The sequence below is a fragment of the Bufo gargarizans genome, chromosome 1, assembly GCF_014858855.1.
Source record: "Bufo gargarizans isolate SCDJY-AF-19 chromosome 1, ASM1485885v1, whole genome shotgun sequence".
Taxonomy (NCBI): Eukaryota; Metazoa; Chordata; class Amphibia; order Anura; family Bufonidae; genus Bufo; species Bufo gargarizans.
In genome coordinates this window covers 195,958,911-196,030,999 of record NC_058080.1, presented here as the reverse complement: position 1 = coordinate 196,030,999, position 72,089 = coordinate 195,958,911, and the positions used below count along the sequence as shown (strand labels likewise).

General features: G+C 45.8%; 1 protein-coding gene across 3 annotated transcripts; it reads left to right on the top strand.

Annotated features, from left to right (window-relative positions):
• Positions 1-53,737: 53,737 nt before the first annotated feature.
• Positions 53,738-71,129, top strand: NOCT (nocturnin). Of its 3 annotated transcripts, none has more exons than XM_044300934.1 (3): positions 53,738-54,138; positions 64,295-64,558; positions 69,387-71,129. In XM_044300934.1, exons 1-3 carry the CDS (start codon positions 53,862-53,864, stop codon positions 70,220-70,222), a joined length of 1,377 nt encoding a protein of 458 aa, XP_044156869.1. In that variant the 5' UTR covers positions 53,738-53,861; the 3' UTR covers positions 70,223-71,129. The 3 variants fall into 3 exon arrangements, with proteins under 3 accessions (XP_044156869.1, XP_044156878.1, XP_044156886.1); XM_044300943.1 differs by lacking the exon at positions 53,738-54,138 and adding an exon at positions 58,820-58,946; XM_044300951.1 differs by lacking the exon at positions 53,738-54,138 and adding an exon at positions 62,248-63,155.
• Positions 71,130-72,089: the final 960 nt, after the last annotated feature.

The following is a 72,089-nucleotide window of genomic DNA, read 5'->3' as shown; positions in this document are numbered from 1 at the left end:
CTCCTCGTCCGAACTTTGGGTCAGAGAGCCACTGCTTTCTACAGGTTCGTATTCTGACCCGCTGGATTCATCAGATGAGGGTTCCCACTCCTCATCCGACTGGGTCAGAAGCCTGTAGGCCTCTTCAGAAGAATACCCCCTGTTAGACATTTGGGCAACTAAATTTAGGGGTATTCCCTGAGACTACCCAAGAAAAAAAAAGCAAGCCTGTCTTACAAAGGGGAGGCTAGCGAAGTACCGGAGGCCGCTGCGGTTGATAAAAAATATCAAAACTGATTTTTTTATCGCCGCAGTGCGTGTAAAGTGAATGTGCAGTGATCAAAAAATAATAATTTTTTTGTCACTGCGGTGGGGCGGGCGTGGGCAAACGCACGTGTGGGCGACCGATCAGGCCTGATCGGGCAAATACTGCGTTTTGGGTGGAGGGCGAACTAAAGTGACACTAATACAATTATAGATCTGACCGTGATCAGTTTTGATCACTTTCAGATACTATAAAAGTACAAATGCTGATTAGCGATACGCTAATCAGCGAATAACGGACTGCGGTGCGGTGGGCTGGGCGCTAACTGATCGCTAACTACCTAACCAAGGGACCTAAACTATACCTAAAACCTAACGGTCAATACCAGTGAAAAAAAAAAAGTGACAGTTTGCACTGATCACTTTTTTCCTTTTCACTAGTGATTGACAGGGGCAAGAAGGGGTGATCAAAGGGTTAATTGGGGTGATCTGGGGGCTAAGTGTAGTGTAGTGGGTACTCACAGTGATGTGTGCTCCTCTGCTCCTCTGCTGGAACCAACCGACCAAAAGAAGGAGCAGAGGAGCACAGCAGCCATATAACCCCATCATATTTACTAATATGTGGGGTTAAATGGCTGCTGATTGGATTTTTTGAAAATCATCAACCTGCCAGCCGATGATCGTGGCCGGCAGGTTGATGACGAACTTCTTCTTTGAATTTTGCCGGCCCGCGATGCGCATGCGCAGGCCGGCATACCCGGAAATCTCGCGTCTCGCGAGAGGACGCACCGGCGCGTCCACCCAGAAGAGCACGACCGCCGAGAAGACGCAATCCTGCGTACGGCGGTCGTGAGGAGGTTAAGATACTTCCTATCGGTACCTTCATCTGCAGCTAATAATTCTTCCATCCTACGTATTTTTTCAAAAGTGTCTAACCATTCTTTAACGTGACGGACGTCCCGAGACTTCCAGTGTCTAGGAACAACCAAACGCGCGGCCTGCACAAAAAATCTCAGAAGGCCCTTCTTTAACGTTTGAAAGGCCCGGGAAGTATGGATAGCAGGCTCCCCTCCAGGGTCCATTGTGTTGAAGTACCTGTAACCTGATTGTATAGGTCGTTCAATTGTAAGAGGCAGCCCTGATCATCCAGCAACATTTCCAACACATATATATATAGCAGACTGTCATGTTTCCCTCCAGCCACCAGAGGCCACTGTGGCTGAGTAGGACAGTGAGAGGAGTTGTTTCCAGAGGACAAGGAGTTAAGTGTTTTTCCCGGGCTGAGCAGAGAGCCTGGGCTGAACGTGTCTGAGTACACAGGAAGAAGGACGCTGTGCACTGAGAGGGAGATCCACAGGGAAGATTAGAGTGATTGCTCCCTGCCTGCTGACACAGTATCTGGGACATTAGAGTGTGTTTGCTCTCTGACTGAGCTGATGTGTCCTGGTGTAGAAGAGAGACTGCTGTAGTGTGATTCACTTACCAGAGGAACTGTGAGTGAATTCCAGGCCCTGCCTGATTACACGTCCAGAGCTGCTGATTATCTCTAACCAGAGTTACAGAGACTACAAAGAGAGGCCAGAGCTGAGCCACGCTGAAGCAAGCAAGCAAGCAACCAGATCGGGACCCAGACTGTACCTGCCTGCATGTGCGGACACCGAACTGTGAGTGCACTGATGCTAACCTGAGCTAGGGCATAGTGGAATAGGATTTAGTTTAGTGCACCGTAGAGGTGCACCCCGGGTAGCGGGGACAGATAGGACTACCTAGAAGAGAGTAGCCTGCTATTGTCTGTACTTGTGTGTGTGATTCATTTGTGTTCTTTATGCAAACTTCCATTATCTTTATTGTGAATTCCCAAGCTGTTCATATTGTAAATCTGCTTCTCCGGCAGTTAGAGTTCTCTTTTAATAAAGCCGGTTTCTACTTCAGCCTCCTTGTCTGCTGCACTGTACTTGAGTCCTGCTCTACGGTCTCTTCCTCTGCTGACCGTTACAAGTGGCGCTGCGAGCAGGGTACAGTCACAGAGATGGAGGCGGCTGAAGGCAATGTGCATGATGTTAATGTGAGTACCTCAGGCAATGGTGGAACCCTTGCAAGGGCCCTTCCTATTGGCACGTTGTTCAACTTGCTACCCAAATTTGATGGCCAGAACATGACACTGTCAGACTGGGTGACAAGGTTACAGAGTGCTGTTAGGATTTACAATGTCAGCCCAGAACTACAAGTAGAAATTGCTTTGGCCGCTCTCGAGGGTGAGGCCCGAAGAAATGTTCTCCTACAACCAGAAGCCACGCGCAATACATTGCAAGAGATGGTGAGATTCCTGGAAGAAATATATGGGGAAACAGCCAGTGCAGGGCACCTCCGGGCGAAGTTTTTTTACCGGATTCAACGGGAAGACGAAGGTATCTCTCAGTACGCTACAGCCCTACAGGAAGTGTTGGCCGAGGTACAAAAAAAAGAGGCAGATGGGGTTACTGGCATGGGACCCATAGACCGGATACTGCGGGAACAATTTATTCTGGGGCTCTACAGCAATCCCCTGAAACAGGCTCTGCGGGAACGAGTCAGAGTAGACCCTACCCTAACCTTTCGACAAATTTTGGCAGAGGCCGTGACGCGAAACAAAGAAGACGGCTATGCTTCTGGAGTAATACGGACCCAGACCGTTACACCCCCCGGGGTTACGAGAAATGAGGAAGCCCTGGTCAGAGTGGTACAAGACTTGCAGAGCTCCCTGAGTGCCATGCACGAAAAGTTGACACACCTGGAGAAACGGATAGAGTCGCGCCATACTACTGAGGCTGCCTATCCAGCCCGACAACAAACCTATCAGGCGACTCCGTGGGTTCCTACACCCGAATGCCCTTATGCTAGTTTACCATACCATCAAGCCCCTCATTACCCTTCAGTGGGGCCATCCAGCCAAGCTCTGAGGGCACCTCCCACTCACAGGCAAAAAGTGGGCCGTCAAGGGGCACAGTGTTGGCGGTGTGGAGATCTAGGACATTTCGCCAGAGAGTGTCGGAATAATCCAGCTGGACGCCAAGAGCCGCCGTTAAACTACCGACCCCTGCAGTAGTGGGGCGTACTGCAGGGGAGGTGGAGAGCCAAGTTACCCAGCAAAGCTCCGAACACCTGGTCGCAGGGTGCCCCACTATACGAGCTGAGTTCGAAGGTGTTCCTGTCGACTGCTTAGTGGATACTGGGTCTCAGGTGACAACTATGCCCGAGTCATTCTTCTACCGTTACTTTCAAGCGCTGGCCAAGCCAGAACGAGAGACACTGGTCCGGGTTACAGCGGCTAACCAACAGCAGATTCCTGTCACAGGGGTCGTGTGGATGAATGTACGGCTATGTGGACAGGAAGTGGGGCGGAAAGGTATCTTGTTGGTCCCCGAAACGTTCAAAGAAGATGTGCCGGTGATAATGGGCATGAATATCCTGCGAGAATTGGATCAGATCATGTTCACCAAACGGGGGCCGGGTTACTGGAAACAAGCCACCCCGCACAAACCTACCCAGAAAGCATTTCAACGGCTAATCCGTTTTTGTGGAACACAGAAAAGTGTACCAGCACACCAGGCGGTGGGAACGATCCGAGCGCCAGGAAAGGCTACCTTCACCCTTCCCCCTGGTCGGGAGACCGTGCTGACGTTACCCGTGGGAACTTTCCGTAATCTTGAAGGCATGGAGGTGTTCGTTGAACCAACAGGCCTAGGAGAGCTGGGTCAGGACGTCCTGGTGGCCCGGACACTGGGAGTGGTCCAGAATGGACGAGTACCCATAAGAGCTGTGAATGTGGGATATCTAGAAGTTCCCTTGACGCCAGGGGTGGAACTGGCTCGTGTGTACCTACATCAGGGAGAAATCCTGAGTCAGAGAGAAGTGACTCTTGCTCCGGTAGGGGATGCTGGTTGGACCCTGGCAGTTACTGCCAGTGCAGAAGAGGCGCCGACCCCAGAATGGAATGGGGGAACCATCTTGGGTCAAATGGAGATAGATGTTAAGGCTCTCAGTTTAGACCAACAGCGAGCAGTCGAACCCATGCTGTGGGAGAATCAGGCTGCGTTTGCCCGCCACGCCGATGACTTTGGCTGCACGAATGCTATCACACATGATATACCGACGGGGGACACTCCACCAATTCGGGAGAGATATCGACAGATTCCGCCCAAGTTGTACCAGGAAGTGAAGACGCTATTGAAACAGATGATAGATTCCGGAGTGGTGCGGGGAAGCCAGAGCCCTTGGGCAGCCCCAGTGGTGCTTGTCAAGAAGAAGGACGGCACTATTCGATTTTGTGTGGATTACCGGCGGTTGAATGCTTGCACTGCGCGAGACTCATATCCTCTGCCACGCATCGAGGAGTCTCTGACGGCTCTAGGACGAGCCAAATACTTCTCCACCCTGGATCTAGCAAGTGGGTACTGGCAAGTACCAGTGGCTGAGCAGGACAAGGCAAAGACAGCATTCATACTCCCCATGGGGTTATTTGAATTCAACAGGATGCCATTCGGACTGACTAATGCCCCTGGAACCTTCCAGCGGCTGATGGAGAGATGCCTGGGAGACCTGAATTTTGAAGCCACTCTGATATACCTAGACGATATCATCGTATACTCTGCTACTTTTCAAGAACACTTGAATCGGCTAGGGCAGGTACTCGAGCGACTGCGATCCCATGGCCTGAAGGTAAAGCCAAAGAAGTGTCATCTCTTCAAGAGGGAGATCGAGTACCTGGGCCATAGGGTGTCCCAAGACGGAGTGCTACCGTCCCAAGACAAAGTGGCTGCAATACGACAATGGCTAGTGCCGAGAACACTGCGTGAGTTGAAGGCCTTCCTGGGACTGACTGGGTACTACCGGCGGTTCATCAAAGACTACGCAAAAATAGCGGGCCCTCTGAATGAGTTGTTGAGAGGAACGGCTGGGCAACCCAAGGGCCAAAGTATCCCCTGGGGACAGAAACAGGAAGAGGCCTTCCAGGCCCTGAAAGAAGCCCTGACATCGGCCCCCATCTTGGCTTATGCCGATTTTGATAAACCATTCATCTTAGCTACTGATGGCAGCCTCTACGGACTTGGGGCAGTCCTGTCGCAGGTACAGGATGGACATAAAAGAGTGATCGCTTATGCCAGTAGATCCTTGCGAGATACGGAGCGAAACCCCCATAACTACAGTTCCTTCCGGCTGGAACTCCTTGCCCTGGTGTGGGCTATGACGGAGAAATTTGCAGGATATCTAACAGGAGCTAAGATCTTCGTACGGACGGATAACAATCCCCTGGCCCATCTGGGTACGGCCAAGTTGGGAGCCCTGGAGCAACGCTGGGCGGCTCCCCTCGCAAAGTATGACTTCTCAATTCGCTACCGCTCCGCTACAGAGAACACTAATGCTGATGGTCTCTCGAGGGTTACTTTTGAAACTCCAGTAGGGGATATGGATGAACAAAAGGAAGAAGATGAAACTCCTGACTTCCGCAAGTTCGCTCCCCCAACAGTCGCGGCCCAGACAAGTGGAGAGGCCCGTAAGCTACCCAAAGCATTGGGGAGAACTAATGAAGAATGGGGCAGATTGCAAGATGAAGACATTGGACTGCAGCAAATGAAAAGCTGGGTAACCCAGTGCAGGAAACCCAACAAAGAAGAAAGGACTGATCTGGATGCCGAGATGAAGTCCGTTCTACATCAATGGGACAGACTGGAAGTGCATGGAGCTGTTTTGTTCCGCAAGTGGCAACAGCCTGCCGACCTAGAGGCGAGGTGGCAGGTAGTGATACCCAGAAGAATGGCACGGGAGATAGCCAAAGAGGCTCATGAGTTTGGAGCTCACTTCGGGCCAGTCAAGACATACCAGTGGCTGCAGCGTTATGTGTATTGTCCGCGACTGGAGGCCACAGTTGAAGAAGTTTGCCGACAGTGTCGAGTGTGTGAACTCACGAAGAGTACAGAACAGAGAGCACCCCTACAGTCCATCCAGACCACAGAACCGCTGGAAGTGTTGATGATAGACTATCTTCTTGTGGGACAATCGTCAAGAGGTCCACAGTATTGCCTGGTCATGATCGACCACTTCTCCAAGTTTGCAGTAGTCACCCCAACTCAGGACCAGACGACCGAGTCCGCTGCACGAGCCATTTGTCAAGACTTCATTCGGGTCTATGGGTGTCCAAAGCGGATCCATTCAGATCAAGGGGCGTGCTTTCAAGGAAAAGTGATGGAAGAGCTACATCGACTGTACGGCATTGAAAAATCCAGGACAACTCCTTATCATCCCCAAGGAAACGGAGCCTGTGAGCGCTTTAACCGCACATTGCTGCAAATGCTGAGGACACTAGAGGAAGACAAGAGGGCACACTGGCCTGACTACCTGCCAGAATTAGTCTGGGCTTACAATAATCGTGTCCACACCACCACCGGTTACACCCCATACATGTTACTGTTCGGTAGGGCTGGTCGAGAGATCGTGGAATTAAACCTAGAACAGCCAGAAGACCTAATAGAGCGATCAACCACCTCATGGGTGAAAGAACACCGTCGGCGTCTCCAGACCATTCGCCGGTTAGCAGGTCAGCGGTTACAGGAGAGAGCTCATACAGACCGTCCTCCAGTTCAGGAGGTTCCATTGCAGCCTGGGGATCGGGTACTGGTACGAGAGAAACGTCCCAGAGGCAAGTTGAGTGAGCGTTGGGAAGTACAGCCGTATAAAGTGATCAAGAGAGTGTACCCTAATGGTCCGGTCTACGAAGTGCAGGTTGAGAATGAGGAATTTGCTTCACGGACTCTACATAGGAATATGTTACGGCCATGCCGGTCCAAAGATCCCGCACCTGTTCAGAGGACACCTCCTCCTGCCCCATACTCAGAACTTGTTATCTCTGATGGAGATTATGGTGAAGACTGGTGGACTGCTCCCAACACTGAAGAAGCCTCCCAGGTTACAGGTGATGAAGGCACTGTCACAGAACCATTGCCAGGCCGTAATGGAGAGGGGCCCTCGGACACACCCGAACCTCCTATTGTGGTGGGTGAATCCAGACTGGCAGTTCCTAGTGGAGAGAGTCAGGTCGTAACAGATAGCCAGGACCTCCGGAGATCCAGTAGGCTTACTGCAGGGGTTCCACCAAACAGGTACGCTGCTGATGAGTTCATTTGGTCCACCTGTATGTATTGTGGACAATGTTGTACTGCTGTATAAAAAGTTACATTAACCATTATTTCTATGGACTATATAACAAGGCCGAGGACGGCCACCTTTAAGTGGGGAGGCATGTAAGAGGCAGCCCTGATCATCCAGCAACATTTCCAACACATATATATAGCAGACTGTCATGTTTCCCTCCAGCCACCAGAGGCCACTGTGGCTGAGTAGGACAGTGAGAGGAGTTGTTTCCAGAGGACAAGGAGTTAAGTGTTTTTCCCGGGCTGAGCAGAGAGCCTGGGCTGAACGTGTCTGAGTACACAGGAAGAAGGACGCTGTGCACTGAGAGGGAGATCCACAGGGAAGATTAGAGTGATTGCTCCCTGCCTGCTGACACAGTATCTGGGACATTAGAGTGTGTTTGCTCTCTGACTGAGCTGATGTGTCCTGGTGTAGAAGAGAGACTGCTGTAGTGTGAGGCACTTACCAGAGGAACTGTGAGTGAATTCCAGGCCCTGCCTGATTACACGTCCAGAGCTGCTGATTATCTCTAACCAGAGTTACAGAGACTACAAAGAGAGGCCAGAGCTGAGCCACGCTGAAGCAAGCAAGCAAGCAAGCAAGCAACCAGATCGGGACCCAGACTGTACCTGCCTGCATGTGCGGACACCGAACTGTGAGTGCACTGATGCTAACCTGAGCTAGGGCATAGTGGAATAGGATTTAGTTTAGTGCACCGTAGAGGTGCACCCCGGGTAGCGGGGACAGATTGGACTACCTAGAAGAGAGTAGCCTGCTATTGTCTGTACTTGTGTGTGTGATTCTTTTGTGTTCTTTATGCAAACTTCCATTATCTTTATTGTGAATTCCCAAGCTGTTCATATTGTAAATCTGCTTCTCCGGCAGTTAGAGTTCTCTTTTAATAAAGCCGGTTTCTACTTCAGCCTCCTTGTCTGCTGCACTGTACTTGAGTCCTGCTCTACGGTCTCTTCCTCTGCTGACCGTTACACAATGCCTCCCAAAATGGGGACACTTTAGAACACTGCCACCAAATGTGAGACATAGTACCCCTCTCTCTTCCACATCTCCAACATAAGTCCGAGTAGGTCGGGTAGAAGGAATGCAAGATAGCTGGCGTCCTATACCATCTGGACATAATCTTAAAAAAAAATTCTTGCAAACCACAGCTGACAGAAGACTGGGACAGGCTAAATGCTTTTATCCATTGTTCCGCAGATAAATTTTTCCCCAGTTCCTTCTCCCAAGCCTTTACATATGGCTAAGAAGATTGAGGTCCCCCACTCTCCTGCAGCAGCCCAGAGACCAGAGACACCAAATGGGTAGGTGGAGACTCCTGGAGACACAAAGATTCAAAGGCCGTAAGGTCTCTAGATAGGGTGGAAATGGGCCCTAGAGAGGATATGAACTTCCTAATGCAAATATACTGGAACCAGGCCCCGCTTTCAGTCTGCCCAGAGAAGGAGTAAAGGCGTAGTATTACTGTTTTCAGTACTAACTGGTGTATCCTTATATTCTCCTCCCTACGAATGCCCAACAACGACTGTTGGCTCATTCCCATTGAGAAGCTAGGGTTGTTGAAAATAGGTGTCATTGGACCTGGTAAGGAAGTGCACCCTAGAGGTACAGCGCATTTGTCCCAAATCTGCAGCACCCCATTGGTGAGAAATGGAAGGTAATCAGGTCTGTGTGATTTGGAAATCCACAATAGATCCTGAACCGGGAAACCCAACTCTTGCCTTTCAAACTGGACCCACCTCTTAGAGGAATTACTGTGGAACCAGTCCAACACATAGGAGAGGATCACCACTCTATGGTATAGTTGCATATCCAGAACTCCCATCCCCCCTCTTAGCTTGGATCTTGTTAAAAAAGTGCATCCCCAATCTAGGTGACGAGCCAGCCCAAATGAAGTCCAAAAACCGAGTCCTTAGGGTCTTGAAGAAGGCACACGACAGCGGTATGGGGATGGTTCTAAAGAGGTACAGAATTCTTGGCAGCACATTCATTTTTAGCGTGTGTATTTTCCCAAAACACGAGAAAGGAAGTCTCCCCCATGACAGTAAGTCTTTTTTAATGCAATTTAACAGCGGGACAAAATTCTGTTGATACAGGTTGGCTAAACGGCATGGAATAGCTGTCCTCAGGTATGAGATACAATCCTGTTTCCATTGAAAAGAAAACAAAGCTTTCAGGGACGAAACTGTAGCGGGCGGTATGTTGACATTAAGTATCTCAGACTTGTGGAGGTTCACCTTGAAGTTGCTTAAGTCCCCAAAGAGTGAGAACTCCCTCAAAATGTTGGGGAGACCAACGACCGGATCGGAACAATATATTAAAAGGTCATCAGCATATATGGCTATTTTAGATTCTAAAGTTCCGACGTTAAGTCCCTTAATGGAAGGATAGGCTCTAAGAGCCCTGGCTAAGAATTCCATGACCATAATGTACAATAGGGAGGATAGGGGGCACCCTGCCTCATGCCGTTAAAAATCGGAAAGGGGGCAGAAAGAGCCCCGTTCACCCGCACTTGAGCTCTAGGGTTGTGATATAGGGCAAGGATCCTATATGTCATATTGGGACCCAGTCCGAAAGCCCTCAGAGCCTCCTGCAAAAACACCTAATCTACCCGGTCAAAGGCTTTTTCAGCGTTGACTGAAAGGAGGCATAGGGGGGATCCGGAAGAGGTGGCCCTCGCGATATGGGCTAAAGATCTGATAGTATTGTCTCTTGCTTCCCGTCCAGGGACAAAGCCCACCTGGTCTGCATAAATCAAAGATGGCATGTAGACTCTCAGCCTGTCGTCAAGGATTTTGGAATAAATCTTCACATCAATGTTGATACGTGAAATTGGGCGGTAATTGCCCTGTTTAGGTAGTACACAAATATGAGCCGTCAATGCCTGAGCTGGGAAGCAGGAGCCGTGATGGGAAATATCGTCGAGAAATATCTTATAAAAGCGAGGAGTGAAGCCATCCGGGCCCGGGCATTTACTGACCTCTAATCTTTTAACAACCCCCTGAATCTCGTGAAGGGAGAAATCTCTCTCCAAATTGCCCCTCTCCTCAGCAGATAATTAAGGGCCCAATAATTGTGACATACAGTACAGACCAAAAGTTTGGACACACCTTCTCATTCAAAGAGTTTTCTTTATTTTCATGGCTAAGAAAATTGTAGATTCACACTGAAGGAATCAAAACAATGAATTAACACATATGGAATTATATACATAACAAAAAAGTGTGAGACAGCTGAAAATATGTCATATTCTAGGTTCTTCAAAGTAGCCACCTTTTGCTTTGATTACTGCTTTGCACACTCTTGGCATTCTCTTGATGAGCTTCAAGAGGTAGTCACCTGAAATGGTTGTCACTTCACAGGTGTGCCTTGTCAGGTTTAATAAGTGGGATTTCTTTCCCTATAAATGACGTTGGGACCATCAGTTGCGTTGTGGAGAAGTCAGGCGGATACACAGCTGATAGTCCTACTGAATAGACTGTTAGAATTTGTATTATGGCAAGAAAAAAGCAGCTAAGTAAAGAAAAACTAGTGGCCATCATTACTTTAAGAAATGAAGGTCAGTCAGTCCGAAAAATCGGGAAAACTTTGAAAGTGTCCCCAAGTGCAGTCACAAAAACCATCAAGCGCTACAAAGAAACTGGCTCACATGCGGACCGCCCCAGGAAAGGAAGACGAAGAGTCATCTCTGCTGCGGAGGATAAATTCACCCGAGTCACCAGCCTCAGAAATTGCAGGTTAACAGCAGCTCAGATTAGAGACCAGGTCAATGCTACACAGAGTTCTAGCAGCAGATACATCTCTAGAACAACTGTTAAGAGGAGACTGTGTGAATCAGGCCTTCATGGTAGAATATCTGATAGGAAACCACTGCTAAGGAAAGGCAACAAGCAGAAGAGACTTGTTTGGGCTAAAGAACACAAGGAATGGACATTAGACCAGTGAAAATCTGTGCTTTGGTCTGATGAGTCCAAATTTGAGATTTTTGGTTCCAACCACCGTGTCTTTGTGTGACGCAGAAAAGGTGAACGGATGGACTCTACATGCCTGGTTCCCACCGTGAAGCATGGAGGAGGAGGTGTGATGGTGTGGGGTGCTTTGCTGGTGACACTGTTGGGGATTTATTCAAAATTGAAGGTATACTGAACCAGTATGGCTATCACAGCATCTTGCAGCGGCATGCTATTCCATCTGGTTTGCGTTTAGTTGGACCATCATTTATTTTTCAACAGGACAATGACCCCAAACACACCTCCAGTCTGTGTAAGGGCTATTTGTCCATGAAGGAGAGTGATGGGGTGCTGCGCCAGATGACCTGGCCTCCACAGTCACCGGACCTGAACCCAATTGAGATGGTTTGGGGTGAGCTGGACCGCAGAGTGAAGGCAAAAGGGCCAACAAGTGCTAAGCATCTCTGGGAACTCCTTCAAGACTGTTGGAAGACCATTTAAGGTGACTACCTCTTGAAGCTCATCAAGAGAATGCCAAGCAGTAATCAAAGCAAAAGGTGGCTACTTTGAAGAACCTAGAATATGAAATATTTTCAGTTGTTTCACACTTTTTTGTTATGTATATAATTCCACATGTGTTAATTCATAGTTTTGATGCCTTCATTGTGAATCTACAATTTTCATTGTCATGAAAATAAAGAAAACTCTTTGAATGAGAAGGTGGGTCCAAACTTTTGGTCTGTACTGTATATTGCCTAATTTTCTGAACTTTCAGGTCCGGAGCCAAATTAGCGTACTTCCCTTTCAAATTATAAAGGCTTTCATAGTAAGATTGGAACTCTTGCAAAATATCCCTGGTAGTATGGACCTTGCCCCCACTCCTACAATTAAGTGAAGGGATGTAGGTGACTGGTTGTCTCGCACGTAACATTCTGGCTAAGAGTCTACCGCTCTTGTCCCCTTAACCGTAGAAAAGTTTCCTGAGTTTATCTCTGGCCCCCAGGTATCTTTGGTCGATAATTTTCCGTAAAGCAGATCTAGTGTCCCTAAGTTCGTGGAACACTATCAACAAGGGGTCTTTTTTATGGTGTCGCTCTAAATCAGCCAATTTCCACAGGAGTTCTGAAATCTCAGCGGAATGCATCTTCTTAATCCTGAAAGCATGGGATATTAGCCTACCTCTGATTACACATTTTAATGCTTTCCATTGGATGGTAGTTTATGTACCTCCACGAAGTCCAAGATAGCAGTCTTGATATCCACAACGCAGACAGGGTCCCTAGTCACATTATCATTAAGTTTCCATGAACCCCTTACCCACGTAGGGTCTCCTATGTTCAGAGCGACCCATATCATAGACTGATCTGAAAAAAGTATGGGTTCAATGCCTGCCCCCAGGGGTAAATCTAGCAGGCAGTGGGATATAAAAATATAGTGAAGGCGGTGATATGAGTTATGGGATAGGGAGAAGAACGTAAAGTCCTTATCCGTAGGGTGGAGGATACGCCACACGTCGACCAACCATAAGGAATGTAGGTGTCTCAAGAGTCCCCAGGCCACCTCAGGAGAGAAAGAGGACCTACCTGTGGAAGTATCCAGTCTGGCATCTAGGCGGAGATTAATATCCCCGCCCGTAATGATTGGGAGACCATCCGCTAAATCTTCCAGAGCTGCAAAGGCCTCAGATGCAAAAGTCAGCTGACCTGCATTGCGGAAGTATACATTAGCAATCACAAGAACTCTTGAGGATATGGATACTTTCAAGAATACATATCTACCTCTACAATCATGTACAGTATTCAGAATGGTGCAAGGAACTGTTTTATGTATTGCAATAGACACTCCTCTGGAACAGGCAAAGGGCATAGACACCAAGGAATATGGGAGGGTGGATGACACATGAAGGAGGACACCACATACCAGGGGAGACAAGACACACAAATGAACAAGAAAAATACCATGGTGTACCAATGGTACTGTAGTATAGGTGTACACAAGCTAGCAGCCAGTGAGGGGGAGAAAAAACAAACACCCCACCTGCTACCTAATATAACCATGGGAGAAAAGAAAGCCCAGTGTATGCGAAGGGCCCCCATCCCTGTGCTTGGAATAATAAGCATAATAAAACATATTAACTTCGCTATCACAAACCTGATATAATGAGAGCATGACCCCCCTCTTTCCACCGTAGAGTCCCTACATACGAAAGACTCACTGAACCTAACGGAGGTACACTAGGATGGCAGAGACCTCATAAAATAACAATATTATTGGGAACCTGGCTCAGCCTACCAAAGATTGCGAGCAGGAGCCAAGCTTGCAAACTCAAGCCTAGAGTATAGAGGGACAACAGTCACTGTGCCTTCTTCTGCTTGGAGGCCATGGGTGACACCTGGGACCAACGCTCCATGGAAGGAAGAGGAGCTGGAAGTGGTACTGTTGGCCACTCGGGCAATGAAACCGTTGGCAGCGAGAAAGTCTCCAGAAACTTAGGTAAGTCCTCCGGATCTCTAAACGTCGCCGACCGGCCATCCTTCTTGGCAATAAGCTGGAATCAGTACCCTCATCTTTAGATTATGTCCTTTTCTTTCAGTAGTTGGAGGGTCCATCTTGAGATGTCCAGGAGGATTTGTACAGGAGAGCCCCCCACCTCCCCACCTCCAGTTCAGCTTAATGGGGATGGGGGTCGAATCCCCTAAGATGGAGCCAAATAAGGATTGTATCGTGGCCTCCAGGTCAGTGGTAGTAACCGACTCTGCAACCCCTCGTATGCCTGACGGTGACTGTTCTCCATATCATCAGCAGATGAGAGATTTGTTGCGTATGAGCCGTCAAAACTGCGTGATGGTCCTCTAAGTGAGACAGACAGACTCCCCGATTCCCTATCCAAGGGAGAGGAGCATGCCGGTGTTTTCCGGCTGCTGGTCACTCTCGGGGGGACCTCTGATCGTTTTGCGCCCCATCTAAAGGGAAGGTGAGTGAGCTGAAGCGCTGGAATAGTGGTTTTCACAGTGATGTTGGGAGAGCTAGTCTTCCAAGCGTCCTATGCCGACATGAGCAAGCCACGCCACCCTGCTAAGGTTATTTGTAGTGCATTATGCTGACAAGTAGCCTGTTGGTCAGGCCCATAATACAAACAAAAACTAAAAACTACAAAGCCAAATTATACCGCCATACAGAGCTTACAAAATACAACCCTATGGTGTTCAACTAATATGACCTAAGGAAAGCCTAAATAATGTTTCTGTGGTATACCAAGAAGGGGCTATACAAGAATCAGAAGCTAGACTCACAGTTTGAAAAGTAGAAGGACAGACAGATAGTACTGTTTCCCGACTCCTTGTCCTCCATCTGGCATAGGGCCTGGATAGATGCTGGGGTGTATCCTTTTCGGTGGTTCCACAGTCAGACAGCAGCACTGTGCTGTCTAAGTGTGAGCTGCAGCTACAAACTGACTGACCAAGGCTTCTCTTACCCCCTAGTCACTAGAGCCGGCCGACATGTCACTCTGTCACTGACTGAGGGTGAGAGAAGCACTCCGGGCCCCACGCAGCCCACCTTCAGGTCTTCCAGTCCTTTTTTTTTTATTTTGCTGGCAAGCAGGGGCATGGCTTGGCGGATTTGGGGCATGGCTTAGCAGGATGGTGGCATGGCCTACAATGTCCAGCTTTTGGGGTGAAGTAAATGTCCACTCTATAGACAGGATATGGTAGTTCCCTCCTTTTATACCTCCTCTGCCTGTAATGTCCACTGATATCACATAATAGTTTGGACATGTGTCACGTTCAGGTGTGGGACGGAATCACCAAACAGAACATAGGAAGGAAGGAAAGGGGTGAGGAAATAAGACCTGGTAACTAGGGAAAAGAGATGGACACCTCCTAGTAAAACCCTAATCAAAGTCCTGACTAACTACCTGTATAAATAGACCCCAGAGGTAGGTGAGTTCATACACAGGAATAACTAATGTCCTAACTCACCCTATAGGACCCTGGTACTAATGTCAGGACTGAGACAACCTGTTCCTCCAAAAGGAAGGACGAACAGGAGTCTCCCTCAATACAAATGACAGGGAAATGCAACACACAAAATAACCCAAACAAAATTCAAAAGGGAAAGAAAACAATTAACTTCAAGTGGCTATGGCAGCACCAGGAACTCAGACGAGATCCACACAACAGCTATCCACAACTCAAACTGAAGCTATAAACCACATAGCATAGTGGGAGAAACAACAATAAATGGAGATGGTTAAATTACCATAATAGCCACACCTGGGGAAGGAAGGCGCGGCAAGCACCAGAAACAACACAGACATCATTTGATCCAAACGGAAAACATGTCAGATCAAACCACGTGTTGCCAGTCTCACCGATCTCCTTCCGCATGTCGCGGGAACGTCCATGACAACATGCTGAGAGTTCTAGCTTTCTTCTCTTATACCTCCTCCTCCTGTAATGTCCTCTGATATCAAATAATAGACTGGACCTGCTGAGAGTTGTAGTTCCCACCTCTTATACCTTCTCCTCCTGTAATGTCCTCTGATATCACATAATAGTCTGGACCTGCTGAGAGTTCTTCTTCTCTCCATTTACACCTCCTCTGCCTGTAATGCCATCTAATACCACCTTATAGGAGGTGGAATCAGAGGGCATTATGAGGTGGCCAGACGTCTGGCTTTAGGTCAGACAGTCCGGTTTCCTGGCATCCTGTCCTCAGTCTGGCATAGGGGCTGGATGGACGCTGGGGTGTCTTCCTTTTCTGTGGCTCCACAGTCAGACAGCAGCACTGTGCTGTCTGAGGGTCAGCTGCAGCTACAAACTGACTGACTGAGGCTTCTCTTACCCCCAGTCAGTAACTAGAGCTGGCCGACATGTCACTCTGTGACTGACTGAGGGTGAGACAAGCATTCCGGGCCCCACGCAGCCCACCTTAACCACTTCCCAACCACCCATTGACTACAAGGGTCCTGGGCGGTCAGGTTTATCTCTGAATGGACGTTCTGGAACGTCTTTTCAGAGATGGCAGCTGCACGCTAATTGTGCAGCTGCCGAGTGGGGGGTCCGCTGTCAGTGACAGCAGGGCACTCCAGGGAGAAGGCAGGGACCATTTCTAGGTGTCCCTGCTTTCTAGATTGCTGCATACACAGCCCTGAATGAGCGCTGTGTATACAGCAAGGAAGCGATGTTTCGCTTCCTGTCCCGGCCCGGTGATCATGTGACCGCCGGGGGCCGGGGGAGTTCAGGAGCTGTTGGGTCTTCCATGGGGTAATTTATGGGTTGGTTCTATTATGTAAGCCCCACAAAGTGACTTCAGAAGTGAACTTAAAAAAGGTGACTTTGGAAATTTTCTTAAAAATTTCAAAAATTGCTTCTAAAATTCTAAACCTTATAACGTCCTAAAAAAATTCAATTACATTGCCAAAATTATGCTAACATAAAGTAGATTAATAATTTATGAGGTATCACTATCTGTCTTAAAAGCAGAGGGATTCAAATTTAGAAAACTGTGAATTTTTTCAAATTTTTGTTAACTTTTAGATTGATTTTTAAAATATTGACTCAAATTTACCATTAACATGAAGTACAATGTGTCACGAGAAAACAATCTCTGAATGGCTTGGATAACTAAAAGTGTTCCACAGGTATTACCACATAAAGTGACACATGTCAGATTTGCAAAATTAAGCCTGGTCAAGAAGGGAGTAAATGGCCCGGTCTGGTAGTGGTTAAGGTCTCCCCCTTTTATTTTTCTTGCCGGACATCGTTACGTGGAGAGAGAACGTGGCTTGGCTGAGATGGGTGGGGCTTGGTAGTGTTGGGGTCATAGTCTCGGGTGTCATTCTTTTTGGGGTTAAGCAAGTAGCATCCCTACTGATGTACTATAGGCCGGTCTCCTCAGCAACTTTACACAGTAACATTATCACAATTTATGTTTGTTACAATGCACCACATTATCACTATTATTGTAAACCTGTAGGAGAATCAAATTAATTTGTGTGCATGCTGTTTTATGCACTCTTGATTTATAATTGACTTAGATATCTTGTTGTAGTCAGATCCTAGAATAAATAATTCCATGTAACTAAAATAATTTACAACATAAAAACATTCAACAAAATGAGATGATAAAGACCAATAAAAGAAACACTTCAAACTTAGGCTACTTTCACACTTGCGGCAGTGTGATCCGGCGGGCAGTTCCGTCGTCGGAACTGGCCGCCGGATCCGCCGATCTGCCACTGACTGAAAGCATTTGTGAGACGGATCCAGATGCGGATCCGTCTCACAAATGCATTGCAAGGACGGACCCGTCTCTCCGCTTGTCATGTGGACCGACGGATCCGTCTTGTACATTTTTCTCATTTTTACCGATCTGCGCATGCGCATGCCGGAACGACGGATCCGGCATTCCGGCGCTAATACATTCCTATGGGAAAAAATGCCGGATCCGGCGTTCAGGCAAGTCTTCAGTTTTTTTTTGCCGGAGAGAAAACCGTAGCATGCTACGGTTTTCTCTTTTGCCTGATCAGTCAAAACGACTGAACTGAAGACATCCTGATGCAAACTGAACGGATTACTCTCCATTCAGAATGCATGGGGATAAAACTGATCAGTTCTTTTCCGGTATAGAGCCCCTGTGACGGAACTCTATGCCGGAAAAGAAAAATGCAAGTGTGAAAGTACCCTAACAAGAATATGATTCAGGTAAACAGAGGTTATTGTTTGTTTGTTTTTTCAGCTAGTGGTGCAGTTCTCATAAGTTTATGGGAAATACTGCAAATAATTAAAAAATAAACTGGAACATTGAGTTCCATAGTTCTAGAACATCTTGAAAATGAGAAGATAATTACTGTAAAGCTTTAAAGCACTTAGTGAGCATCTATCAGCATGATTAACCCTGGTAGGGTTGATCATGCTGACAAAAATGATACCCTGATTATGTATTTCTGTGGTCCCGTTCCCCTGAAACACAAGTTTTTATTGATATATAAATGAGCCTACTGGGGCACTGAGTGGCTGGCCAGAGCCCTCGAAGCACCAGTTAGTAAGACCACTACAGCTTTATTTCATAGTTAGAGTCCATGCATACAGTACAGTTCAAGGTGCAAAGTTTGTGATTTATTAACACGTCAAGGAAAACAAAGTACATCAAATATCAACTGATATCATGGTTAAAAAAAAAAAAAAAACAATGGGGGCACACCTAATATATATAGCAGAGTGCAAACCGCAGCATCAATATAAAACATGTACTGTATATCAAAAGAAGAAGAGCAAGAAATACTGCATGCAAAGGCCACACCTCTTAAGAAATATATAATTTATTCAAGAAACAGAAAGTCATAGACATTTAAAATTAATTGTACACAATTACATACCCATGCGTGGACTACAAATCTGTCCAACACATGAACCTACAAATAACACATGTCATAAAAACATATATGCACCGCCAAAATAGTATGAAGGACACATGAATAGGGCAACAAAAATATGCACTACTTATCAGATATAAGGATAGGTGGACATGATGTGTAGGTAAGGAAATGTCCCCACGCGTATCGCCAGTCAGTGCTGGCTTCCCCAGGGGTCCATGCTCCAAGACCAATGTGTCCCATATATATATATTTGTGGTCATGGCTGCGGCGATACCAACCTGACCTGATGGGTGGATGACCAGCTTACCTGAATGGCCAGGAAATACCTATTTAAAAGGCTAGCAGAGTGCCCTTAGCCATGAACGTGGGTAGGCCTATAAGGGGGCATACCCTAGATGAGGTGCTGAAAGAAGGGAGGGAGGGGCACCGGAAGTGCACGTGAGACACGATTGCACTCCAAGAAGTATATAAACCCTACACCCCTCACACAAATGCAGGCTGAATTGTCAGCCTGCTGAATTTGTGGTCATGGCTGCAGAGATACCGACCTGACCTGATAGGTGGAATGACCAGCTTACCTGAATGGTCAGAAACAACCTATTTAAAAGGCTAGCAGAGTGCCCTTAGCCATGAACGTGGTTAGGCCTATAAGGGGGCCAAATCTGCCATAGGAACTTTTTATTTATTTATTTTTATTAGATAAGTACGTTTCAAACTGCCAAATTACCGAAAGCATTGGAGATCTCTGCGTGAGGGTTAGGGATGTAGTGAACAAAGCATGAGGAACGCCACCGACCCATCTTCTTGATGATATGACCAGGTACTCCATGTGGAAAGGCTGAGGAAGCTGCTCCAATGCGGAATGAATGTCCGGAAATAAACCTAGGATCGAAACCTAGACCGGAAGCTAGTGTGGATATATGAGATGAATTGAGACTATGTAAGACAACTTTTCTTGAATGGAAGCAAAGGACTATCTGGTGGAGTATCACCTAGAACTAGTAAAAGATTATTTAGCACCTGAACCGGGCACCAGTCGTTAAAAGTCTGGTAGTAGCTGACTATTACCGGAGGTCCCGTTTGGGAAGTTTTGGTGGATGTCAGGGATAGAATAAAATGATCTGCGTACTACTCTAGTTGTCCCTTATTTAAGCCTCTATTCTTGGGAGAGGTGCTGGTGAATTATCCGGGCCTGAGAAAGCCGTAAAAACTCAGATACATGGCAGCTTTGATGGTAGTGTTATCATAGGGCCCAAAAGGATTCCCGTCTAACGAGCTGGATAGTTTCCTAAACAGGTCTCCTGAAACCGGCTGCCTGGTTGAGGTAGACCCTTTGCCACTCTTTTGAATGCCCCTAAGGGTTGCTTTGATCGCCTGGGATGCAAAAATGTATTTGAAATTTGAACGTTTTAGCATGAAAAAATGCTGGACCCCTGCTAAGTACAACCTAATGGTGTTATAGGAAAGTTCAAGCTTCGTATAATAGTAGGCTAGGAAGGCCATCATGTATGTGAAGTACAATGTGTCACGAGAAAACAATCTCTGAATGGCTTTGGATAACTAAAAGTGTTCCAAAGTTATTACCACATAAAGTGACACATGTCAGATTTGCTAAATTAAGCCTGGTCAGGAAGGGGGTAAATGGCCCGGTCTGGAAGTGGTTAAGGTCTCCTTCTTTTATTTTTCTTGCCGGGCACTGTTACGTGGAGAGAGAACGTGGCTTGGCTGAGATGGGTGAGGCTTGGTAGAGTTGGGGTCATAGTCTCGGGTGTCATTTTTTTGGGGGTTAAGCAAGTGGCATCCCTACTGATGTACCATAGGCCGGTCTCCTCAGCAACTTTACAGAGTAACATTATCACAATTTATGTTTGTTACAATGCACCACATTATCACTATTATTGTAAACCTATAGGGGAGTCAAAAATTGATTTGGAATATGAATGTTTTAGCATGAAAAAATGCTGGACCCCCGCTAAATACAACCTAATGGTGTTATAGAAAAGTTCAAGCTTCGTATGACAGTAGACTAGGAAGGCCATCATGTATGTGATTTTGTCTGTGCCGCCCCTGGGATGCAAGCGCGAAAAATTGTTAAAGGTGTTCCAGACGGTTTTTTAGTTTCTGGCCGTATTTGTAGATAACGACTTGCGAATGAGAGTTTCGGCAGAGGCAATGTGCGATTTTAATCTATTATCAGGGAGCGAAAGACAGGCGGAGCAACTCCTATGTGGTCTGCATCTGGCATAATCTGAAAAAAAGCAGGGCAGTTAAAATGTGACAGGGCGTCAGCCGCGAGGTTCTTAGAACCCTGGATGTGACTGCAGAAAAAGTGAAAATTGAAATGCATGGAAAGCAAAACCAACTTGCGAAGGAGAGACATGATTTGGGGGGATTTTAATCTGCCCTTCTCGAGTATCTCGACCACTGACTGATTGTCGGTGATAAAGGCCACTGGGGAGTTAACCCAGTGCCTACCCCAGACTTGGGCGGCTGCTACAATTGGATACATATCTAACAGGGGAGAAGATTTCAAATCCAAATTGATGAGAGAATCCTGTTCGGGAGCCGCGGGAAGTAGCTGGAGCAATCTGGACATGAAGGTCCGGCCCTGAGGCATAACCCTCTTGGCAAAATTTAGCATTCCTAGTAGGGACTGGAGCTCTACCTTGGTAATTACACTGGAGGTCACTGACTTGGAGGTGGTCACTTTGATCTTTGCCAATTTTTCTTCTGGAAATCTGGCTTCTATTCTGACAGAATCTAGTATTATGCCCAAAAAAGTGACCGTAGTTGAAGGCCCTTCTGTTTTTGAAGTTGCGACAGGAACGTTGAATGCTGCAAACGTTGCAAGGAGATTTGCAAGCTTTTCAGGTTTACAACATGGTTCTTCTATTAAGAGGAAATTATCCAGATAATGGATGACCATCTGGCAGACACAATGTAGTGCTTGTGCGAATTGACCAAACAGTCGGGGACTGCTTTTAGATCCGAATGTTAGTCTATTTGCAAAATAATACACATCCCTCCATTTGATCCCGTAAAATTTCCAAAGCTGTGCCTGGAACGGCAACAGCCTGAAAGCATCTGCAATGTCAGCTTTAGCCAACCATGTCCCTGTACCTGCCCGAAGGATATGCTGAATAACTTCATCTACCGAAGAATAGCGCATGGAAAACTCTTCGGAGGGAATCAAGGAGTTTAAACTAGGTAAGCATGAACCATGAGGAGCTGAAAGATCATAGATTAGACGTTTTTTATTAGAAATTTTTTTGAACACCACTCCAGGAATCAAAATGGGACTAACTCTCCAGGAATCAAAAGGAACTGTAACAAAAGGACCAATTAAAAAATCCTTATGACACTGGGACGAAATCAGAGCATCGACAGAATCAGGATCCCTGAGAGCTGACAGGAGATTTTTGCCCTCCCAGGTGGACTGTGGTAGGGCAACTAGACCTGTATGGAAACCCACTGTGAACTCGGAGATTAGAAACTGAACGAACTGGGGTTGGTGATAATCTTGCAGAAGGGTAGCCAGTAGATCAACGTTGATCCCGGCTAGTCAGGAGTGTTTTGACGACCTTTAAGGGCAAGTGGACCGAGGGTGGGCTCTGAAGCATAACGAGCAAATGTAAAGAGCTCTGCACTTATTATAATTGCAAACAGCCATGTTGTAATCATTGCAAACTTGGCTCTTACCCAAGAGAACTATGGGCCTACCTAATTTATTTACCGTCGGGATCTGTTTTTGTATGCCGGATAGACCGGAAAGATACCTGTCGTGGGGAATGGGAGCTGGATTAGGGCACCATTCAGAGGAGTGAAGAATAGGTTGGCATGAAGCGCAGGTTGGAGCCTTAAGCCCTGCAAAGTGATGGCAAAAGAGTTCTATGTAAAGAACAGCCCAATTCGTCACATACTGGAACTGGGCTAGGGAAGCAGCTGCTTTCGCTGAAAAGGAACGATGATATCATAGAATGCGAAACCACCGTATTTGTGCCCCAGATCGGTAACCCTGTAGAGGTACGTGTCTAATTCCTCACGTCTCCCTGGCTAAGCAGAGCATATAATGTCCCTGAATAGTCTGAAACCCAGGACAAACTCTGTAATGGACAATTTCTTATTGAGGCGGGCATCTTTGGATTTTAGGATGATGGCTACGTTGCCGCAGGCGATTGTCTTATTTTCTAGGGAATCATGTGTGGCAATAAGAATGGAGGCCAAATTGACATCCTTCCTAACCAGGATGTCCTTTTTGATGTTATCGGGAACAAACTGAGAAGGCGCTATGTCAGGTGAACTTACAACCCTACCTGGTGATGGCCACCAAGGAGTGGAGGGAACTGACAACTGTGGGCCTGGTTGGCTGGTCGTGGAAACTCGGGCTTCCACCTCAAGCAGCCTAGACTGCATATCTGAAACTGTAGTTGAGATGTTATCGTGGTATGCAATTGCGTCAGGGAGAGCTGGATTGTGGACATTGATACTTGTTCCCCGGCTGAAGCTGTAGACTCGGTGATTAAAAGTCTATATAATTCGGCTTTCCTGGCAGAGGCCGGGTGACGAATACCCCGACAATTTAACTCTGCAATTAACTTGGGAACCGTCCAATTTCTTAGTGAGATATTGCTAGCCTGCTCAGACACCTGGGTTTCCGGAACCGATAGAGCATCTTCTATGTCCGATACGTGTGACATATCTGCAGCTGCTGGGCAAAACAAAATAACTTAGATGAACCTGGATGGGCTCCCTCCCGCTGTGAATGTATGAAGAAGTGAAGAGGACTGGTGACCAGATAGAAAAGAGCGAGACGATGAACGTACGGTCGATCAAAAGGAACGAACGGTACAGAGTGAAATGAGAGATTATGACAAAGTGAACGAGAGAAGGCCAGAAATAAAACAGATTATAAAGCCCTTGTTACCTGGACCAGAGAATGGTTTAGACCTGAATAAACAGAAGAAAACATAAAACATGAACATGCTGTAACTGACAAGATAAACGACAAACAGATTAACAAAGCGTGGCCTGATTCGCGTACAGGCGAGACTAACTGCAGCTAATTCAGATGGTCGAAACCTTAACAGAACAATGTGACCTGTTATAATAAGACAGACGGATGTGGAGGAGAACCTGACCTACCGACGTGGTAGGTGGCCTTGATAAGAAATATCTACCCGGCCGGGAGGTCTGGCCAATATAATTGAATAACGTGACAGGCGATTTACATAAACGTAACTTGACCGACGTGGCAGGTGACCCTGAATGGCTTGCTACGTGGCCTGAATAACGTGACAGGCGATTTATGTTAAAAACACAACCTGACCACCGTGGCAGGTGACCCTAATCTGTTTACGGCCCATGCTGAACGGATATAATGAACAAACCGTCAGACGGGACCGTCATGAAGATTCACAACATGCATGGACATACATACTTGGCTAAAGAAACGAATACACTTAACTGAAATAGGCAACCTATATCTTGGACCTGAAACTGATTGCAAGGTGAACAGACACTGTGAGGCTGATGTAGCTTGGACGCAACAGATAAAACACAATGAGACGAAGACCTATTGCACCAGCAGGACCTGAAAACATTAGAACAAATATAAGCAGTTAAAAGTGAACGATAGATTTTCTGTTGGGCCCATCAATAGCGATACTCTTTGGTTCAGAAAGTTTTTTTTGTTTTTTTTCAAATCTTAGATCCCTTTGTGAGGCAGAAGTGAATGTGCCACTGGAATAAGTTATACATCGGTATGGAGCATGTCGATGCGACCCGGGGACCCCCGCATAATTTATGTGGGTAAACTATGGTGTCTGGACAGTCACGAGTTGCAAACTCCAGCGATGGCAAATGGGACCTGTAGTGACAGATCCTGCGTCCCACGTGGGTAGCAGGCGCCCCGAAACATGAAGCAGGTGGGCTTGAGACCTAAAGGTGGTCGGGAAAAAAGCAGACTTACCCATTCAGCAAACATAAACCTTGAAACGTGACCGGCTGAAAATTAATTTAACAAACGTAAGCCTAGAAAACTTAACTGGCTAGACATAAATTTTTAACAAACGTAAGCCTGGAAATGTAACTGGTTGAAATTTATTTTAACAAACGTAAGCCTGGAAACGTAATAGGCTAGACATTAACTTAAACCAAACGCAAGCCTAGAAACGTATAACGTGAGCCTGGTAACGAACCCGGCTAGACATTAAAATTTTGAGCATGATAAGCCAGGAACGTGACCGCCTGGAAGTGAAGATTTTTTATTTATTTTTTATTGGGGATCTATGACGCATGAGAGGAGGTATTCCGTGACACATCCACTAGGTTGCGATTAAATCCTCTGCTGTACACGTTATGGTGAGACGAGGCTCCGCCCAGAGTCGTGAGTGCCATTGCAGGGTGCTATGGTTGGGTATGGGGCGTCTGTCACGTACGGAGGAGAGAGCAGAGTAAGACCAGGGAACCCTCCCAGCTCCTCGGCAGACCTCGGGCAGGTAAGTGATCCAGCTTGGGAGTTCTGCCTGGAGCTAGTAACTTTAAGGCTGGGTTCACACCTGAGCGTTTTACAGCGCGTTCCTACGTGCTGTAAAACGCTCAACAAGGAGAAACCAATACTTCCCTATGGGAATGGTTCTCACCTGGGCGTTTTACAGCGCGTACTATCGCGCTGTAAAACGCCCGACGCCCCAAGAAGTACATGAGCTTCTTTGGGGCTTCTTGTCGCGCGTTCCCGTACATAGACTTTCAGGAACGCGCGACAATGGGCGTTCGCTTGTCTCTGTATGCGCAATTGTAAACGCCGGTACAATCGCGCATACAGAGCGCTCCTTTCAGAACGCTCAGGTGTGAAACCAGCGTAAGTGACCGCATAGAGTGAAACCTACTGGGACAAACAAAACTATCCTGGGGGCACGGAGTGTGAGGCTGTGAAGTTTTCTACAGGAACAGGGACTGAGCCGGCGTCCTGAAGGGGGTGAACTGCGGTGCGTGTAACTGCAAGTTCTTGCCCAAAACAGCGGGTAAGATGCCCGTGGCGTGTGTAGTGGCACTTATCCGTATGCTGTCTACAGGCCGGATCGCACCGCGGTTAGGTAAAGATACTTACCCAAGCAGCTTCTTGAGGCTCGTAGCGGCACGCAGATTCTGTTTGGGAATGCTCGCACCGGAAGTGCATGTGAGTATATAAACCCTACGCCCCTCCCACAAATGCAGGCTGAATTCTCAGCCTGCTGAATATATACATAATTAAATGATAATAAACATCAACTGTGAACAATCAATGATAATAAAAAATTAGGAGGAGGGGCAAGAGAAAGTGCAGCAGAACTACCTTAGACTCCACCGGTGCAGGACCCATATGTGCAGAGGATGGTGCCAAGTAGCATGGCAAAAAACCATCTGCACATGCGCAAAATAGCACCAAACTGGAAGCCCATCCAAGATGCGTTCCAATTACCGGAAAGAGCATCGCTGGGCAGCAAAGACCGGTATGCGCCTGCGCCAGACCCAGGAAATGCATATCATGATGCATTTCAACTACAGGAGGTACACATATTGCAATAAGGGTATATAAAAATGTGTGAAAACCGTGGTTAAAATGCCAATTTTGCCCAAGCTTTTATATATGTTTGAGACCCTACCGGTTCCCGTTCCTCTAATGGAATTACGGGCCTTTCAGGCAAGCATGCTGAGGTTTATATGGAATGAGAAGAGACATCGGATAGGGTGTGCAACTCTTACGGCACTTAAATCTCAGGGGGGTTTGGCAGCTCCAGATATCACGAGATATTACTGGGCCACACATCTCAGAAGGCTCCCAGCTTGGTCTACTTTATATGCCTACTCCAGATGGCTAGAAATTGAGAAACTATGGATAGCTCCTATACATCCCAATTCGCTTTTATGGACTCCACTCCCGACCACATCGATACCGGAGATGCTAGGCCCAATGACCCATACCTATAACATTTGGCAAAGTTGTAATCGCAAATTCTCCCTAGCTCCTGAAAAGTCCTCAATGACTTCCTTTTTATTTAATCCTTTGTTCCCGATGGGTATGCACACCTCTTTCTTTAGGCCCTGGTTCTCCAATAAATTGTTTCGCTTTGTGGATATAACTGATCATAAAACGCTCCGCTTACTGCCGCTAGATAGGTTAAAAATGTCCTTCCAGTTGCCTAAATCCTCTGGATATCAATATTTGCAACTTCAACATTTGTTTTTTGGCCTCTTTAAATCCTTAAAGGGAACCTGTCACCTGGATTTTGTGTATAGAGCTGAGGACATGGGTTGCTAGATGGCCGCTAGCACATCCGCAATACCCAGTCCCCATAGCTCTGTGTGCTTTTATTGTGTAAAAAAAACGATTTCATACATATGCAAATTAACCTGAGATGAGTCCTGTACGCGAGATGAGTCAGGGACAGGACTCATCTCAGGTTAATTTGCATATGTATCAAATCTTTTTTTTTTTACACAATATAATCCCGGTGACAGGTTCCCTTTAAGCGTTTCCATCCCCTCATCATTTTCGAAACTATGCAAGCTATCAAACACCACTAGGGGTCTCATATCAGAGATTGTATTTTGTCATCTTCAACTGTAAAACACCCTTATATGACCAAATGGGAATCTTTCCTTGACCGCCCTGTTTCACCTACAGAATGGGGGCTGATATGGGAAAGGACTGCAAAGACCTCCTCCTGCATTACACATAGGGAACATTCTTATAAGATACTAATGTTTTGGTACCACACCCCAAAACTACTGAGACACCTTAACCCTAACATCTCAGATAGATGTTGGAGATGTGCTGCAGGGGAAGGTTCTCACGTGCACATTTTCTGGGAATGCCCGTTGATTCGGCCTTTTTGGCAAATAGTACAGGAGGTTCTTTTCAGTCTTCTTAATATCAGATTCCCACTTGATCCCTTTTTTTATTTGTTAAATATGCCGCCGGTATCACTGAAGAAACATGTCTTACCCCTTACCTTGCACATTTTTACTGCAGCCAGACGTCTTATAGCTAGATTTTGGAAGAAAACAACCTCCCCCACCCAGCTAGACCTTTTTATTAATATTATTGAGGTCAGGAGAATAGAATATCTATCAGCTAGCTTGACTAATAGTTTGGATAGGTTTAACAAAATCTGGCAGTTGTGGGACGACTTCCATGAGCCTAGTCTGTAAAACTTACGATGTCTAGCTCTGATTACCTTTCCCTTTGTGTCATGTGTTTGTCATTTCCCCCGTTGTTCGTGAATGGATGTCAATGTGTATATTCTAGGCATACAAATTATTATTTTTTCCTTATATGTCTAGGTTAGGGCTACTGCTACCGCTGACACTCCTTGTTCATACCCTTAAAGGGGTTCTGCACTTTCAATTAACTGATGATCTATCCTCTGGATAGATCATCAGCTTCTGATCGGCGGGGGTCCGACACCCGGGACCCCCGCCGATCAGCTGTTTGAGAAGGCAGCGGCGCTCCAGCAGCGCCGCGGCCTTCTCACTGTTTACCGCCGGGCCGCCCGCCCACTGACGTCACGACTTGTATCAACTAGAGTGGGTGCGGCTAAGCTCTGTTCACTTGAATGGAGAGGATAGATCATCAGTTAATTGAAAGTGCAGAACCCCTTTAATGATTGGAAATGCTACTGTTCAATTGTACTCTTATTTGCCTATGTCTTCTTTACTCTGTGAACATTGATGACAAATGTTCTTTTGTGATTATTTGCCACTTTGTAAAATGGGATAAGTGATGTTAACTTGTCCATCTATCTCTGTTATTATAATAAAAATAAACAGACAATAAAAAAATAAAAAAATTTGTGAAAAATAAGAATATATTAATTATATAAGAAAATACATAAATCTGTCTGAATACATAGACAATACAATTACAATATACAGTAGGTAAAAACACCCCCGAAATACATAAATAGTGATGGACGAACATCTGCCGGGACGGTTCGCGAACCGTAAGTTCGCGGCGGGTCACATTTATTTTAATGGCAGGCGAACCTGAATAACCTTCAGATCATATTTGCAGCCAAGAAATAATTACTAGAAGTGCACAAATAGTCCCTGCAGTATCGCAGCAGAACCGCACACAACTGCCGCACAATACAAATGCACTATAATATACTTTCTAACATAGAAAGTATATTATAGCATTGTACAAGGAAGACAATCCATTAGAATACACATAAAGATAAAACGTAACCTTTAATAATGTTACTATGAGGGTCCATTCACACGTCCGTGAGTGTTTTGCAGATCCGCAAAACACGGACACCGGCCAATTTGTGGCACATCGCCGGCACTATAATTGAAAATGCCTAATCTTGTCTGCAATTGCGGACAAGAATAGGACATGTTCTATTTTGTTGCGGAAACAGAAGCATGGATGCGGAAGTGCGGATCCGCAAATGCGGATGCGGACAGCACATTCCTGCCCCATTGAAAATGAATGCGGACCTATTTTGCGGACGTGTGAATGGAAAAGATATCCCTCTAAATGAAAATAAATTAAATTATTAAAGTTAAGCAAAAAGCGTAGATGTGGTAGGCAATAACAAGTGCTCGGCGGCACCAAATCAGGTGCTTGGCGGCACCAAATCAGAAACCATATGTCCTACCACAATCCGGGGGGTTCCAATGCACATCCATGAATCCCGGAGGGAAAGCAAAAAACATCTATCCCTTGGCTAGATGATGATGTGGTAGTGAAGGACAGGGTGGGCAAAGAACTGTCCCTGATATTGCCCTACAGGGGGGTGCTATTCTGGCCCTGATAGCCTAACCACAGAGCATCCGCCCTGATAAGAGCGACCCCGTCTGGAACCTTACCCTATATAAAAATGGCCCTAGTAAGCCCCTAGCCACTAAGCCCCTGACTTCCAGGTGATCACTATATAGATCTATGTGTTTTTGACCCATAAAAGTGTATTATAAGTTTATCGCACCCCTCTGTGTATCACACATATCGATAGCACACCTATACTAGTCCTTAAAAAGACTTTTGTGGCCCTATTAGCTAGTGTTTGGTGTCCCTAACAGCCTTTCCCTGCTCCACACAGCAACCTCTCCCTACACTGGCAAAACACTGAATGTAAAATGGCAGCCAGATCAGGCTTATTTATAAGGTAGGGGGTATGTCCATGTGCTGAAACGTCTCAATTGGCTGTCCTGTACCACCTGATGAATGTGTCATGGGTCAAAGTTCTTCACAATGTAAAAGAATATGGCGGGCGCAAATATCTCCATATGTTCGCATGTTCGGCGAATCGCGAACATGCAAAGTTTGCCGCGAAACGACCGCCGGGCGAACCGCAAGGCCATCTCTATACATAAACATATAACTAATAATAATAATTAATACATAGTTAATACATAAAGGAATGAATAACTGAATTATGGCACCTAATACATGATTTATTGCATATTATATACCGAACATTCATGATTAAATATTTTATAATTACCATAATTCCACATAAGTAAAAATAATAATCAATGCGTAATTAGTGAGAAAAAGTGGGATAAATCAATAACATGATATACAATTACCGTATAGATAATAATGAATAAAGTAAATAGTAAAAATCAAATAATATGTCAAAAATAAGGGTAAACCATACTACCTCATGATGTCAAATAATAATAAAAAATCTAAATATATCATCCATATATGCACATATATAGGTATAAATACCCAAGATAACAATTGTGCAACACATAAATACATAAAAAATAAATAGTGAAGATATTTTTAGAACATTTCCTAAACACGCTACAATTGAAAGTAAATGGCAGGGACCCAAGGACCTATGTGTACAGTTTATCGTTTCGTTGAACCAGAATCGGCTCAAATATTTATAACACATAGAATTTTGGAAGTTGAGGTGGATTTTTTGGACCTGAAAATTTGGATGTATAGCTCTCACATCACTGGCGGATCCATGGGGGGGGGGCAACGGGGCAATTGCCCCCACCCTAGCTGGCGGCGTGGCCCTGGTGAAAAGTGGAGGGTGGCGGTGGCAGGGCACAGGGAGATGAGCGCTCATCTCCATAGTCATCTGTATCGCCATCCTCAGGACAGCGAAACAGATGGCTGTGCTGCGGCGGGGCAGGGGAGGGAGAGGCGTGTCCCTTCCCTGTTCCTCTAACAGGCTGCCGGCGCTAGGCCGGCAGGCAATCAGAGGCCGATGCAGGCGGCGCAATGATGTCATTGCGCCGCCTGAGCCGTTCAGCGAGGGACACAGGCGGGAAGAGGCCTGCGTCGCATCGCTGACATGGAAGTAAGTATAACAGTTTTTTTTTTGTATATGTACAATACTTTTACTGGCACATGATGGGGGGGCTCTTGTTACTGGCACATGATGGGGGCGGCTCTTGTTACTGGCACATGATGGGGAGCTCTTATTACTGGCACATGATGGGGGGTGCTCTTATTACTGGCACATGATGGGGTGCTGTTATTACTGGCACATGATGGGGGGGTGCTCTTATTACTCGCACATGATGGGGAGGTGTCCTTGTTACTGGCACATGATTGGGGGTGCTGTCATTACTGGCACATGATGGGGGGTGCTCTTATTACTCGCACATGATGGGGAGGTTCTCTTGTTACTGGCACATGATGGGGTGCTGTTATTACTGGCACATGATGGGGAGGTGCTCTTGTTACTGGCACATGATTGGGGGGCTCTTGTTACTGGCACATGATTGGGGGGAGCTCTTGTTACTGGCACATGATTGTGGGGGCTCTTGCTACTGGCACATGATTATGGGGCATCTATGGGAGCACATCTTACTGGCACATGATTGGGGCATCTATGGGGGCACATTTTACTGGAACATTATTGGGACACTTATTACTGGCACATTATTGGGGGCACTTATTACTGGCACATTATTGGGGGCACTCATTACTGGCACATTATTAGGTGGCACTATAGGGGCATCTACTGAGGGCACAAAAAAGGGGTATTTTATATGGGGGGCTCTGTACAGTAGCATTTTATACTGGGACACATTATTGTGGGTACTATTGGGAAGGGGGGACAGGAGCACTATGGGGGCATTTACTGGGGGCACTATATAGGGGTATTTTATACTGGCACATTATGGAGCACTATAGGGACATTAGTTCAACTGGGGGCATTACAAGGGGGTATTTTTTGCACTGTCACATTATAAGGAGAATTATTTCTACTCGGGAAGGCATTATGGTGGGCTTTATTACTCCCCCATGGTATGACCCCCTAGTAGCAGCACCAGCCTCTTGTCACAACCAAACAGCTGAGAAGCTCTGACAGAAGCCTTTCAGAACCTCCTCCTTGACTTTTCTTTGTTTTGGTTTTCAGTTCCTCATCTCGTTAGCCTCTCTCAGCTGTCATGTAGTTGGACTGATTGCATCCCTTTAAATTCCTCCCCATAATGCATTAGTGTGCGGCTTATACAACTTCCTGGAGTGTGTGTGCATGCTGATCCTATTTTCCAGTCTTCTACAAGATAAGTGCTGTACATTTAGTGTAGGGAGCCGGTGGTCGTGTCCCCTCACTATTATAGGGTGTTCAGGTGTTATACAGTCGAGGTACGAGGATATGCGATCATCTACCATTGGGATTTTCGCATAGGCTGAGCAGTCAGGGAGAGTGCCAGGTCTGATGCAGGGGTCTCCCTTTTTGTTCCTTAGTTTTGGATCCAGTGAGTCATATGTTCATTTTGTGTTGTCTTGTTTCCTGTACACCTTCCGTGACATTATAAACCGCCAAAACCGTCTCAAGCATGGATCCGGTTTCACTTTTGACTGAACGCTTCCAGGGTCTTTCATTGGAGGTAGCTGATCTCCGTAAGACTCTTTCTCAGTTTCTAGTGACCGGTTCAGCTTGCGTTCATGGAGTTTGTTCTGAGCCTAAGATCTCGCTCCCGGATACGTTCTCCGGGGGTAGTGAGAATTTTGTGTGTTTCAGAGAGGCTTGCAAACTCCATTTTCACCTTCTTCCCCATTCCTCTGGTGATGAGGAACGGAGGGTGGGGATCATTATATCGCTGCTCAGGGGTAACGCTCAGTCCTGGGCCTTATCGCTGCCGGTGGGGGCACGGCCCCTCCGTTCAGTGAATGAATTCTTTTTAGCCCTGGGTCAGATATATGATGATCCGGATTGTGTTGCTTTGGCTGAGTCTAGACTACGTCTGTTATGCCAGGGTGAACAATCCGCAGAGATATACTGCTCAGAATTTCGGAGATGGGCAGCTGATACTGGTTGGAATGATGCTGCACTCCGAAGTCAATTTTGCCATGGTCTTTCAGAGGGATTGAAAGATGCATTTGCCTTTCATGAGAGGCCTATCTCCTTGGACTCTGCTATGTCTCAGGCCGTTCGTATTGACAGGCGTCTTAGAGAGAGAGGAGAGATCTCTCCTTCCTGTCATACTCAGTCCCAGGACAGTGCAGCGGTCTCATTCTGTGCGCCGGGGTCTCAGTCGCTGTCAGCCCCTTCTGAGCAGGAGCCCATGCAGCTGGGGTTGATTGCTTCTGACAATAGAAGATTCAGCCCGCATCAAATGTTTGTCCCTCTAGGAGATTCAGGCAGTTTTCTGGGAGTAATAAAGAAACAAAAAGGAAAAAATCTTTTAAAAATGTTCCATCTGTTACTATTGGCAGGGTTGAGGCGGAAATTGAAGGTTTTCCGTTTGCTTGTAGTTCCCGTTTTGTCCTGCCTGCCATGGTGGCCCTAGAGAGCAAGAACATTTTTTGTGAGATTTTTGTAGATAGTGGAGCAGCTGTCAATCTCATTGATGATCATTTTGCGATAACTCATGGTTTCCAGGTGTGCACTTTGGGAAAGGATATTCCTGTTTTTGCTATTGATTCCGCTCCACTTTCTCAGAAATCATTAAAGGGCATAGTTCACAATATTCGTTTAATTGTGAGTGATGCTCATGTTGAGGATGTGTCATGTTTCGTCCTTAGCGGATTACCTACTCCTCTTGTGTTGGGGCTACCCTGGCTCACTAAACATAACCCCACCATTGATTGGCAAGCGAGGCAAATAAATGGTTGGAGTGACTTTTGCAGAGAGAATTGCCTCACGACATCTGTTTCTGAGGTTTCTACTAAGACTGTACCACCTTTTCTCTCTGAATTTTCGGATGTCTTCTCTGAGAGTGGAGTTCAGGATTTGCCCCCGCACAGGGAGTACGATTGCCCTATTAATCTCATCCCAGGCACCAAGCTGCCTAAATCTCGTTTATACAATCTTTCTCAACCTGAAAGGGTCCCTATGCGTGCTTATATCTCGGAGAGTCTGAGAAAAGGACACATACGACCCTCGAAGTCACCTGTTGCCGCTGTTTTTTTCTTTGTTAACAAAAAAGATGGTTCTTTAAGACCTTGTCTGGATTTCAGGGAGCTGAACAGTATCACTATTACGTGACCCTTATCCGCTTCCTCTGATCCCGGACCAGTTTAACCAGATTGTTGGGGCTAAAGTCTTTTCCAAATTAGATCTAAGAGGGGCATACAACCTGGTCAGGGTCAGAGAAGGAGACGAATGGAAGACGGCCTTCAATACCCCTGAGGACCATTTTGAGAATTTGGTTATGCCTTTTGGTTTGATGAATGCCCCAGCCGTTTTTCAGCATTTCGTGAACAGCATTTTTTATCATTTAATGGGAAAATTTGTATTAGTGTATTTGGATGACATTTTGATTTTTTTCTCCTGATTTCAAAACTCATAAGGAACACTTACGTCAGGTCTTGCTTATCCTGCGGGAGAATAAATTATACGCGAAACTGGAAAAATGTGTTTGCGGTTCCAGAAATTCAATTTCTGGGGTTTCTTCTCTCCGCTTTTGCTTTTCGCATGGACCCCGAGAAGGTCCGCGCTGTGCTTGAGTGGGAGCTTCCTGAGAATCAGAAGGCGCTGATGCGTTTTTTGGGCTTTGCCAATTATTACAGGAAGTTTATTTTGAATTATTCCTCTATTGTTAAACCACTCACTGATATGACCAGAAAGGGGGTAGATTTTTCTTCCTGGTCGGTTGAGGCGCGTAAGGCCTTTTCTAATATCAAGGAGAGTTTTGCTTCCGCTCCCATCTTGGTACAACCTGATATTTCTCTACCCTTCATAGTTGAGGTTGATGCTTCTGAGGTGGGTGTGGGTGCGGTCTTGTCTCAGGGTTCCTCTCCTGCCAAATGGCGACCGTGTGCCTTTTTCTCGAAGAAACTCTCCTCCGCAGAGAGAAATTACGATGTGGGAGATAGGGAATTGTTGGCCATCAAGTTGGCTTTTGAGGAATGGCGCCATTGGCTAGAGGGAGCCAGACACCCTATTACCGTGTTTACTGACCATAAAAATCTGGCCTACTTGGAGTCAGCCAAGCGTCTGAACCCGAGACAGGCCAGATGGTCTTTGTTCTTTTTAAGGTTTAATTTTGTTGTCACGTTCCGCCCTGGGGTTAAAAATGTGAAGGCAAATGCCCTGTCACGTTGTTTTCCGGGAGGTGGGAATTTTGAAGAGCCGGGTCCCATTTTGGCTGAAGGTGTGGTGGTCTCTGCTCTTTTTCCTGAATTAGAGGCAGAGGTGCAGGCAGCCCAGTCAGAGGCTCCTGATTTTTGTCCTCCTGGGAGGTTGTTTGTGCCTCTCGCTTTAAGACACAAGATTTTTAAGGAACACCATGATACGGTCCTTGCTGGGCACCCGGGGGCAAGAGCCACAGTGGATCTCATCGCTCTGAGGTTCTGGTGGCCTGCGCTTCGTAAGTCGGTTGAGGGTTTTGTGGCAGCCTGCGAGACTTGCGCTCGTGCCAAAGTCCCTCATTCACGGCCATCAGGTCCTCTCCTTCCCTTACCCATTCCTTCCCGTCCTTGGACACATCTGTCCATGGACTTCATAACAAACCTGCCTTGTTCCTCGGGGAAGACTGTGATTCTGGTGGTGGTGGACCGTTTTAGCAAAATGGTGCATTTCATCCCTTTTCCTGGTTTGCCCAATGCTAAGATGCTGGCGCAGGCATTTATTGATCACATTGTCAAATTGCATGGTATTCCTTCAGACATAGTCTCTGATAGGGGCACGCAGTTTGTTTCCATATTCTGGAAGGCTTTCTGTTCTCGCTTGGGGGTTCGGTTGTCATTCTCATCTGCTTTCCACCCGCAGTCGAATGGCCAGACAGAGCGCGTCAATCAGAATCTGGAGACATATCTGCGCTGTTTTGTGGCGGAGAATCAGGAGGATTGGTGTTCTTTTTTGTCCCTTGCTGAGTTTGCTTTAAATAACCGTCGTCAGGAGTCCTCTGATAAGTCACCATTTTTTGGTGCATATGGGTTTCATCCGCAGTTTGGGACTTTCTCGGGAGAGGGGTCTTCTGGTTTACCTGATGAGGACAGATTCTCCTCGTCTTTGTCAGCTATTTGGCAAAAGATTCAGGATAATCTAAAGAGCATGAGTGAGAGATATAAGCGTGTGGCAGATAAGAGACGTGTGCCTGGTCCGGACCTGAATGTTGGTGTGGTTGTCTACCAAGAATATCAAATTGAAGGTTCCCTCCTGGAAGTTGGGTCCTAGGTTTATTGGGCCTTACAAAATCCTGTCTGTCATCAATCCTGTTGCCTTCCGTCTTGATCTTCCTCAGACTTGGAAGAGCCATAATGTTTTTCATAAGTCCTTATTGAAACCTTATGTTCAACCCATTGTACCCTCGCCTTTGCCTCCTCCTCCGATTATGGTTGATGGGAATCTTGAATTTCAGGTCTCTAGGATTGTGGATTCTCGTCTTGTCCGTGGTTCCCTCCAGTACCTCGTTCATTGGGAGGGTTATGGTCCGGAGGAGAGGATGTGGGTCCCAGTGACGGACATTAAGGCCACTCGTCTCATCAGGGCTTTCCATAGGTCCCATCCTGAGAAGGTGGGCCCTGAGTGTCCGGAGTCCACTCGTAGAGGGAGGGGTACTGTCACAACCAGACAGCTGAGAAGCTCTGACAGAAGCCTTTCAGAACCTCCTCCTTGACTTTTCTTTGTTTTGGTTTTCAGTTCCTCATCTCGTTAGCCTCTCTCAGCTGTCATGTAGTTAGACTGATTGCATCCCTTTAAATTCCTCCCCATAATGCATTAGTGTGCGGCTTATACAACTTCCTGGAGTGTGTGTGCATGCAGATCCTATTTTCTAGTCTTCTACAAGATAAGTGCTGTACATTTATTTGTGATTTTCTGTTTGCTGGATCCCAGGTGACCCTGACTCCCTCCGTGTCTAGTGTAGGGAGCCGGTGGTCGTGTCCCCTCACTATTATAGGGTATTCAGGTGTTATACAGTCGAGGTACAAGGATATGCGATCATCTACCATTGGGATTTTCACATAGGCTGAGCAGTCAGGGAGAGTGCCAGGTCTGATGCAGGGGTCTCCCTTTTTGTTCCTTAGTTTTGGATCCAGTGAGTCATATGTTCATTTTGTGTTGTCTTGTTTCCTGTACACCTTCCGTGACACCTCTCCCTGCTCTGCTATCCCTCTGCCCCTTCTCCAAATCCTTATTATGAAATCTTTCTTATTAGGATAAAACACAACATCAGCTCCACCGAGCCCCCGGCCAAAGTGTTAAAGTGGTGTCCAAGATCCCCAAGGGTCAAGCCAAGTAATTGTAAGTTTTCATTTGAAATATGTTTATGTTATACACATATAGCATACACCGTGCCCCACAATATACAGTATACCTCTACACTGTGTAGTCTGTTCTATAAGCACCATTGTTTTCTGGGGTTTGGGCCTAGTTAGGGCCTTTTTCAAAGTGTTGCAGATATGGATGCAATGGAGCATGGTTAATGGCGCAGATCGCGCCTGGATTTTGCACGATTTGCGCTAGTTATCACAGTCCATTGAATCCATATGTGTGATAATATGAAAAAGCCCCTAACTAGGCCCAAACATCAATAAAGATTTTCGTATTGCTTCGCAAGGATTACTATATATGAACTAACTATCATCTCATTTCATATCTGATGCACTTTGTTATCACAAACTTTGCAACTTGAATTTTACTGAATGCGTGGAATCTATCTATGAAATATTGAGAGGGGCATAAACACCCTGATATCTACAGCACCTCATACCCTCTTGGAGTGCCCAGTCCTCCTATCCATTGAACCACTACAGCTTTAGTCCCTTTACCTGGATTGACAGTAGGGTTGCCAACCACAATGTTTCTCTTTTCTGGACAACTTATCCCAAAATTACAGATAGTGAACATTTTTTACGGACAAATTGGAAAAACATAATCTATATATATAAAGAAGGACATATATATGTTGTGTGTATGTATGTTCCGCGATCACTCAAAAACACAACCGTCAATTTCAACGAAACTTGGTATATACATCCCTTGCTACCTGGAAAGAAATCTTGTCGGGGTCACAGCTCTCTCGGACATACCGTTCCTGAGATACTCCTAAAAAATGACCTGCATTAGCCAATACAAGTCTGCAAGTCTTTCTCTTCATATCCCAACTGCTATACACACGGTCACATGAGCTTCATCAGCCAATAGAAGCTTCCAGGCCCTTAGTCTCTAGATACACACAGTTTTACTTCAGGTTTCCATAACAACCCAGCCATTTTTCTTCACTGCTGTAGGTCAGCTTTAGGCTAGGGGAGGGATGGGCAAACTGAAGCTCTCCAGATGTTGTAAAACTACAAATCACATCATGCCCTGCTGTAGGCTGATAGCTGTAGGCAGACTGGGTATACTGGGAGTTGTAGTTTTACAACAGCTGGAGAGGCGTAGTTTGCCCAGGGCTACACGACGACATGTGTCACGCGACAATAAGTCGCACGACACATAGGGCACAACTACACTGCTACATGTGTCGCGCGACATTGATGTCGCTCAACAATTTTTATAATGATAGTCTATGGTGTTGCACTGCGACACTGTGAACACTGTGGAGGTCACTGTTAAGGGGGCAGGGGCCACTATTATAGGGGCAACTGCTGTGAAGGTCACTGTTAAGGCAGCAGGGTACTGTGAGGTCACTATTAAGGCAGCGAGGTACTGTGGAGGTCACTGTTAAGAGAGCGAGGCCCCTGAGGAGGTCACTGTCAAGGGAGTGGGTGCTGTGAAACTCACTGTTAAAGGGGTGGTGCTGTGAAGGTCAAAGGGGATAAGCTGCTGTGGAGGTCCCATTTTAAAGTGGCGGGGGAACTGTGGTGGGGGGGTTAGTGTTAAGGGGTGAGGAACTGTGGAGTTCACTGTTAAAGGGGCGGGGTGCTGTAGAGGTCACTGTCATGGGGGATACTGTTTATTTCTTTTAACGACACACACAAACATTAAATGAAATAGAGTAGATGAAATATACCCGTGTGAAGCCAGTCCTTCTGCTAGTGAATGATAAAGATTATAAGTAACACATGTCTACAGCTCAATATATTAATAAGAACTCATTACCAGCATTTACCGTGAAATGATAATAATTACAACCAAAATAATTTAGTCAAGTGATCAGCCTCTAAACAAATCACGGACACATACATTTTTTTCACAGACACAGAAAAAGAAAGTTGCCTATTTTTACGGACTGTCCAGAAATTTCTTGCAGTCTTCTTGCATGTGCACCATGCTGACTGATCTCGGCACTTGCGCAGTAGATCTGAAGCTGCTCTCAGAGCAGTGCAGATTCCAACTGAGAAAGTGTTGATACCAACAGACACAGCCCATACACAAGAAGACAGAGCTAGTCTCTTGCTGACAGATGCTCTTTAACTATTTTTAAGGTACAAGGAAGTTGGAAATTAATTCCTCTATGACTGGAGTCACTGATGAATTTATCCTTTTCAACATTTTCCATCCTTCTGCTTTATCCTCTATCAACTGACTTTTTTCCCTGCAAACAAAAGCACATCTAGTTGGGAAGAAAAAGATCAAATAAGCTACCAGTTGACCTAATCAGATTATTATTATATTTATGTTTATAGTGCATTTTTTACCTATATTTACCTATTATTATGTATGTTATGTGTTTAAAACGTATTTATAAAAAAAACATTTTTTATAAAAAAAAATATGCATTTACTATGTGTTTATTAATTTAATTATATTTTGCTATAATTTATCATCACTCAATATTAGAGGGATGATGGGTTATATATAAACTGAAAACACATGCAAAAAGAAAAACGCAACAATAACGCATAATATTGTAATAGAAATGTATTTTATATAACTATAAGATATTAACATACAGATAAAGGATGTACATACTACAGCTACCTAATTGGAATATCTTTGGCTGCCTCCCAAATAATGAGTATGCACTAAAGAGTAAAAATATAGAAAAAAAAACAAGGAATGACATCCAGAAGGTCCAACCCAATGAGAGTATAAAAAGAGCAAAGTGGGGAGATGCGGGTGACCACTGATGAAGTCAAGGCTAGACTTCGAAACGCGTCTGATGAATGATACACATCTTGAGATGAACAATACCTATTGAGCTGTCTGGAAGCGCTTCCATTATCTAAACCTGCCAGCATTGACCTACGTGCCCATGGAACATACCGATATACAACACGTGGAACGCTGAGGCTGTAGAACCACCTGGGACGCAAACGGTGTAGCTGAACAAGAGAACCGGCCACACATAAGCGGCTACAGACCACGAAGACACAGAGAGAGGTAATAGCGGTCAGTGTACATGTGCCATGTGGAACGCCACAGTAGGCACTTGCTAGTACCTGACTAAGGGCTCTTTCACACTTGCGTTGTCCGGATCCGTCGTGTACTCCATTTGCCGGAAGTGCCCGCCGGATCCGTAACACCGCAAGTGAACTGAAAGCATTTGAAGACTGATCCGTCTTCAAAATGCGTTCAGTGTTACTATGGCAGCCAGGACGCTATTAAAGTCCTGGTTGCCATAGTAGTGGGGAGCGGGGGAGCAGTATACTTACCGCCCGTCCGTCCGGTAATGTGGTATAGATTTTAATGAATGGGACACTCAGTTGAAACACTAAGATGCAACTTCTCACCTGATTGAGACATTGTATCGCAGCCCCTGACTGGAGATACGCGGCGGTGCTGCGCATCACAGTTTATTTAGTTGAACCAGCGTGCATGCTCACCACTAGAGTTTACTACATTACGGCAATGTGATACTGTTGACATCGTTGGTGACTGTGCCCCTAAACAATGGAGTCAGAGCAAGGCTGAGTATACATCCTCTGTCATTCCAGTAGAGAGCTAAAGGATATGGGAGACGTCTATGGTTAAAAGAACTATTAGTACGTACGATATACCCTTGCAGAAAGAGATTTGGAACATTTCTGGTTACTATTGACCAACAATAGACCGTATACTATAAATCATTCACCACTTTTAGACTATCTGCATGCAAGACCTACCTATTCTACATGTATTTTAGTAGCAATTATATATAGGTGATAAATTGCTCTCTGTACAATCACGTGTCCTCAAGGGGTATTTCTCTATATTTAGCTGCGTCCCTTGGGGGTTATTTTCAATGATTTTTTGTCATTTTAGATATTGTGACACTGAGAGGTTTGGTCTGGGTAAACAGGTATTTTCCTCCCAGCATGTGCTGCTGGGCTGATTTATAGCCAGATGAGGTCAAATACTGGACCGGATTTTAAATGCTGGTCCGGGTTTTAGCAGCACCTGGCTGTCCTTAACCACTTCAGCCCCCCTAGCTTAAACCCCCTTAATGACCAGACCACTTTTTACTGCACTACACTACTTTCACGGTTTATTGCTCGGTCATGCAACTTACCACCCAAATGAATTTTACCTCCTTTTCTTCTCACTAATAGAGCTTTCATTTGGTGGTATTTCATTGCTGCTGACATTTTTACCTTTTTTTATATTAAATCGAAATTGACCGAAATTTTTGCAAAAAAACGACATTTTTCACTTTCGGTTGTAAAATTTTTCAATTAAAACTACATTTCTATATAATTTTTTTTTTTAATTTATTGTTCTACATGTCTTTGATAAAAAAAATGCAATAAGTGTATATTTATTGGTTTGGGTAAAAGTTATAGCGTTTACAAACTATGGTGCAAAAATGTGAATTTCCGCCTTTTGAAGCAGATCTGACTTTCTGAGCACCTGTCACACCCCACAAATGACCCCATTTTGGAAAGTAGACACCCTAAGGTATTCGCTGATGGGCATAGTGAGTTCATGGAAGTTTTTATTTTTTGTCACAAGTTAGCGGAAAATGATTTTTTTTTTTTTTTTTGTTTTACAAAGTCTCATATTCCACTAACTTGTGACAAAAAATAAAATTTTACATGAACTAACCATACCCCTCATGGAATACCTTGGGGTGTCTTTTTTCCAAAATGGGGTCACATGTGGGGTATTTATACTGCCCTGGCATTTTAGGGGCCCTAAAGCGTGAGAAGTAGTTTGGAATCCAAATTCGTAAAAATGCCCTGTGAAATCCTGAAAGTACTCATTGGAATTTTGGCCCCTTTGCGCATCTTGGCTGCAAAAAAGTGTCACACATGTGGTATCGCCGTACTCAGAAGAAGTAGGGCAATGTGTTTTGGGGTGTCTTTTTACATATACCCATGCTGGGTGAGAGAAATATCTCTCTAAAAGACAACTTTTCCCATTTTTTTTATACAAAGTTGTCATTTGACAGAGATATTTCTCACACAAAGTTTGGGTATATGTAAAAATACACCCCAAAACACATTGCCCTACTTCTCCTGAGTATGGCGATACCACATGTGTGACACTTTTTTGCAGCCTAGGTGCGCAAAGGGGCCCAAATTCCAATGAGTATCTTTTAGGACGGCATTTTTAGGCATTTGGATTCCATGAGGGGTATGGTGAGTTCATGTGAGATTTTATTTTTTGTCAGAACTTAGTGGAATATCAGACTTTGTAAGAAAAAAAAACACAAAAAAAGAAATCAATTTCCGCTAACTTGTGCAAAAAAAAAGAAAATCTTCTATGAACTCGCCATGCCCCTCAAAAGTGATCTTTATAGCGCCGCAGCGATTTTACGGTGTTTTTGCAGTGATCAGAAAAAAAAATTCTGTCACTGCGGTGGGGCGGACTGAACGCATGTGTGCGGACAAGATCCGGCCTGATCGGGCGAACACTGCGTTTTTTGTAGAGCCTATAGAACATGTCCTATTCTTTTCCGCAATTGCGGACAAGAAAAGGCATTTTCTATATAGTTCTGGCAATGTGCAGATCCGCAAAATGCAGAAAGCACATTGCCGGTGTCCATGTTTTGCGTATCCGCGGTGTCCGTGTTTTGCGGATCCGTGGATCCGCAAAACACATACGGACGTCTGAATGGAGCCTTACAGGGGGGTGATCAATGACAGGGGGGTGATCAGGGAGTCTATATGGGGTGATCACCCCCCTGTAAGGCTCCATTCAGACGTCTGTATGTGTTTTACGGATCCGTGGATCCGTAAAAAGCACATACGGACGTCTGAATGGAGCCTTACAGGGGGGTGATCAATGACAGGGGGTGATCAGGGAGTCTATATGGGGTGATCACCCCCCAGTCATTGATCACCCCCTGTAAGGCTCCATTCAGACGTCCGTATGTGTTTTGCGGATCTGTGGATCCGCAAAACACATACGGACGTCTAAATGGAGCCTTACAGGGGGGTGATCAATGACAGGGGGGTGATTAGGGAGTCTATATGGGGTGATCAGGGGTTAATAAGGGGTTAATAAGTGACAGGGGGGTGTAGTGTAGTGTGATGATTGGTGCTACTTATTACAGAGCTGCCTTTGTCCTCTGGTGGTCGATCCAAGCAAAAGGGACCACCAGAGGACCAGGTAGCAGGTATATTAGATGCTGTTATTAAAACAGCATCTAATATACCTTTTTGGGGTTAAAAAAAATCGCATCTACAACTGCCAGCGAATGATCGCCGCTGGCAGGCTGTAGATGCACTCGTTTACCTCCGGTTCCTGTGAACACGCGCGTCCAGGAGGAATAACAGGGCCGCCGCCAGGATGCAATCCTGCGTGCGGCGGTTAAATAGGCAGCTGGGCAGCCATGTTTCTGTGTTGGGATCTGGGAGCCTTGTGTCTGGATGAAGGCTTGCTACCTGTTTGGCGTGAAAACAGGTTGGTGCTGCTATCAGCAAGGAATCTTTGAGGCAGAATTGCCGCATGGTGTGAATTAGCACCAACACCACAAGGAGACTTTTTGTTTGAATATGACTGCTTGTTTTGTCACTTGCCTAAAGTGTGAATAAAACACTGAACTGTTGATCCAAAGAACTTGTTGTTGCCTCTATACTGCGTCCACTAATCCTGTCTACCAGTCCCCACAATATTTTTAGACATTTGTGTGATCCTACTATCGATATCTTATTATTTTTTATTGAATAAATAGACACTAATTTGTACAACTCTCTCCGTGTGACACTAGATGTAGAGTGCCTGTCTTAGGGCCCTTTTACACTTGCGTTGTCCGGATCCGGCGTGTACTCCACTTGCCGGAATTACACGCCGGATCCGGAAAAACGCAAGTGTACTGAAAGCATTTGAAGACGGAGCCGTCTTCAAAATGCGTTCAGTGTTACTATGGCAGCCAGGACGCTATTAATGTCCTGGTTGCCATAGTAGGAGCGGGGGAGCGGTATACTTACAGTCCGTGTGGCTCCCGGGGCGCTCCAGAATGACGTCAGAGCGCCCCGTGCGCATGGATGACGTGTTCCATGCGATCACGTCATCCATGCGTGTGGGGTGCCCTGACGTCACTCTGGGAGCCGCACGGACGGTAAGTATGCTGCTCCCCCGCTCCCCACTACACTTTACCATGGCTGCCAGGACTTTAGCGTCCCGGCAGCCATGGTAACCACTCTAAAAAAGCTAAACGTCGGATCCGGCAATGCGCCGAAACAACGTTTAGCTTAAGGCCGGATCCGGATCAATGCCTTTCAATGGGCATTCATTCCGGATCCGGCCTTGCGGCAAGTCTTCAGGATTTTTGGGCGGAGCAAAAAGTGCAGCATGCTGCAGTATTTTCTCCGGCCCAAAAACGTTCCGTTCCGGAACTGAAGACATCCTGATGCATCCTGAACGGATTTCACTCCATTCAGAATGCATTAGGATAAAACTGATCAGGATTCTTCCGGCATAGAGCCCCGACGACGGAACTCTATGCCGGATCCGGGCAACGCAAGTGTGAAAGGGCCCTAATGAATTGACATTTATACTTTGCTGACTGGGTGAGTCAGGTAGACAACAGAGCACCTGTTTATGATAGCAGCTGGGTGAACCACTAGACTCTCTGGTCTTTACATTACATTTTCCATCTTCACAATTCAGAAACATCTTCACATTAAGAAACTGACATCTGCCAACCTCCATTTTTTACTTATTCTTGCCATCCTCTCAAGAGCTTAGGTAAGGGAATAGTTACTTGGTTAAGACTTCCCTCTTACTTACAGGAGGATCAGAGAACAACAAGCATGTCTGTTTGCCTAACACTGTTACTCAAACCTCAGGACCCTGTGTGCGGTGGCACCCAAAGCAAAAATGGACCAGGGAGTATAAGGAACTGGTTCATTTTTAAGTTCAATCTGGATTAAATTAGCAGTCAGTAGTGCTGGGCAGAGGCCGACTGCGCTCTGCCCAGATGCCAGCTCTTCCGCTGGGGTAGCCTGTGGGAAGTCAGCCTCTGGAGAAGAGGGTAGAGCCCAACTGCGCTCTGCCCAGATGCCAGCTCTTCCGCTGGGATGGGGTCAGGGAATCCTACCTCCAGGACCTTGTTGCGGATCAGCTGTGGAGAGGAGGGATCACTTACCACCTCCTCCTGGCATTCCTGTGGGGTTGGTGGGGACTCGGTACCGGCCGTCCAGAATCCTGATAGGCCTGGTGCAGAGACTGCGGGTCATCTGCATCATTGGAGTTAGGGGTACTGTCCCCCTGTGGTTGGGGAGAGAGAACAGTTGTCTCCTCTCCCTTCAAAGTACACTGCCGCTGGGGAGCAGGACCGCCTGTCCCTACTCCCTGAAACTCCGGCTGCCGTTGGGGATCTGGGCCGACTGCCCAGCATCCCTGTAAGGCCAGTGGAGAGATATCGGTCCCATCTCAACCTGCCATATGGGTTTCCCCACAGGACCAGTCTATGAGGTCCCCTACCTCTGTAGCTGGTACTGAAGCAGGGGATACTTCAGTCGGGGCTTCCCAGCTGTAGGGTTGTAGGTCTGGGACTGCCACCCAGCTCTCTGGCAGTGTATATTGGGACCGAATTGAGCTGAAGAGGTATTGGTAATCCTGCTCCAGCTCCCACTCCTTTGACATTAGAGATGCCAGGTCTTGTCTCACCTCTCTCGCTGTAGCCCAATCATGCATAGCCTCCCTGTAGTCATAGATATCCCAAAACCCGGACTCTCCAGCATCTCCGAACTCCGGTTCTGCGAATGCCTCAAACAACAGGCCAGGGCCATCATAATCCCCACCTTTGGGTCTGTCGTGCTCAGCCATCCAGGGGGAGTGCCGAATCACCTCCCACCAGAGTGCCTGGTAGGCGTTGTCTAGACAACGCTCCTTCCATACCAGGCTCTGAAGTTCTGTCACCCACTCATCCAGTTTGGCTCAAGCAACGCGAAGCTCGGCCAAATACCTCATGTGCAAGTCAGTGTATTTAGATCCAATTTTGCCTCTATTTCTGAAAAACTTCTACTGGGATTTGAACTCACAACCTTCTACATTAGAGGCAAGGACTTTAACTACTCAGCTATAAAGCTGAATGATAAACTGCATCAGAAAAACATCATAGTAGTTTGTCATGTAATATGTATTCCTATACAGCAGAAGTATCATTTCAGGTTAACATGTAGCTGTAGAGCGTAGTGGTTAAGGTTCTTGGCTCTACTGTAGAAGGCTGTGAGTTCAAATCCCAGCTGAAACTTTTCAAAAATAGAGGCTAAATTTAATTTAAACATATATATAAGTTTTTAGATATAATATATTTACATATATTATTATATATTTAGAATATATAATATATTAGGGCTGCAGCTAATGATTATTTGAATAAACGATTAATCGGGAAAAACACTAAAATGACAAAACAAGGGGTTTATATGATTTTACTTGAAAAATGATGTACAAAGGCCATATTAAAACAATTTCAGGAGCTACATAATTATAAAAATTACATTAATTATATAAAAATACAATAAGAAAAGGGGGACTCATTTTTATTGAGGGAGGGGCTTATTTACATTTTAGTAAAACTAGTTTGTCTGTATACCCTAGTATGTACACTCCTACTATACACATGGGGGTATGTGCAGACTGGGAAGAGCATTGCATCATAGTGTCTGTACTATAGACACTAGGGTGCAATGCTTTGCACATACCCCCATGTGTATAGCAATGTGCAAAGGCGTGGGACACTGGCAATGCGGCAGTAACAGTGGCAGCATGAGCCCTGAGCAGGGCACATTATACAGCGGGCAACTGGCCTACCGACGGCAGGTGGGCTTAGCGTGGTACGGGTGAGGTCCTCCAGGGCAGGCTGAGGCTCCATAAATGTACGCATGACGTAGCATTACGCACAACATAGCGCGTCAGGTGGCGGGGAGGGGACAGAAATTTTCACAAAGTAAGGATTTTTGTTAGAACACCTGATTGGTGAGCGGAGGGTCAGAGGAGGGTGGGACTGAAAGTCAGGGGTCAGGGACTTAAAGTGAATCTGTCACCTAGTTTCACCCTATAGAGCTGCAGACATGCACAGATAGATCTCTGCTAGCATGTCCGCAATATACTTGTCCCATAGCCCTGTGTGGTTTTATTTTGTTTTAAAAAACTGTTTTATAGATATGTAAATTAGCCAAGTAAGGTGCCCAAGTCGTGGTTACTTACGGTTAAGGAGCCCAGCACCGCCTTCATCCCGGAATCTCCTCCTTGGTCACAAAGTTACAGTGCCGTAATCTTGCGATGCGCGAGTCAGCGCATGCACAGTTTGTTCACTGAGGCTGATGCCAGCAAAAGGAACGAACACTTTGCCTGCACTGTGCATGCGCTAGCTCCCGCATCGCGAGATTTTGGCACTGTTACTTTGTGAGCAAGGAAGAGATTCCTGGATGCAGGCGGTGCTGGGCACCTTCACAGGTGGCATGACTGCGGCAGGGAGGGAGCGTGCGGGATTTACGGGACCCGCAGGCATAGCGCCTGACCGCCCGCTCCTGCCCGCATAGCAATGAATCGGCCGATTATTCGATAATATTATCAAATATTATCGATAACATCGATTCATCGTTGCAGCCCTATAATATACAGTGGCGGAAATAATTATTTGACCCCTCACTGATTTTGTAAGTTTGTCCAATGACAAAGAAATGAAAAGTCTCAGAACAGTATCATTTCAATGGTAGGTTTATTGTAACAGTGGCAGATAGCACATCAAAAGGAAAATCGAAAAAATAACTTTAAATAAAAGATAGCAACTGATTTGCATTTCATTGAGTGAAATAAGTATTTGAACCCCTACCAACCATTAAGAGTTCTGGCTCCCACAGAGTGGTTAGACACTTCTACTCAATTAGTCACCCTCATTAAGGACACCTGTCTTAACTAGTCACCTGTATAAAAGACACCTGTCCACAGAATCAATCAATCAAGCAGACTCCAAACTCTCCAACATGGGAAAGACCAAAGAGCTGTCCAAGGATGTCAGAGACAAAATTGTAGACCTGCACAAGGCTGGAATGGGCTACAAAACCATTAGCAAGAAGCTGGGAGAGAAGGTGACAACTGTTGGTGCGATTGTTCGAAAATGGAAGGAGCACAAAATGACCATCAATCGACCTCGCTCTGGGGCTCCACGCAAGATCTCACCTCGTGGGGTGTCAATGGTTCTGAGAAAGGTGAAAAAGCATCCTAGAACTACACGGGAGGAGTTAGTTAATGACCTCAAATTAGCAGGGACCACAGTCACCAAGAAAACCATTGGAAACACATTACACCGCAATGGATTAAAATCCTGCAGGGCTCGCAAGGTCCCCCTGCTCAGGAAGGCACATGTGCAGGCCCGTCTGAAGTTTGCCAATGAACACCTGAATGATTCAGAGAGTGACTGGGAGAAGGTGCTGTGGTCTGATGAGACCAAAATAGAGCTCTTTGGCATTAACTCAACTCGCTGTGTTTGGAGGAAGAAAAATGCTGCCTATGACCCCCAAAACACCGTCCCCACCGTCAAGCATGGGGGTGGAAACATTTTGCTTTGGGGGTGTTTTTCTGCTAAGGGCACAGGACAACTTATTCGCATAAACGGGAAAATGGACGGAGCCATGTATCGTGAAATCCTGAGCGACAACCTCCTTCCCTCTGCCAGGAAACTGAAAATGGGTCGTGGATGGGTGTTCCAGCACGACAATGACCCAAAACATACAGCAAAGGCAACAAAGGAGTGGCTCAAGAAGAAGCACATTAAGGTCATGGAGTGGCCTAGTCAGTCTCCGGACCTTAATCCAATCGAAAACCTATGGAGGGAGCTCAAGCTCAGAGTTGCACAGAGACAGCCTCGAAACCTTAGGGATTTAGAGATGATCTGCAAAGAGGAGTGGACCAACATTCCTCCTAAAATGTGCGCAAACTTGGTCATCAATTACAAGAAACGTTTGACCTCTGTGCTTGCAAACAAGGGTTTTTCCACCAAGTATTAAGTCTTTTTTTATTAGAGGGTTCAAATACTTATTTCACTCAATGAAATGCAAATCAGTTGCTATCTTTTATTTAAAGTTATTTTTTCGATTTTCCTTTTGATGTGCTATCTGCCACTGTTACAATAAACCTACCATTGAAATGATACTGTTCTGAGACTTTTCATTTCTTTGTCATTGGACAAACTTACAAAATCAGTGAGGGGTCAAATAATTATTTCCTCCACTGTATGTAAATGTACTGTTTGCAAAACAGAAAAAATGTATTTGAAGGATCCGATAAAGTGGCCATTTATTTCAATGTATAGTATAAAATCAGCAGTTTGCGTCTGTTCAGGTAGAAGCTGCTATTTTGCCGGAAAGAAATGTCCAGCCTCCTGCCTTTTTGTTCACTGCAATAAAAAAACATAACTGAAAGCATTTTTTTCACAATTGACAAGAACGGATCCTAAAAGTTTTCAGTCTGCATGTGTACAGCGCCTAACAGAATGTGATACTATAAATAATAAACTCTGCCAAGTTTTGAAGTTATCCCCTATCCACTGGTTTAGTGATAACTAACTGATCGCTGGGGGTCTGAAAGCTGGGATCCCGTTCCCCAGATCTGATGGAGCAGCAGGTCGGGCATGTGCCCTGCTATCTCATCTATGGGACTGCTAGAGATAGCTGAGTACAGTGATACCAAATTTGTATCGGTTTTCTAATGTTTTCACCCTTTTTTTTCTTTGCATGATCCTATTCTGACACCTGTAACCTTTAGATTTTTCTGTCAAGCAGCTGTGCTGGGGCTCTTTTATGTGGCACGTAGTTTTTATTAATATCATTCCATTTTGGAGTATGGATAACTTTTGACCACTTTTTAGAAAAAAAATTTGGGGAAGTAAAGAGACCAAAAATAGGCAATTTGGACATTTAGATTTCTGGTTCCACAGTGGGGTAAACGACACACTTTAGGAATCTTCAGCACACCTAGCACTGACATGCTGGGCAGGAGCGGACTGGGAACTTAAAGTGGCCCTGGAAAAAAACTAAAAGTGGCCCCACGTTGTAGGTAGGTTCAAATTGACAGAAGGCGGGGCAACAGGATTAGGCAGGGTAACAGAAGTAGGCGGGGCCTGCAATAATGTAGTACAGCACAAAATACTGCCCAAGCAGAACCATATACCACAGTGCAGCACAAAATACAGTATTTAACTGAATCACAAAAATATATATGACTTTAGTGGGTGACAGGAGCCCTTTAAGGGTCATATAAGGTGGTCAGTCACATCAGTGATATAACAAGACCAACAGTGCAGTGATGATGTGCCCAACTAGCTCACATATCCGCTAGGGCAGTGGAGGCGAACCTATGGCATAGGTGCCAGAGGCAGCATTTAGAGTCTATGGTGTACTAATATCCCTTAGAGTTTTCCTGCCATTCAGCAGCGCAGGGCGCGCTATGAACACCACAGGCAGCGCACTGAATGTAGGCAGGCTATTATAGCTAAATGATAAAGTACATGGAAGATGCAATATATAGGACTGTAGTATTCAGGGTAAATTGCCGTGTTGGCACTTTGCAATAAATAAGTCAGGTTAGGGTTGCAGTAAAAGGCTCGCCATCACTGCGCTAGGGCCACTGACTGGCTGAAATGTTCAAGTGAAGTAGTCATTGACATAGCCTGCAGAGCAGGAAACCAAGACGAAACCAAGACGGTGTAGAATGGCAGAGGATTAAGCTTGTAAGTCTTCTTTTTTTATTTTAAAACATTCCAAGCATTTAGCATGTGACCTCTAAGGAGCTGGAAACTCGGATGTTGCATACACGTCAATGGAGTTGTATGCAGGGTTGTCCAACATAATGTAAGTCAAATATAAATGGCAGGCATGCGTGTGTTAGAAAAATGTTACTAAAAAACCCTCACTCACCCTTTTAAAATGCCCTCTGTACAGCGGTAATCGCTGGACCAGAAGTGACGCTGTAAGAAATGATTACATATAAATATATGCGATATACAATACACCTCTTACTGGGTGAACGTATTAAAAAAAGATATATTGTATAGAGTGGAAAATTGATATTTCAGTATTATTATTGATGAGCATAGGGTTACAGTGGAACAAAAAGAAATATTACAAAAACCAACGCTCATGTACACAGACCCATTGAAATGAATAGGTCCGGATTCCGTGCTGGTGCTATGTGTTCACATCACACATTGTACCTGCGTGGAAAACTCGCTCGGGTACAATGCATGAGGTGAACACATTGCGCCCGCATTTTTTTAAACTCTCCTGCCTGCCATTTATGTTTTATTTATGGTGGACAACCACTTTAAGCTAGATTTTAAGTGTGGATCTGCCCACTGGCCATGCCAGTCTGGTGAATGGAGGTCCATGGAAATGCCCCCACCTACAGTACATGCTAGGGCTCATGAACATGACTGGATTTGTCTAGCATTATCTGTTTTTTTCCTTTTTTGACCTTTGCATTTCTGTGGGCTATGCACGCATCCTTTCTTGTATGGATTCATATGCCGGAGATGCAAATCTCACCGCAGGTCCTTGTTCTTGTCCGTACTTGCAGATGAGAATAGCCCTTTGTATTGAAGGGTGTGGGAAAAATCTGGAATACATAATGAAGTTATCTGTACTTTGTAGATTAGATTATTTTTTTGGGCTGAAATACGGACATGCTGCGTGCATGAGACATAGGCCAAGTGCCCAGACTCAGAATTCTGTAGCTTTCCCCCAGACAGCAGGGCATTAAAGGGATTCTGTCACCAGGTTTGGGGCTATATAGCTGCGGACATGCACGGCTAGATCGCCGCTAGCATGTCCGCATTATACCGGTCCTATAGGGCTGTGTGGTTTTAATGTCTTTAAAAAAGGATTTTATAGATATGTAAATGAGTGTTTAATAGGTCCAAGGGGCTGTACTAACCTTCCTGGTGCCCAGCCACGCCCGCCTGTGAAGGAGCCCAGCACCGCCTATGTCTCCCCCTTTCATCAATGATAGAAAGCCGTAATCTCGCGATGCGCAGTTCTTCCCCTGAGGCTGATGCCAGCACAGGGAAGGAACACTATACCGGCACTACGCATCGCGAGATTGCGGCTATCTATCGTTGATGAAAGGAGAAGACATAGGCGGTGCTGGGCTCCTTCACAGGCGGGCGTGGCTGGGCACCAGGAAGGTTAGTACAGCCCCTTGGACACATACAAGACTCATTTACATATCTATAAAATCCTTTTTTAAAGACATTAAAACCACACAGCCCTATAGGACCGGTATAATGCGGACATGCTAGCGGCGATCTAGCCGTGCATGTCCGCAGCTCTATAGCCCCAAACCTGGTGACAGAATCCCCTTAAGGGAGCTCAGATGACAGCCATGTACCCCTAAGGGCTCGTTCACACGACTGTCGCCGTATTGCGGCCCGCGTACGGCGGGTCCGCAATACACGCTGCACCCATTCATTTCAACGGGTCCGCAAATCCGGACATGCGGTGCGGTACGGAATGAAAGCACAGAACGGAACCCCACGGAGTGCTTCCTGGGGTTCCGTTCCATGCCTCCGCACCGCAAAAAGATAGAACTTGCTCTATATTTTTGCGGAACAGACGGATCGCGGACCCAATCACGTAAATGGGTTAGCGATCCGCGTTTGGCTGGCCCACGGTCGGTGCTCGTGCATTGCGAACCCCAATTTGCGGTCCACAGCACGGGCACGGAGGGGCAACAGTCGTGTTAACGAGCAAGGCCGCGGCTACACCTAGACTGATTTTTTATATAGGGCGCGACCACAAAGCGCGGTCGTAATGTGGTGATGTGTTTAGGCAATGCATTCAGCTGGTTACCACAAGCATAATCAGGCCTCTAGGCTAGGGTGTGGTTTTTGTCCGTGTTGTTTGAACTGTGAATTTCGGAAAGGTGTTAATACAGAGCTGCACTTTCTAGGGAGCCCGTGTGGATGGCTGTCCGTCCATGACACGCACCTTCCCCTATCCGCAGACTTGGCACTACAGGTCTAGTACAACCTTTCACCCACTTCCCAATAGTCACTGAGAGCCGCTTACCTCCCCCTCCCTCAATTCAGGGAAACCCTGGTATGGGCTGTACCACTCTACATCATCGGAGGGGGATGTCAACACACAGCTCTGTCAGCATTTGTTTGGTGGTCTTATGAATCTGGCAGAGAATAAATAACCTCTCAATGTAAACGTACAAAGGGCTCTTCCCGTTGCCACTAGTATGAATTATAGGAAGAGGACAGCCCCCCCTCCACCAGAGAGTGAAGCAGTCCAGGATGACGTGCGCTAGTCTGACGTCACACCAGGGCGTGGCCCAGATGCTGAGAAGCCGGTATCTGTCTGTCGCGGGGAGCACCAGGCTTCCCATTGTGAGGCAGAGACGCGGGGACAGCGAGCTCCAGAGAGTCCGCGGCACGGGATGTATCAGAGTCCGGCAGGTCGGCTGTGCTCGGCGCTGAGAGACGTGCCCGCGCTGTGCGCCTCCTCTCTGCGGCAGCAGCCACAGCACTCCCCGGTGAAGCGAGCCCTCTCGCCGCCCGTCCTGGGCTCCCTGGCCGGCTTTGGTTGCTGTCATAGTCTGGCCGGCTGGATCGGAGACGGACCGGTGAAAGCAGCGTCTACCGCGGGCACTTCATCCCCTCCAGTGCCGGCAGGCGGGGCGGCCGGGAGCTCTGGCCGGGCAGCTTCTCGATCAGGTGAGTGTGTGATCAGTATGACGGTAGAGGGCGCTGTGCGGCGTTATGTAATAGTGCGGCTGTGTGCGGTGTCTGGGGCGCATCCTGTGCCAAGAAGATGCCATGGTTACTACAGCATGGCACTGCCCTCTCCTCAATCATGTAGTGCGGCGATGCCACATGGGTGACGTTCTCCAGCTGCTCCCTTCCCTGGTTGTCTGACAGCGGTCACTGCCGTGTATGAGGGTGTATGGCCAGAAGTACATACCTGAGCTTGTTTCATGTATGTGCATCCTGTGTCCTCGTGTGGCGGTGACGTCTGTAGGACTGTATGCCACTGCCACCCACTGCACAACCTACAGCGGTGACGTCTATAGGACTGTATGCCACTGCCACCCACTGCACAACCTACAGCGGTGACGTCTATAGGACTGTATGCCACTGCCACCCACTGCACAACTTACAGCGGTGACGTCTGTAGGACTGTATGCCACTGCCACCCACTGCACAACTTACAGCGGTGACGTCTGTAGGACTGTATGCCACTGCCACCCACTGCACAACTTACAGCGGTGACGTCTGTAGGACTGTATGCCACTGCCACCCACTGCACAACTTACAGCGGTGACGTCTGTAGGACTGTATGCCACTGCCACCCACTGCACAACCTACAGCGGTGACATCTATAGGACTGTATGCCTCTGCCACCCACTGCACAACCTATAGCGGTGGCGTCTATAGGACTGTATGCCACTGCCACCCACTGCACAACTTACAGCGGTGACGTCTGTAGGACTGTATGCCACTGCCACCCACTGCACAACCTACAGCGGTGACATCTATAGGACTGTATGCCTCTGCCACCCACTGCACAACCTATAGCGGTGGCGTCTATAGGACTGTATGCCTCTGCCACCCACTGCACAACCTACAGCGGTGACGTCTATAGGACTGTATGCCACTGCCCAACCTACAGCGGTGACGTCTATAGGACTGTATGCCACTGCCCAACCTACAGCGGTGACGTCTATAGGACTGTATGCCACTGCCCAACCTACAGCGGTGACGTCTATAGGACTGTATGCCACTGCCCAACCTACAGCGGTGACGTCTGTAGGACTGTATGCCACTGCCACCCACTGCACAACCTACAGCAGTGACGTCTGTAGGACTGTATGCCTCTGCCACCCACTGCACAACCTACAGCGGTGACGTCTATAGGACTGTATGCCACTGCCACCCACTGCACAACCTACAGCGGTGACGTCTATAGGACTGTATGCCACTGCCCAACCTACAGCGGTGACGTCTATAGGACTGTATGCCACTGCCCAACCTACAGCGGTGACGTCTATAGGACTGTATGCCACTGCACAACCTACAGCGGTGACGTCTGTAGGACTGTATGCCACTGCCACCCACTGCACAACCTACAGCAGTGACGTCTGTAGGACTGTATGCCTCTGCCACCCACTGCACAACCTACAGCGGTGACGTCTATAGGACTGTATGCCACTGCCACCCACTGCACAACCTACAGCGGTGACGTCTATAGGACTGTATGCCACTGCCCAACCTACAGCGGTGACATCCCAGGAGAAGTAGAAGGTGGTGACCTAGGTTTTTCTATTTGTTTCTATTGAAGTATCTCATATATAAGCCACCACACACATATATGGGTCACTGGATGGCGTTGCATGTGACCTGGACCCCCCCCCCCCCCGCACAGGACTGTCACAATTGTTTTACAGATCCATTACTACGGGCTGTATGTCGGTGCTGTGGAATGAGCCCTTTGTCTATATTATAGGATTATTCAGGGTGTGCATGTTTTTGGGGTGCACTGGTTTATACTGCGCTATCCTCCATATTCCTATAGGATGAGAAGGATAAAGGCCAGAAGTAACGCAGCGATAGTGTTACCCATAGAAACCAGTATCTTCTGATCTGCGTCTGGTTACAGTGGGTAGCAATGACCTCTCGCCTTTATGGCTATGTAAAGAGCGTAGAGCAACTGCTGCCCCGTCCAAAGCAACCAAGATGACGGGGGGCACCTAATTGACTGCATCCTATTCTGCGCAGGATGAAGGCTGAAACGGTCCAGCGCCTGCACAGGAAAGTCAGTACATGAGTAAATCACATGACCACCACCATGTTGGTTGCCCGGGGCGGCAGCTGCTCGGCACAGTTTACATGGGCCATGGAAGGACAGTGATAATGTGAGACCAGCCCCTGTACAGGTGCGTGTGCCTCAGTCTGCGGGCACAAACCCTCACCCATTACCCAGAGGGATGTTTCGGTAAACGGATGTTAATCTTCCTATGATGAGGATACACAGTTGTTGAGAATACGTCGGAATCCATGTAACCAGTGGCGGCACAGCAGAATGGGATACTCCTATCGTATAAAGTGACATCATATCGCTAAATCACTGTGGCCGTTTCGTTCTCAGGACTGATAGGTGTCCCAGTGGTCGCCCCCACTGATCATAAAGTGATGAGGTCCTAATATGCCTTCACTTTAGAAGATGAAAATGCCCCACTAACCAAACTGTACCCCTGTGTTTGCAGAAGACCCCAGGCTGCCCGCCTCTGATGGAACATATTCTTCTCCTAGAGTGCAGCCACACACGGGTGGGACGGGGACGAGTCCAGGATGGCTGTTCATGCAGCATTGGGATTAGATGAACTAATTTAGAACCAAATTGTTTATTGGGTGTTCATTGTTAATGGCGCTTTACTGGTTACCGCATGGCCACAAACAATTTGGTTCTAATTAGTTAAATGGATCCTTTTGCGGCCTTTAGGACATAAGATTACGTTCATTGTGGGTCGTACATTTCAGCGTAAATTGGTCAGATACCTTCTGTTCACGTGGAGCCGCGCCTGACTAATGACTAGCAGTAAGGAACTGGTTAAGTATTAGCAGGACTGGGATGTCTGCCACGTGCAGATGTGACCAGTTAGGCTAGACCTGTACTGGTGTGCTCGGCATGTTTCCTGGTCTGGGATGGGCTGGTGGTGTGTGCTGAAATTGGTGTGAATGTGCCTTGTCACCTGCTCTGGATTGAAGACATGGGAAACTGCAAGTGTCATTGCGATTAACCCCTTCTCTCCTACCCACATAATCCTAGTCAATCATCTTTATATATACTGAAAAGATAAAAATACACACTGACCCCGATTAGTGATGAGCAAATATCCAGAAATTCAATTGGGGTCCAAGAGTTGACCCCAATTGAAAGTGCTTCAAATGCACTGAAAAGCTGTGGATGGCACCTGGTTCCCTCTTGCCTCACAGAAATTCTCCCAAATCAAATCTGCCTCCTCTGGATTCTGTAGAATCAAAATTTTGGGAAAAATCCAGGTAACATTTTGATTGTACAGGATTAATTAGCTCATCTCCAATCTAGATTAAAGGGCTTCTGCCCTTAAAAGGGGTTGTCCTCTTTTTTTTTTTTTTTTTTTTTTTTTTTTTTTTTATTATTATTGATGACCATCCTCAGGATAGGTCATAAAATATCAGATCGGGGGGGTCACACTCCCTCCGATCAGCTGGTAGAAGAGAAGGCCGCGCTGGCTGGGTGTCTGATATTGATGACCTTACTATTAAAATCACAGAAAACCAGTACTTGTTAGGCCTCATTCACACATCCGTGTCTGTAATAAGATGATCAGTGATTCATCAATGAAGATTTCTGTGAAGGATCCGTGTTTGCTCCGTGTGTCCGTTTTTTTGCTCTGTGTTCCACGGACACAGCTCAGATGAAAATGAATTTTCAGAGCTGTAAATGGTCCATGAAAATGGATGAAACATAGATGGCGTCCATGTTGGCTCTTTGTTTTTAATGGACCCATAGACTACTATGTGCATGAGGGATCCGTAAAAACACACGCAAATCTGTAGGGAAACCCGATTGCACATGTTAAGTAGGGTTGCACCGGGTATTGAATTATCGATACTCAATCGATTCTTTTGTACTTACCTTTTGATTTGCCTTTTACCGATACTAGGCTGCGCTACTACTGCAGTCTAGTATCGGAGAACATGGCGCCCGCTGCTCTGTGTGCACCATGTTTGCTCAGCAGCACAGGGAAGGAGTCCCTCCCTCCCCCTGTGATGCTGCCACCAATGGGAAGACAGAGTACAAGAGGAGGGGAGGTGCTGTAAGATAACGCACCCATTAATTCTATTACAGGAGGCGGGTGCCAGCGGCAGAATCACATAGCCGGGAGCTGCGATCCATGGCAGTTAACCCCTTAGGTGCCACACCTGAGGAGTTAACTGCTGCGGATCGCAGCTCCCTGTCGAAGAGTTCGGGTGCCGGCTATATGATTCTGTAGCCGGCACCCACCTCCTGTATTAGAATTAATGACTCAAATTGTGTGTCAGAACGGATCAGTTTGGCTCCACTTCGGCAGGCAGCATTTTGGTGTCCGCCACCAGAGTGGAATGGAGACTGATCAGAGGAAAATTGATGCATTTTGAGCGGATCCTTTTCCAATCAGAATGCATTAGGGCGAAACTGTTCCGTTTTGGACCGCTTGTTAGAGGCCATAATGGATCTCGCAAACGGAAAGCCAAAACGCCAGTGTGAAAGTAGCCTTAGCTCTGATCCAAGCCTCAGGTCTGTCGCAATCTAAAAAACCTGCATGGCTCTAACACATGACAGAAGCATGGCACAGCTATTCTTGTACTTTGCAGTGACATCCACTAGATGTCGCTGTGCGCTTCCCCTTTTTGTCCTGCCCGTGTGACGGTGAAGTTCGGATGTCCCTGGTGTGAACGGCCAGAGCTGTGTGGTTTCGTAATTGTACAGCTTTTCTTAGGTGCGTATTGCGGCCTCTTCCTTCCCGTCATGATTAGCTTCCCTTGGCTCATTTACAGCAGGGGTGACGGCAGCTGCCCGACTGAACAGTGAGTGCTGGATCTTGCTTTTTCTTTTGGTAATACGGGGGACGGAGTTCTTCTTCCAAGAGCTACATCCACGTTGTCCCTGTGTAATGGAAATGTCTGCTTTACCAGTGGACCCAAGGTCAGAGAGGTCACTCGGAGGGGCCTTGGCGCTGACTCATGGAATGTAACCCCTGACTGTCTTGCTGACACTGTTTCCACACTTAATACAAAGCCATGGGGCAGAATAGTATTATCAGTGCTCTAGCTCCTGATATCTGTCCCCGCTGACTGCCACTTCCCCCCTCAGTTCTACTCAGTACGTAAGATGTGACCATGTGCGTTAAAGGGACGCTACACAAAGGCTCTGTCCTGTTTCCATTTGATCTTCAGGCTGGGTTCACACCTGAGCGTATCCGATAAGTGCTGTTTACAGGTGTTTTAAACAGGCGTATTTTGGGGTGTTTTTGTATTTGGAAACGCAATTCGTACGCGCGTTCTTGCTATTAACCACAGAGGCGTACGCGCGACAATACGCCCCAAAAAAGCTCCTGTACTTCTTGGAGCGTAGGGCGTTTAACAGCACGTTCGTACGCGCTGTAAAACGCTCAGATGAGAACCATGCCCATAGGGAACCATTGGTTTTTGCCTGTTGAGCGTTTTACAGCGCGTAGGAACGCGCTGTAAAACGCTCAGGTGTGAACTTAGTGTAATTCAATGTATTGAATCCTGTTGTCAGCCGTGTGTGGCTGGAGATATCTTAACCGCAGTGTTCTTAGGCTATGCATACCTCTAGCATGGCATTTTAGGCTACTTTCACACTCGCGTTTTGGCTTTCTGTTTGTGAGGTCCGTCATCATGGGCTCTCAGAAGCTGTCCAAAACGGATCAGTTTTGCCCTAATGCATTCTGAATAGAAAAGGATCCGCTCAGAATGTATCAGTTTGGCTTCGTTCCGTCTCCATTCCGCCCTGGAGGCGGACACCAAAACACTGCTTGACGAAACTGAGCCAAACGGATCCGTCCTGGTACACAATGTAAGTCAATGGGGACGGTTCCGTTTTCTGACACAATCTGGCACAATAGAAAACTGACCCGTCCTCCATTGACTTTTAGTGGTGTTCAAGACGGATCCGTCTTGGCTATGTTAAAGATGATACAAACGGATCTGTTCTGAACGGATGCAGACGGTTGTATTAGCTGAGCGGATCTGTCTGTGCAAATCCATGATGGATCCGCACCAAACGTGAGTGAGAGTCTTAGTCTTTTGGGCTAAAAATAATTTTTTAAATAGATCAAATTTTCAGCAGTTTTTGTTCTACAGCCTTTTCATTGTGTGTCTGCAGTTTTTTGGTTCCGTATACGGTCCGCAAAAAAAACCAGGAGATACTCCGTGTGTATTCGTTTTCCGTATTTCCGTTCTGCACAAAAATTGTCTGCATTAGACAAGGATAGGACTGTTCTATTAGGGGCCAGCTGTTCCGTTCCGCAAAAATACGGAATGCACACGGACATCATCCGTATTTTTTACGGACCGCAAAATGCATACAGTCGTGTGCAAGAGGCCTTATACCAAGTCTGTCAGGTAGCTGCTCCGACTGCTCAATGTGCAGCCCTTATCTGAACTCCTGACAGCTCATAAACGCTCTTCAAGCTACCGTGTATTTTCAGTTTAAGAAGTTGGTCAGGAAAGTGAAAATGCAGAGAGAGATTCAGCCCTCAAAGCAGCGCCTTCATGGATTCAGTGCAAATTGGTAGTCTGCAGGTACATTGAAAGTGAAGGCTGTAGAACAAAAACTTGAAAAATGTTAACGCCTTGCGCCTGAAGATGTAATGTCAGTGGGGCGCAAGAGGTGTATGAAGTGGTGTTATCAGCTGATCCTTATTCCATACATGGTAGGTAGGTGCCAGTTGTATATTACGGATGGCACCTGGCCCAGGATCGGAGATGACTCCAATCCCTGTCATTTAACCCCTCAGATGCCACAGTCAGCAGCAACCGCACCATCTGAGTGGTTAGAAAGGGGGAGGATGCTCCCTCGGTCCTCTTAGCAGAGCCCCCGCAACGTTATCACTGTCAGAAAATGTCCGATCTAGTAACATACATTTTATTTATTTATTTTCTTTGCAGTGAACAGCGTAATAGGAGGGCAAAAAAAATCCAGATTCTGTATTTTTTTTTTTGTCACCTTGCCCCTCCCAATTTTTTTATAAAAAGTGATCCAAAAGTTGTATGTAACCCTAAATTTGTACCAATAAAAGCTACAACTGACAAAAAATAAGCTGTAAAGATGAAAATTAAAAAAATGTTACAGGAGTCAAATGTGGCCATGGCATATGAGAGCGCTAAAACGGGGAACCAATCGATTCCCAGCCCGGGACACATTCCCCCTGGCTGAGATCGGGGAAGGACGGTAGTATTAGTCCTGAGCCCATACAAAGCTTCTAGGCCGATTGCTAGTATATTCCAATGCTGGAATATAGGCCTGGCACTTCATTGGAATATACTGTATTTTATTTTGAATAGAAATTCTATCCATTACAAATGGTAATCTAATGACTTCATGTTATAGTCACCAAGGGTGAGTTATCAAACTGTGCCCGTGCCTGGAGCCCTAACGTTCGTGTGCATGGAGCCTAAGCTTGTCAAGTCATTTTTAGCATATAGTGAATGCCTTATAAACAATACCCGAAAAACCATGGCAGAACATTTTTATTTATTTTTTTCACTCGTCAAATAATTTTTTTGTCAATACAACATATGTTGAATTAAATGGTGCTATAAAAAAAAATACAACTTATCCCACAAAAAATAAACCTTTTTAATAAGGTTGTGTGAATGGAAAAGTTAAAAAGTTACACTTCTTGGAATTGGCACAAGGTTAATAATTTTTACAATTGGTCTTTATTTTTAGCCTTAATGAGTAAAATGCAATGATGATAAAGGTGGTCATGGCCTTTTTCAAGTATAGGGACCAGAAAAATGTATGTCTGTGTTGTCCTATGTGTAGAGTAGAACTACAGAGAGCAGTCCTCTCTGGTGTGTAATGATGCCGTCATCTGCCCCCCTGGAAGTAGAGAAGATGACATTCATTACTACCGATTATGACCAGTGGAGATTTGTCTGTAATGCACACATTGATGCCGGACGTTCTGTTTGCTGCTTTATCATGTATTTTGTAACCTAGTGAACCCTGTACAGATTGTTCTGTAATGTACCAGAACGGGGAGCGTCACTGGGACACTGTCTCCACCAAGCTTAATGTTCCTTACATTGTGTACAAGATGTTACTTCAAAGACTGAACGTTAAATCTTAAAGGGGCAGCAAACATAGATGAGCTGCCATTATCTAGGTAAATGAGTTAGGCTGTCCCATACATTACATACAGTGGCATCCGTCACCATAAGGTTCTTGCATCCTTTATTTTCTATTCCCTAATGTATATGTTAAAGATGGGACTAAAATGTGATGTGAACTGCCCTGACTCTGCACCATATTCGTGAATAAGTATTTGCACCCTGTTGATGAATATAGCACACGCTGCACTTGTCAGTTATGATGAATTTTCCCCAATTTACGTAACCTTTTTACAACTGCTTATTAGTTGGAATTTACTTTAGATTCTTGAAATTCGGTTCTTGTGGCAACTTGGACCTTAGGCTATGTTTCTACATTCCAATTTTGTTAATGCAGTTTTAGAAGCCAAAGCCAGAAACGAATATGTATTAAAAATTGACGTCATACTGGATCTTTGGTCACTGGCTGTATCTGATGACCTTGATGTAGGGAATGGACAGGAGTTAAATGGTTAATAAGAAGATATGCTCACTTGAAGGGGAGTTTCTTGTCAGGTGAAGTATTCTTGTGTACGCCTTGACCGCTCCTCAGGAAGTCTGTCTGTACTCTGTGCCGCAGCTGCCCTTGAATGTCAGTGACGTGGCTTATTGTCGGACTTGCTTAACATCTCTTATCTACTGATGGGTTTAGACAGACTAAGTGAGCAAGGTGATATAAGCCCTGCTTTATGTGGATCAGACAGAGCTCTGGTCCCGTGCAGTAGAGAAGACCCTTTCAGACAGGATGGATGTACGCTTCTCAGTCACCATGCCCGCCACGCAAGGATATCCCGGCCTGTCTGTGCAAGGTAGGACCACAACTACCACACTTGTAGTCAATTGCCCCTGCAGATACTTTAGATTTGTTTTCTACTGGACTGTGAAGTTTTCTTCTGTGGCGTTGAAGTAATTTATACTATATAGAGCATCTTCAGGAACTTTTGACCATCCATTCTAAATCCTGGTCTCCTCCTTGCAGCTAAAACGGCTCCCAGTCTTCTGAAAAGGCTTTCTGTAAGGTTTTGAAGTGTGCCTGTGGTAATTTTTGGCTGGGCTTGCAAACTGCAGTCTAGTTAATCTCGAAGGTGTTTAAAGGGGTTGAGGTCAGGTTTACGTCCAGACCAGTCAAGTTCTTCCACACCAAACTCGTCCAACAGTGCCTTTACGGACCTTGCTTTGTGCACTGGGGTACAGTCACACTGAAACAGAAAAGGGCCTTCCAAACTGTTACCAAAAAGTTGAAAGCATAAAGTTGTCCAAAATGTCTTGATATGCGGAAACTTTAATATTTCCATTCACTCGAACTACGGGGCCTAGGCCAACCTCTGAAAATCAACCCCATAGTATTAAGTGCAGTCAGGGAGGTAACCTTCTCCTGGCATCTGCCAAACACACTTGTCTATCAAACTGCCAGATAAAGAAGCAATGGCCACTGTGCATGGTGGGCACACCAAGAAGTGGAGCAGCCCATGCACAGTAGACATCGGGTAGTAGCAGCAGATCCTCAAGGCTTGTGCCACTACTTGTAGCAATGGCACAACTGCAAGATTGACAGGGCCAGTTGAGATGTCGGACCCGGTCAAGGGGGTGGGGTGAGTCTCTGGACCTTCACTGCTCAAGGTGGTTCATTGTTGAACGAATTTGATGTGTACAAATTAATTCATTCATCACTGATACCCCTACTCACATTCCTGTACTTATCTGTGTAACCTACCATCTGAATAGAAAGGTGTTCAATTCTACCAAATAGTGCTCTCCTGAGATGACATGTCTATGGTATTTTTACCTATAAGCAGGTCGCCAGTGTTTGCTGTTGTGTAGCCTCCACCTAACCCCCATGTTACACCTAGTGCAGGCCTTGCTGGCCGATAATTCAGTGTCACATGTATACAACTCTTCCCAGTTACAGAAGTTGAAAATCTTAAATTTGTGTGTTAATCCCCAATAGTGTGTTCCATGGGAAACAGCACCAGCCGCTTGTACAGTGCTCTTGCCAAGACGCTCAGCAGTACAGCTGCCATTTCCCAGCACCAGGATTACCCTGAAGAATCTGAACAGCTGGATCCGTTGGACCCCAAAGATCTTCTGGAAGAATGCCAGGTGGCTCTGCAGGACCGGCCCGCCAGGCTCCATAGGCTGTTTGTTAGCCGGACAGATGATTTCAGCAGCCCAAACACCTTCCGAGTGATGCAGTGGAATATCTTGGCTCAAGGTACACTTACTTTACTACTACTTGACCAGCATGGTTTTGTTTACTGCCCCAAAGGTTTACCACATCTTGCATCTAGAGTATTACTTTTATTGCCTAAAATGAAACAGTCTCCAAGTGAAGTTAGGCTACTTTTACACTCGCGTTTTGGGTGGATCTGTCATGGATCAGCAAAAAACAGATCAGTTACAATAATACAACCGCATGCATCCGTCATGAACAGATCCATTTGTATTATCTGTAACATAGCCAAGACGGATCCATCATGAACTCCATTGAAAGTCAATGGGGGACGGATACGTTTTCTATTGTGCCAGATTGTATCAGAGAAAACAGAATTTTTTGCAATTTTAGTAAGAATTGTGTTCAGACCTGCATCTATTTAGGTGTTGGATATTTGTCAGTCCAACGAGGCTCAGTGTTTTCCATAGAAAACGGTCATATCACTTGGGGCTCGTGCACACAAACTTATTTTGAATTTTTTTTTCCCCCGTGTCCGTTTCTTTTTTATTTGTGGTTTGTATGCAGAACCATTCACTTCAATGGGTCTGCAAAAAAAGTGTGCATTCCGTTTCTGTATGTCCTCGTGGGCCGGTAGGTAGTGTTACAATGGATTTGCAATAAAAAAAACAACTGATGCAATACTGAAGTCACACAGACGTCATCCATATTTTTTGCGGATCTGTGTTTTGCAGACTGCAAAATCCATACGTTTGTGTGCATGAGCCCCTACTGTTGTGCCTAACATCAACTCTTTCTATCCCTATTTACACCTACAGGCTCTGCTCTCTTTGCAACTGTCACACCTTCTGCTCTTTGACAGGGTCATACAGTGAAAATGTGATCACACCTGGCCCTGACGTTTCCTAAAGTCAAAGTGCAGAGGATGCCGCATTTGCAGAGAGCGGAGCCTCCAGGTGTAACAGCAACGCCCTCATTGCTCCTAGAGGTTCATTTGCATATATTAAAACATAATTGTTCCCAGAAATGCGGGCACATAAGAACATGGGACCAACACAGATGCTTCAGCTGCCAAGTGCACATGTAACAGGTCAGCCAGATTCATAGGTACAGATCTGTTGATGCCCATTGAAAAAATAGTTTCTCTCCAGCTTTCACTTTGTGTATCTGACTCCTTGCTTTCTGATTGATTTGTTGACTGTACGTTCCTAATGACTCAAACACTCATTATAGTTGTAGGGAATCTCACCAACTCTTTGGCCTTTGTGATCAGCACCTCCCTCCTGGCCCTGTCAAAGCAGCCAGGGAAATCAGTGGAGCTTAGGTGCAACATAGAGCAATGGTGATGCCCTAATTGCACCCATGGTCTAATTTGCATGTTAAGAAAAAGTATCAGTAGACTCGGGAATGGAGCCTTAGATCAACAAAATATTTTTTTTAAAATCAGGTGGACAGCTAGACATGTCGGCTTGTGACAGATTCCCTTGAAACTCTCATCACTTTGAGTGTGTATGGGCTGTGAGGAGTTCAGAGATAAGGGCTACATATCAGGCTGTCGGAGCTGCTCTCTGTCAGATTCACTGAAATTGTGGAAGGTAATAGTCTACAGATACCGAAAATGAAAGCTTAATCTACAGAATATTGCATTGCAGTATTATCTTCATTGGTGGCAGTAGCCATAGGGCCCCTCTGCTCAGTATTTTCATTGCTGGCAGTGGCGGCTTCCGATCGGAGCCCCAGCAGTGAAATCGCAGGGCTCTGATTGGTTACCATGGCAGCCAGAACGCCACTGAAGTCATCCATGGCTGCCATGGTAAAGCTCCCTGCTGCCGTGTGCACAAAGCGCAGGGACAGTGTAAAGACCTATTCACCCTAAGGCTGGGTTCACACCTAAGCGTTCTACAGCGCGTTCCTACGCGCTGTAAAACGCTCAACAAGAAGAAACCAATGCTTCCCTATCTGCATAGTTCTCACCTGGGCGTTTTACAGCGCTTACGATCGCGCTGTAAAACGCCCGACGCCCCAAGAAGTACATGAGCTTCTTTGGGGCGTCTTGTCGCGCGTTCCCGTACATAGACTTTCGGGAACGTGCGACAATGGGCGTTCGCTTGTCTCTGCGCGATTGCAAACGCCAATACAATCGCGCATACAGAGCGCTCCAGGTCTGAACCCAGCGTAATAGAGCTCTATTAGGGTGAATAGGAAAAGGGTTCCAGTCCCATAAGGTGTCTAAAGTGTGTAGTAAAAAAATAAAAAAATTAAAAGTTTAAATCGCCTACTTTCCCAATTTTACATTTAAAAATATAAACACACAAATATATATATTATATAATATTTTGCCACTTCCGAAAAAGTCCATACTATTAAAATATTCAAACACATCTCCTATCCGGTGAACACCTTAATGGGAGGATACGCGGTTTGCCATTTATTTATTTTGTCTTTTCCCCCAATTTTTTTTTTAGAGGACTGTTCTATTATGGGCTGGACAATCCATAACAAACTGAATGCACGCAGCTTTTTTGAGGTTTTCTTTTGCGTAGTATCGTATGGAATAGAGTATCTTTTGGTATCGTGACAAACCTAGATACATTAAAAGTGAAAGATGTAGAGTAAAAACTGTTAGTTAAAACCAGTTGAGAAAAAAAGTTTGCCCACAAAGGGTAGAATGCAATAATAAAAAAAAATGTCCTCCAAAGGTTTCCATAGCTTTTAACCCCTTTTGCTGCCAAGGCTGTTTGGAGGTTTTGCATCACTAGTAGCCAGGCTGATTTTGGCAGGTTTGACATGTACAAACACCTAAAAGGTAAAATAAAAAATTAGCCACCCATGTTTTCTGAAAGCACACTTCATGCATGTGACTCAGGCAGAAAGTTAAATCCTCCACACATATAGAGTTCATACATACCACTTGGGCCTAAATTAACAAACACCTTATCAGAAAATCACCAAAACTGAAAAGACTAAGGCCCCTTTCACACAAGCGAGTTTTCCGCGCGGGTGCAATGTGTGACGTGAACACACTGCATCCGGACCCATTCATTTCTATGGGGCTGTGCACACGAGCGGTGACTTTCACTCATCACTTGTGCGTTGCGTGAAAATCGCAGCATGTTCTATATTCTGCGTCTTTTCTCGCAACGCAGGCCCCATAGAAGTGAATAGGGCTGCGTGAAAAATCGCAAGCATCCTCAAGCAAGTGCAGATGCGGTGCGATTTTTCACGCACGGTTGCTAGGAGACGATCAGGATGGGGACCCGATCATCATTATTATTTTCCCTTATAACATGGTTATAAGGGAAAATAATAGCATTCTGAATACAGAATGCATAGTACAATAGGGCTGGAGGGGTTAAAAATAATAATAATTTAACTCACCTTAATCCACTTGATCGCGCAGCCCGGCTTCTCTCCTGACGTCTTCTTTGCTGTGCACAGAAAAAGGACCTTTGACGTCACTGCGCTCATCACATGATCCATCACCATGGTAAAAGACTATGTGATGAGCACAGTGACGTCATTAAAGGTCCTATTCCTTAAAGAAGACAGATGCCGGCTGCGCGAACAAGTGGCTTAAGGGGAGTTACTTTTTTTTTTTTACCCCTCCAGCCCTATTGTACTATGCATTCTGTATTCAGAAGGCTAATATTTTCCCTTATAACCATGTTATAAGGGAAAATACAATCTACACAACCTTGAACCCAAACCTGAACTTCTGTGAAGAAGTTCGGGTCTGGGTACCACATTCAGTTTTTTTATCACACGCGTGCAAAAAACTGAATAACGGAACGTAAACTCAGTCAAAACTGACTGCAATTAGGTACCTACTCGCGCGAGTTTGTCGCATTGCATCCGGACCTTATCCGCACACTCTCGTCTGCAAGGGGCCTAAAGGTACTTTCACACTAGCGACAGGACAGATCAGACAGGCTGTTCACCCTGTCGGATCCGTCCTGACGCTATTTCGCTGTGCCCCCGCTCCGTCCCCGGTGAGAGGCTGCTGGACTAAAGTCGGACATGCAGTACTTTTAGTCCAGCGGCCTTTCGCCGTGCTGCGCTGGAGCTCCGCCCCCGTCTCCAGTATAGTCAATGGGGACACGGCGGCACGGCGAAATAGTGGCACGACGAATCCAACAGGGTGAACAGCCTGTCGGATCCGTCCTGCCGCTATTGTGAAAGTAGCCTTAGAATCTGGTTTTAAGCTGGAAATTTCCAAAATTAACAATACTGATCCGTCACTAAAACCAACCAATGGGCGACAGATCTGTTTTCTGTATGTCTGAAAAAACAGATCTGTCTCTATTGACTTACATAGTGTTTCATCTGTCTTGCTCAGTATCCTATGATGCACACAAAGACACAAAAATACTACAAGCAGCGTATGACATGGATTGGGAATGCAACAAAACGGAACGGAGTTCATTCTGATGCAATCTATTCAAGTGCATTCAGTTTTGTCCCTATTGAAAATGAATGGGGAGAAAACTAATTTTGCTGCGGTTTTGAGATCCTGTGACAGATCTCAAAACGGTTCAGCAAAATGCAGATATAAAAGTAGCCTTCCCCAGACAGAAATCCAGCCATCAGTAGCCAGGATGTACCAGGTATGTCCTCGGCTAATGAATTGCCATCTTGCTAGGCTTTTACTTGCAAGGTAACTACCTATAGGTAGCACTATAGATGGTTGTAGGCATCCTGAAAGAGTGGAGTATTGCCTGTAAGACCGCCTACACCAGCTGGATCTAGTCGAGGACAACTAGTACCTTCCAAGAGCTTCTGTAGATTGAGCGTCAGTGATGAGCCGCTTATATTTTCCTGTTATCCATTTTAACATTAGTGTCTACATCATGGTTTGTCTTTTTGTTTGCAGCTCTTGGAGAAGGAAAAGACAATTTTATTAATTGTCCGATGGAGGCACTGAAATGGGATGAACGAAAGTACTTGATCCTTGAAGAGATCCTCATGTATCGTCCTGATGTCTTGTGCCTGCAAGAGGTAGATCACTACTTTGATACGTTCCAACCAATCCTTAGTAGGTTGGGCTATCACTGCACTTTTTTGGCTAAGCCGTGGTCTCCCTGCCTAGATGTGGAACATAATAATGGGCCGGATGGCTGCGCCTTCTTTTTCCATCAGGACCGCTTTCAGTTTGTCAGCAGTGCCAAATTCAGGCTGTCAGCTCGGACATTAAAAACCAACCAAGTAGCCATTGCTGAGGTGCTGCAGTGCAAGAAAACTGGCAGGTCGCTGTGCTTTGCGGTCACCCACCTAAAGGCCCGCACTGGATGGGAGAGGTTCAGACTTGCACAGGGCACAGATCTTCTGCGGAATCTTGAGTCCGTCACCCAAGGTGCCAAGATTCCTCTAGTTGTTTGTGGGGACTTCAATGCAGAGCCTACTGAGGAAGTGTACAAGCGCTTTGCCTCGTCCAGTCTTAATCTCAACAGTGCCTATAAGGTGCTTAGTGATGATGGAGAAACCGAGCCTCCCTACACAACTTGGAAGATTCGTACTACTGGCGAATCCTGCAACACGCTGGATTATATATGGTATTCCCAGCATGCCCTAAAAGTGAACTCTGCCTTGAGTTTGCTTACCGAAGAGCAAATTGGGCCCAACAGGCTTCCATCTTTCAACTACCCTTCAGATCATCTGTCTCTGGTCTGTGACTTAAGCTTTAACATTGACCCCGATAGATTGTTATAATGGTTTTCACACTCATCCTTGATGTATACCTAGAAATTCTGTATCTGTATGAGGGACTTGAAATAATGAACCTATTTATTTTAATGGACTCCAATAAGTGTGTTCCAGAGTAAGTTACCTGTGACCATTTCCTTACCAGAGCTGCTACGCCGCCACAATGGTTACCATGATGTTATAGACTATTATGCTGGGGTTATTTTTGTATGTATGGTATTTACATTTTTATTTTTCCATACTGAGTTGTAGCATTAGAACCAAATGCCTTTTTGTAATGACGTGCACACCTATTTAATTTAACGGCAGTTGTTTGTGTCAGTCACTTTTTCCAAAGTATTTATTTTTGTACTTAAAGCAAGTAGCAAAAATCTATATTTATTTGTTAATTTAGGTAAGAACCAACAACGGGCAAATTTTTTGTTCAATGCAATATAAAAGGATTTGCCAGTTTGAGGACCTAATGTGATTGTATTATTTTTCATACAGAAATTGGTGTCTTGATGTTTTTGTGGAGCAACCAAAATGAAAATTATCAGCCATACTTATGAGAAATGTTAGAACAAATGAATGCACTAAGAATATTTAACCCTAAACAGTTCACAACGAATGTATTTTTCTTTTTATGAACTAACAGAGTTGGAAATGCTTATTAATATTTTAATTATCCTCAAGATAATATTTAAAAGTATAATAATAGTGTAATGGCCTCCCTGCACCTGGGTAGAATGGAGCGCATTATTCACCCCAATTTTGACTTGAATGTTGTAATGTGAAATCTTAGTATAAATGGTTTGTTTCATAGAAGCTAACATTTGTAACTACAGTAATAGAAATGCCTCAACCTGAATAACATTTGATAAAATGCAGCCTCACCACATGTCACCATGAATAAAGACGTATTTATTAAAAATGGCGTTTGTGCTGATTACTTCCTTATTTTAGTGGTTTCCAGCTGTAAATCCCCCCAAAATGTAGTTATCTGCAGTCCCCTATGATAGGGGTGATCTAAATAGAAGTATATGACCTAAATAAGATACAATGACGCATGCCTAAGAAAAAAAACAGTAAATGGCACAAGGAATAAATTCCAAATATTAGTACTTATTAAATGGTCACTAACTTTTCACACAACTTTGCATAAATCAAGTACAAGCGACCACAAGAAACTTTGTAATATTTTTTTATTGGTAAGAAATTTCTACTTCACTTGTTTATATTATATTACAAATGACACTTTAAAGGGAACCTGTCACCTCAAAAATGCATCTACACCCACCAGCAGTACCTCAGGGTAGCCCGCTGCATAGGCTAAAAAAACGCTGTTTTGTTCTCCATCAGCGCTATATTGGCAGTCAGCTTTAAGTCGGGGGGGGCGCGCAGAGGCCTACTTGCTTCAAGTTAAGGTAGCCATGCCCCCTCTTGCCTGAGAATGACAGCCTGCAGTTCGGCCGCGATTGCCAAAGTCTTTATTTTAAATCCTGTACTAATGTTCATAACTACTCAGACTTATCTATACCGGTGGAGCTTTCTATGTCATTTCAATATTTTGGCCTCAAGCCCATCCGCTCTTTATATATCTTAACCTAGTTTTCGACTTAATTTTTTCTGTGTCTCTATCTTGTCCAGATCACTGACAGGGTCACGCTTGACCTCCCTCTGTCAGCTCTCAATCATCCAAAACTAATTAATCTCAGTTGCCACCACTCGTCATATCAGGCTGACGAGACACCTTGCACTAAATAATGCCCAAGTACACTCTACAACTCACTTTGCGGGCTAGCATTCACAGGTTAATACATCAATATAGGCCAATAGCAGGCCGCAATGGTGACTTGCCTCCTTGCATCGTGTGTGATGTCACGTGATGCAA

Excerpts from the sequence above, each read along its gene's own strand:
- NOCT (XM_044300934.1), top strand. The coding sequence starts at position 53,862 with ATGTATCAGAGTCCGGCAGGTCGGCTGTGCTCGGCGCTGAGAGACGTG. Across the intron at positions 54,139-64,294 it reads CCGGGCAGCTTCTCGATCAG|TGTGTTCCATGGGAAACAGC; the intron begins GTGAGTGTGTGA and ends AATCCCCAATAG. Across the intron at positions 64,559-69,386 it reads GTGGAATATCTTGGCTCAAG|CTCTTGGAGAAGGAAAAGAC; the intron begins GTACACTTACTT and ends TTTTGTTTGCAG.